This window comes from Rhynchophorus ferrugineus, unplaced genomic scaffold (assembly GCF_030347505.1).
Source record: "Rhynchophorus ferrugineus isolate W39M unplaced genomic scaffold, kcgeb_rfMv2 rfM9, whole genome shotgun sequence".
Classification (NCBI taxonomy): domain Eukaryota; kingdom Metazoa; phylum Arthropoda; class Insecta; order Coleoptera; family Curculionidae; genus Rhynchophorus; species Rhynchophorus ferrugineus.
Window position 1 is genome coordinate 3884909 of NW_027472588.1, and position 72089 is coordinate 3956997.

The 72089-nt window shown below is 35.2% G+C and overlaps 1 protein-coding gene and 2 non-coding genes across 3 annotated transcripts; 1 reads left to right on the top strand and 2 right to left on the bottom strand.

Annotated features, from left to right (window-relative positions):
• Nucleotides 1–10369: 10369 nt before the first annotated feature.
• Nucleotides 10370–10442, bottom strand: TRNAR-UCG (transfer RNA arginine (anticodon UCG)). The gene has a single exon. It is a non-coding gene; the product is annotated as a tRNA-Arg (tRNA).
• Nucleotides 10443–23495: 13053 nt separating this feature from the next.
• Nucleotides 23496–28724, bottom strand: LOC143202554 (transcription factor Sox-14). The gene is made up of 5 exons (XM_076414157.1): nucleotides 28596–28724; nucleotides 28380–28537; nucleotides 25766–25966; nucleotides 25582–25703; nucleotides 23496–23767 (listed from the first exon to the last, which is right to left on the bottom strand). The coding sequence occupies exons 1-5, from the start codon at nucleotides 28643–28645 to the stop codon at nucleotides 23552–23554; spliced, it is 747 nt and encodes a 248-aa protein (XP_076270272.1). The 5' UTR covers nucleotides 28646–28724; the 3' UTR covers nucleotides 23496–23551.
• A 30608-nt stretch (nucleotides 28725–59332) lies between these two features.
• Nucleotides 59333–59405, top strand: TRNAR-UCG (transfer RNA arginine (anticodon UCG)). Its single transcript has one exon. It is a non-coding gene; the product is annotated as a tRNA-Arg (tRNA).
• Nucleotides 59406–72089: the final 12684 nt, after the last annotated feature.

Sequence of the window (72089 nt, forward strand, 5' to 3'; positions counted from 1 at the left end):
ACTTAGTTACGTCAGTTCGTGAACGAATGAAATATGGGGCATTATATTTAGAATCATTCGCCTACAAGTATACCAGCACCGCTCATTGTCGTCGACTGGGTTCCCGTCAAATACCATCCATATTCCAGCGTCAACAGTGAAATAGGCATCCAGAGATGGGGAGGGGGGAACGACGACGACGAGTAAGTATGATGGATCGCGGACTCCCGATGGCTGACCGGGACAGAACAACTGCCGTCAAAGTCCTTTGTGTGGCGGGCGGTGCATTATTTACTGTTGGACATGCGACATGTTTATGTAGTCGATAATGGCGGACATAAATAATAAATCGGTCAGCCGGAGAACAAATGGACGGGTCGAGCCAACGTAGAGGCGCAGAAGCGTTGGATGCTCGTCGTACGAGCTGTTTGCTTTGACGGATAATGGACCAGACGAAAAGCGGGGAAGGAAAAAAGGGCGCTCGAAACCAGGGAGGTTGTTGGTTTGTTTATGAATAATTTCGAGTTTCTAGATACATATTTCCTTTTCATATGGTGTCACAACTTAATTTTCAGTGTCTTGTTGTTTATTCTATGTTTTCAATATAAAAATTACAAGACTTTTAAAAGTAATTATTGTGAATTAAGTCTTATTATGAATAATCCGGACAATGTATTTTTTTCGAAGTATTTTCCATCGATGGCCACTAATTTTTTGCATCTTTCAACCAGTCATTTCCTGGTAAATAGCAAACATCTATTGATGAAAACGTCAAGCATATCGAGGATTTGGTGGCATAAGATACCCATGTGGGCCAATTCAATCTACATAGATCGAAGAATATAATGTCAAAATTTGCGAATCCTTAATTTCTTACTATTGAAGCGCCGTCAAGCACGTGATTACGGAAGAGACGTAAGAAAAGAAGATGAAAGAAGAAAAGAAAAAAGAAAAAAATAAGAAAAGAAGATAAAAAAAGAAAAGAAAAAAGAAAAAAAAAGAAAAGAAGATAAAAGAAAAACCCACAATAGTATAGACCTTTGTACTGGGAAAAAAATCGAAACAAAAAGAATGCTCCATCGTCTTCAGTGCTCATTTCACCACGTCTAAACTTAGCATACCAATCCTTGATGGTTGATTTCCTTGGGCAGTGTTCAGAAACTCGGAATCAAGCTAAGTTTTTGCTTCAACTGTATTTTTCTCCCTTCAAAAAGCAATATTTTATCAACACGCCAAAATCCGACAGCTTTCAAATTTATACACGCATCTTTTGAGGGTTAGTACTAACTAAAAACATATGGATTTAATTCTAGTAGCGCCATCTATGTGTCAGGCCGGGGAGTTTTCAACTGACCTGTCATTTAATCAACAAGTTTACTATAAGTTCTAATTTTTTATTTTCCCTGTAGTAAATAAACCGGCTTTGTGGGCCCTCTTGTGGTTTACACCAACAAAAATAACTTTATACATAACAAATCGCATTCTAAATCGATCTATTTTGCGATAAAACTAGTGACGTAAAATTATCACACGATTTTACAACATTGCCGAAATGAACAACCCTGAATGCGACTTTATAGGAGTCGGTCAACTGTTTGCCGTAGCCCCCAAGTCCCCCGACCGGTCAGAAAGTCGACCTGGACGTTATCTGGACCGGGGGTCAACTTATATTTTCGCCGTCCAAAGCCAATTTCCTGCGGATTCGGTTCTAAGGCCGTAGAAAGGCCCCGACGTAAAAAGGACGGAACGATCAAGATAGCGACCTCTAGCGGGTGCAATTAACACATTCGCTCCGAGAAAAATGTCTCCGACTTATCCGATTTATTTCGCTTATCTGGTCTCGGTCTGTCCAAAAAGAAAATTGTCCCAATTAAATGTGTTCTGGGAGGATGTCGGACATCGCTGGTGGAAACTCCTGATATCAGATGTAAAAAAGAGGCAGGGTCATCATGTATGTTCGAAAATATCGACTGCGCAATAAAAGAGCTTTTTTTCAATGTTACTTGTAGTGTAAATGATTTTTTCAATGACTGATAACAACACTTAATTACCATGACGAAAAAATAGTGCCTAACAATACATAATATTTTACTAATACATAATAGACAAACTTTATTTCTTATTTTCGAAGTATTTAACACCAACACTTTCATTTTTAGTCACTATAGGTTATAAAGTGATTTCTTTTTAACTAGAATCAAATGAGAAGGAAAATATTGTCTGATTCTAAAACGTATTTTAATATTGCAGCAGGCAAAACATCTTGATGACGTATGTACAAAAAACTTTAAATAGACTATACATGTTAAAAGAACTACCCGATATGTAGGTGACATGAAATTCTCCACAGTGGTATTTTGGGTTATCTGCTATTATTTTATATTAAACGTCAAAAAGTTTTCTGGCACTCAATTTTGTACGTACAATGTAACAGAGTATCTCCTAGAACGTCAACAATTTGCCGGTGAACAATAAGTATTATTATATGAATTCAGTTATATAATATAACTATCCTGACATGTAGTAGATTATTAGGCTACTTCGCACTAATACTTCGAATCACACTCGTTATGGGTTCTATTGGGATATCGAGCTGGATATCGATATGGGTCTAAATATTGACTTATACAGCAAAACATTGTTATCTAATGATAATTTAGATTTACGCCCTATCAGCCAATACATTTGGTTTAGTTTATGCCCATGCTGTTTGCGTTTTGTCACTATCTGTTTTTCCATGTCAAACATCAATCGAAATGCATTCCCAGATATTTAACGTTGTCTGCTTCCGTAAGTTCATGATTATTCAATTTTACTGAGGGACATGTTTTTCTTTCTTTGACACGCCACGTTTTCAACCACAATTCGACTTTGTTAAGATAAAGTGGAGGTTTCTTGTGGCTGATATTGGACCCACGTGTGATGATAAAACCGCTGTACCGCAGCATATGTTGCAACAGTAGTGTTTCTTGAGATCGGTAGGTCAGCTATATATAATATATATATAACCATGAGCCATGAACATGCCCTGAGGAACACCCGAATATATTGGACGTAGGTCAGTGTATTGGTCACCCTGTTTGACAATAAAATGTCGGTCTGTGAGGTACGATTTCAGCAATTAAAAGTGCGTATGGGACAAGAGAATTCGTATACAAAGATATTCTTAAAAAATGCGCAAGTCTAGGATTATGCCAGCAAAAGTAATAAGTAAATAATTGAGCGTGTTCAGAACATCTACATTCTTTAGTAGTTTAGAAACAGTGACCTTCAACAAGATCTTAATATGGACACTGTAAAAGAAGCTATAACCAAACTAGCAAAGTCTGATCAACAACGAGTATTTAAATGGATTAAAATTGATACCATTCAGATTTTTGATAACATTGATCGGACAATAAGATTTAAGGAAGTGTGAAGCCTTTGGAGACGGTTGATATAATAGTTATTCTCCGTACGAAACAGTGTTAAATCTGACCCGCACCAGTAACAGAAATAAGAACATGAAGAGGATCAAAAATACCGATACCTTTTCAAAATATCATATTAAAACCTAGAACTTCCTGTTTAAGTCTTCTTTAACTCATGTTAAATCTGTTTGTAAGTTCCGAGACAAACGCAGAAGAATCTTTGACGAATATGAACGAAACAGACGAAGAAAAACCGAGAATCCACTGGATAAATTTTACTGTTTAATAGGGAGAACTTTCGGCGCCCACTTGATCGTACGTGATAATGTTTTCTAACCGGGTTTTTTTTTCATCGTCGAGTTCGGTCCGACTCTCACCCCGCCTGCTCCCCCGGCCGGCGTTCCCGTTCGCTGTTGTTTATATATTTATTCGCTCCACGTAGCGGAGACTTATTCACACCGAAATCTGAATTATTTCCTTGGAGGGTGAAAAGGGTAAGGGCCGGTAACATATACGGAATATTAACGGAATTCCTCGGTATTTGCGATTGGGCTCGGCGACGATAAATATCACGGTTTTGTTTCGACGAGAGACGGAGATATACGCGGAGTCATGTATGAGAATGTTCCGAATGATAAAAACGAACGACGCTCTTCAGTTTTTACTGCCGTAAAATATACAACGATTATTCGATAAAACGTTTTGACAATATGTGTCAGATATGTGAGAATCTCATGTAATTTTAAATAGGTTGGAGAGTTTTTTGTCCGGGAGTCTCTATATTAAAACGAATTAACATTATTAAAATATATACAAACTATCTCAAGAATTAACACTCACCAACATTTTTGAAATTACATTAATGAAATTTAATTTCCATCAGGTTTCGAACATCAACAAAATATTGATAAACTTAAAATACTACACCACTGAACTTTACAACAAAAGTAGCATAAGTATAATTGATTTGCAAAACTCTAACAACTTCAGAGCATCGAATATCAGTATATATGATTATTCTTCACTTTTATATTACGAACATAATTATAGAATATTAAATTAAGTACTACATATATATCTGTTAAAACAAGGAATATATAAATAAAACAATTTTGAAATTATTCGTTGACTTTAGAATGTATACTAGAATAACAAACATCTTATTTTTTACAATCTAGAAATGTGTCATAAAAATGTATTTACAATCCTTAAATGAACTATTTATTTTTCAAATCTTAGGTCTGTAAAGTAAACAATTAAAATAATCGATAAAAGGTTCAAAGAATAAAATGTCATAGAGTTACTTATTTTGTTGTATTAATCGTTACACACCTTAAAATATGCACCAAATTATTGTAAATAAGTCATAATTCATTATATTTATCCTTTACATTCCATCCACAGAATAATTTTTCTACCTAAATTTAAGAAAACATTGTTCTTTGTTTCACTCTTCGAACTTTAAAACAGTAGCTGTCGTATTTTATTTTTACATACCTTTAGTGTCAGTAAATGTATTTATTTCAAACTATTATTTTATATAATATTCTGTAATCTCACCCTGCCACATTGTCTTGCATTCCACATAACTAACAACCCACTAACAAATGAGGAATTAAACTACTACGAAGCTATTTGATAATTGTTAATACATCATTCATTTTAACTCTCGATGTACAAATTAATGTAATACCTGCAAAATTACTAAATAGTGATTTATTAGGAAATGTATTTAGCAATGAAACCTGAAACAAATTGTAAATTAATACCAATAAAATGTATAGAAAAAACGTAGTAACTTTTACAATTACCTCTAGTACAATTATGTATTATGTCTCTAGAACCACATCAGTTCTTAAGCAAGGACATTTTTTTCTCAGCTATTCTGTATTCACCAGACGTCGAATTAATTGAAATTCTTAACATTGAAATTTAATTTATTAATGTTATATTATGTATCTGAAAAAGCTGCTTGCCAAAATGTCAATACCTTGTAGATAAAGAGAACTGAGGATTCGCATATGTCGTGTTTTTCTTTCACAGATGAATATACCCATAGAAAAAATAGAAATTTCACGGTATAGGCGACCTTGGGGAAATGTTTTGTTTAGTTCAATCAACTGTAGCGCTGCGATCGCAAATTGTGATTGGCAGTTTAAATTCCAGGTGCCGCCACTAACATCGCGCCATTTTTATGTTTGTTGTTTGTATGTTATGGTTTTTGTTTAGATTACGAAATTTTCGTTTTACGTTGTGCATATTTTCTGTTTTACATTAATTATTATGGGGTAATAACATAAACATTGATAACAATACGTCAGTGTAGTAAAAGATGTAGTGTACCGGGGTAAAATTCTACTACGGAAATTAGACATCGTTTCCCAAAGAATGATCTCGCTCCTTTCCAAAAATGGGTGAATCAAGTAAATAGTAGTAAGTTACCTGGATAAACCACAATGCAAATATATCAACGTCATGGTGTTTGTTATGGACATATTAGTGAAAAGTTTAGAATTATCCTTCCTTCACGAACAGGTATTTGGGTAAATGCATATCCATCATTGGTTTTATCAGGTACATATAAAATTATCTATCTACTACATGTCTGTTTATATATTGTTTGTTTACAGAAATTCAAAAACTTATGAAGATGTTAGTAGTAATAAAATTCAATTAATCTACCAAGTTGTGCGTATGTTTTCAGTGTGATGTCTCTACATAAAGAAGTCTTACAAGAAGGTAATAATTAATATAACTGGATAATTAGTAGTAATAAATACTACTTTTAATTGTTATGTACCCCTAAAATATTTGCAATACTTTAACTTTTTAGAACAATCAGTGTTCAATCATTTTATAGTAGAGGAATTATATATTTAAATTTGATTGCCTTGTTAAGAAAATATTTGTTATGGTGCCATCAATTAAAAATTTAATTGCTACTTTTAGGGGATTTATTAACTTAAAGAAATCTATTTTGTCTAAATTTACAAATAACTACATTTGTTTTACAAATCTTAACCAAAATTGCTTAAAGATTTTTGTTGGATCTATTAGAGGTCATAGAGGTAGAAACAGCATCCTTCTCCTAGTATGTTCGAGAAATTTTTAAAATGGCTCATCATTTCAATTTTTTCACATCATTCTCCCGGAGAAAATTGTGAAGAAGATGAACATGTTAGAATAATAGGTTGTTAAATCACCAGTTGAGTCTATATTTTCAGTTCCAGAGAATTTTGCTCTGAGGAAAACAAAAGTCTAATATTGTATTTTAGTCTTATTTCAGGCTATTTAACAAAACCTCTGAAAAAGAGACAACATGCAATATTTGTCTATATTCTATATTAAGTAGTTCCACAGATTAAATACTCTAAAATCTAAATATTTTTAAAAAACACATACATTTTTAGTGTTTCGACTGTCCAATCCATAATGATTTTCAAGACAAAATTTTAAGTTATTCTGAGGTTTGATTGTATTTTTGGTTTAATGAAGTTAATGTAATATCAACAGGACAGGATTTAAAGTTTACCTTCAATATATCAAGATAAGTTAGAACTCTAATAGATCCCATAAAATTGATGGCACTAAACATATATGGGAAGGCCTTATAGAAGAATTATAGATATTTTAATATTGCCTAGAATAGAGTTCATAATTGTTTTTTTTTGCTTTTTGTTTATATTATTTCCACTTATGTATATTTGTATAGGATTTTATTTTAATAAATTAATTTTAAAATTTAAATTTGATTTTTATTTAAATACTATTGGCCAATAAATGTGACGTCACAAAATAATCAGGGGAAATGGCAGACCAATCATAGCAAAGTATTTTCCTTACAGGTTTCTACATAACTATTTTAAACTAACCAATCAAATTCGCGTTGTCAGCGCCGCCAATGATTGGACTAAGCGAAACTTTGCCCCACTACTTACCATTGTAGTTGCACACCCCTGAATATACCTTTCCATAAAGCGAACACATTAATTTGTTGTCTACAATAAATATAAAGTTTGAGTTTATTTTATCATACTATTCGTATAACAGTTTTTATCCAAACTTACCATAACTATTTAATAATGCTAACAACTAGGGAACAACCAAAATTAAAACATGTTAAACAACACTGCTTAAAATTAAATAATAAAACCCTTTAATAATGCTTTAACTCATCCTGATTTAAAATTGCTCTGTTGACGTCTTGTGTTGCGGCGTTGCCAAATTTACGTCACAAAGTAAAATTACAAGTCCTTGGTCGATTTACGTACAAGAAAAACGGCGAATAATCTACCGTATAAGTGTTGGAGCTGGCTGTGCGTCAGCCAGACTAAATGAAAATAGAGCCTAAAATATTTGTTTATTTACTTTTCTGACAGATCTGAGGGCTATTACTGGTTGCTTAATTTAGGCGCAATTCGTTTTATTGGACATTAGTTATTTACGAGACATATTACGATTTGACTTTTGTTGCCATTTGCTTTCTATATATACGTATTTGTTAAGTATTCTATTGTTTAAGGTACATCTATTGATATCTGTGACTTTGCTGTGAACTAGTTGATAAAACCTGTCGCTAATTATATCAATTTCAATAATTTTGGTGGTGGAAAATGTATGTTTGAAGTTTCAATTAAAAAAATAGATGCAAAATATTACAGCAATATTTTAAAGTACAGTAAATTCGTTCACAAATTAAAACTAAATCTGGAAGCTTGTATTAATTGATCCAATATTTTAGTTGCCCTGCAAATAGATTTATAGACAGTGTATTAGTTCGCGTTACGCTTTTCATAAGCGATTTATGGTCCTTTGCATCGCTTTATATCTGAATTTAATCTCCTATATTTATCCAAAATAGCAGTGAACCTGCGTCATCTCAATTAATGACGTAAAAAGGTTGCAATATTGCCGGAATGTAACTTCGACTTTAAAGCGATAAACGACATTTACAGGCGTGTTCGAAAGATCAGGCAGAATTATATCTTTTTTTAACTAGAGTAAAATGATTAGGAAAATATTGTCTGGTATTAAAACGAATTTAAAAAATGCATTAATTTATGCATATTGATGACGTGGGTTCACTGCTATTTTGATTAGATTATGTGTTATAGTTTATTAGTGTATAACGTGTCACATCGTAGCTAGGACAATTAAATATTCATGTTTTTGTGTTATTGATTATTTTCGTATATCTAGTATATTTAATATTACTATTACAGCGATGAAATTAAGCCCTTTAAAATTAACATAAATAAAATGCAAAACATTCAGAACAATGTAACAATAGCAATAGTTATTAGTTTTATTTTACCAAATAATGTATTAATATCACCATAAATATGAGTATGAAGACGTTGTAAATTTGCCAATAAAATTTTACTAAATGAATACAAACAATTGTTAACGTCAGTATGGTTTGTCAACAAATTATATAACCCCACCAAAATATCCCAATAATACCCAAAGAACGAAAAAAAAATTAATCAGTTATGCAACACGTCAAACAAAAGAGTTGTGTTCCTATAGACGGACGGGAACGCGACCCAGCCCAATAACAATTACCTTCGCATTTAGATTTAATACCTTCGTTAATATTTACAAGGGGACTCACCCTTGGCTCGCAATCAGGGGAAACCGTTTGAATTCCGCCCTTCTATTAATTCCTGATGCGTTATTATCCACTGACGCGTCAAAAGCCCGTCTCCAATTATCGGAGGTGCGCCTCGAACAATGCTAATTCGCCCGCTCATTGCCGCAACGCCAACCGTACGAATCCACGCATATTATCATTACGATTTAATAACGTCCAGTTTTCATTTGATTCTAATTAAACTTGTAACGAATCATTCAATAAATACTCTATCAATTTAATTATTGTTAATTTTAATTTTCAAACTCGCACGGACTTGTGGGGCCATCCATTGACAATGCACTGAAACATTGACTTTTTTAAGGCATTATAAATTTTATAGTAAACTGTAGTCTTGCGATTCTGCAATAAGCAAAGAGATGGCAACGTTAGTGGTGTTCCGAATTTATGCGTCATCTGTTGCTGTCTATCCGAACAGGGCAGGTCATAATTAATAGAGGAATCTGTAGTGCAATAAAATCTTTCTAATAACATAAGTCTTCGATAGATGGCAGACGCAAAAATATTGTAACAACCTATATGAGAAACAATCAACGTTTTGCAATTCCTTACAAGATGTCGCCACAAATAAACATAATTTAAACAAAAAATATAATTAAAGATTAAAATTAATTATAATATATTTTATCATTTGTACTCGAAAAATAAAACAGAAATAGACCTTAATAACTATCTTTCACTATTATACACGTATAGAATATTATTTTATTGGCGCAACGCCAACCCTACGAATCCACGCATATTATCATTCCGATTTAATAACGTCCAGTTTTCGTTTGATTCTAATTAAACTTGTAACGAATCATTCGATAAATACTCTATCAATTTCATTATTGTTAATTTTAATTTTCTAACTCCCACGAACTTGTGGCGCCATCCATTGAGAATGCACTGAAACATTGACTTTTTTAAGGCATTATAAATTTTATAGTAAACTGTAGCCTGGCGATTCTGCAATAAGCCAAGAGATGGCTACGTTAGTGTTGTTCCGAATTCATCTGTTGCTGTTTATCTGAGCAGGGCAGGTCATAAATAATAGAGGAATCTGTAGTGTAATAGAATCTTTCTAATAACATAAGTCTTCGATAGATGGCAGACGTAAAAATACTGTAACAACCTATACGAGAAACAATCGACGTTTTTCAATTCTCTACTAGATGTCGCAACAAATAAACAACAATTTAAACAAAAAATATAATTAAAGAATAAAACTAATTTTAAAATATTTTATCATTTATACTCGAAAAATATAGCAGAAATACAACTTAATAACTATCTTTCACTATTATACACGTATAGAATATTATTTTAATAAAAAAAAGTGAAGCGACCGTGACAGGACTCGAACCTGCAATCTTCGGATCCGAAGTCCGACGCCTTATCCATTAGGCCACACGGTCTGTGGGAGAATTTTATAGCCACAGCCTTTTAATGCACGTACTTTCATAAGTATCGATTTTTTAAAAATTATTTAATTATTTTTTTGTATATATAAACAAAAATTTAAAAAAAACTATCTACTTGTATGTAAATTAAACCCGACGAAATTCAATTAAAGGAAAGCCTATCGAGGGTTTTAAGCAATTAAGAAATAAAGGGAAACCCTTGTGCTTGTCATGTCTTTAATCTAACATGTTTGATCTGGCAATACTTCTACCAATTCGCCCTAACATCTGATCTGATGTAGGCCGCCCCTAAAACCCTTGCTTTTGCAATTTGTCCCACGGTTGAAATTGAATTGATATTGATTTTGAGAAGTGAAACAAAAAATAATGAAACGAATAAATCTTTGGAAAAAGAGGGGTTTAAAATATTGTATAGTAACTGATATTTTTAAACTATTAATAAAAGTAACCGCTATAAGAGAAATTAAATTTAACAAATGCCTTGATAAGCTGGTATATTTATTTTGTTATAGGCTATTGTGTTGTATCCTTGTTCTTTCAAATAATTTTGTGGTCATTTAGTTAGATTATAACTACTATATAAAATCATTTTTAATATTTGAAAAACTATGGTATACTTTTATTTCTTCCATAAATTTGATAGATATTTTATATATAAGAGACAGATAAACTTTAAAATACAGTCTTTATCGATTTATTATAGGCAATATTACTATAATAGATGTAGTAACGTCTGATAACAGAGATAAACTATTAATTAGAAAATGAGTTGGTTTTACAGGGATCATATTGTATCGAAATTTATCTGATATACGCATAATACATAACGTTCTAAAGAAAGGTAACTCTATTGTTAATTTGGCAGTTTTTTTCTTCAAAAAATCTCTTTTATTCTCTTGCTGGTGGGTAAGTTACTTGGAAACTATAACTGAATTAATTCCGGCCTTACCCAGCTTGGTTACTGGCATGAATAGTTCATTATCGAATTTGAGTTATACGGATGGAATAATACTGATATAGAGTTATATGCCATCATGAGAAAGTTTTAACAAATATAGTTAATGATAAAATTAGTCAGCCAGTCAATAATGTCATTCTAAACTACATAGAAAAGTTATTCACTATTAACATGATAAAATTATAAGTATAGGCAATCGGTTACCCTGTATATTTTTATTCGTATGAAACGTATCAATATATCCAAGGGTGTGGTAAGGGTTGTGAAAAATTAGTTTGGTTTATTCCTAATAGGTAACTTTGTAGTCGTTTATATCTTGTGATATTTATTCAAATCATTCGTAATTGTTTCTGTACGTCATGTAGTAGATATTTTTGTTTCTGTATACCATCAAGGTTTCGTATAACTTCTGCTACAACGATTGTAACCTTTGATTGAAAAACATGACTTATGTAAATTGTTTTTCGATCTTCATCAATTATCTCACACTCCTTAATATTATAAACTAGTATTTGCGTGTCATATTAATTAATAACTATTAATGGATGCTCATGAGTCATCAAAACGTTATCAATCATATATAGCATATATGACGCCAAAAAAATACTAATTAAAACTTAACATTCTGTAGTTGGAAATCGAAACAATTTTATCAAATTCGACTGTGGAATAGGATCGACGTTTTACGGATTTTTATTGTCCTTTTGAAGCGCGCTGAATGGGGCCAATATCGACTTTATCGCGCTGAATGCAGTTTAATATGCATTTTAGTTATAGAGGTAGACAGTTTCGAGTCGAGTTGCAGGAGTTGCGATAGAAAAATGTACATAACTCGTACAATTCCTGCGACGAAATGGTGGATTATAATGGAGAACTTTTTGCCGCTCTTAATATTACTATTATTATGTCATAGAAGAATATGTGATAGACGGGGTCCTTTTCACACGTTTTAAATCCTACAATATCATTTTTCCTTAAATAGATTGTAATTGTTATGGCTGTTTTGGTGAAATATATGTAAAAAACCATTAAAATACCTGATGTTATCACACATGCAGTTATCACAAATTAATATGTCAATTGTGTGATCATATGTGTATACTATAACATTTAAAGTGTTAAAATTTTAGTTATGTTAGTTAAAATTAGAGCCAGAAAATGCGGAAACAAGTGTACAAAGTATGAATGATTAGTAAAATGAAATAATTTTGTAGCTAGATATGGAACACGATGATATTTATGTGAAACAATTTTTTTTGCAATAACTCGAATAAAACAAAAATAATCTATGTAAGATACAGGCACAAACAATATAAATAAAATATTTATTTTGATATAGTATACTTTAAAACATTTTTACCAAAATTCGTCTGAATGCTGTAAAACTGTATGGATTATTTTTTTTGTGACTTTTCTTATGGCCTCTGATAAGTACTCTATTTTGATAATTTTGATAGCATTTGAATAATATAGTTTGAATAATGAATCTAATAGTTTCCAACTGTTACCCTAGCATTCTTTTTAAGGTGTTGTTCAAGGACTCTATTGCCCATGAATTAATTAGTTTATTCCTCACAGTAGTTTTTTAAACTAGTTTTTCTTGTGAAATATGAGGTCGTTACTGCTGATGATGATAATGATAACGGGAGTCACGTTTTTATTTATGTTACATTAATTTAATTTATATTAAAATAAGATTGTGCCAACAGTATTCTATCTACAGTTGTTTCAACAAATTTTCCCTTCTTTTCGCGAAAAATTACTTTCAATAAATTTTAAGTAAAAAAGTCACATAAAGCCAAAGTCGTATAACAGGCCAATTGAAAAATCCCCAGCCTACCTTAGTAGAACAACATTTTTTTGACAAAATTAGTCTTTTTTATTCAACATAATTCCCTTCAAGGATGTAGTACGATTTGTTATAGAGCATTTTTTTGAGATTTGAGAACAGGAAATAGTCACTGGGGGGCAGATCTGGAGAATACGGTGGATGAGGAAGCAATTCGAAGCACAATTCATGGATTTTTGCCATCCACTCGGATGACTGTCGATTGGAGTCCGGAGTGAAATGGTGGAGCCATCCATTGTCACATATGGATACAAAAATTCGAGTTTATTACACTTGATTTATTATACTTGGACAAAAGTGAGCTCGCGCGGCACCCACTTTGCAGAGAGCTTTCTCATATCCAAATATTCGTGAATGATATGATGTACACGTCCAGTTGATATCTTTAGAGGGTCTGCTATTTCATTTAATTTCAATTTACGGTCATTTAAAATCATTTTGTGGATTTTTAAATGTTTTAATCGGTAACAACCTCTTTTGGGCGTCCACTGCGTTAACCGTCTTCGATGCTCATTTCGCCACTTCTAAACTTAGCATACCAATCCTTGATGGTTGATTTTCCTGGGTCAGTGTCCGGAAACTCGTCATCAAGCCAAGTTTTTTCTTCAACTGTATTTTTTCCCTTCAAAAAGCAATATTCTATCAACACGCGAAATTTATTTATAACCATATTTTTCACAATAACAAAAGTTGCTTCACTCAAAATGCTATAATACACAAACTAATGATCCGACAGCTGTCAAATTTATACACGCAACTTTTGAGGGTTAGGGCTAACTAAAAAACGTATGGATTGAATTCTAGTAGCGCCATCATGTGTCAGACCCTGGATTTTACAATTGACCTGTTATGTAATTGTTTCGAATTTGCTGAAATATCATAGTTACTGAAACTCTAGGGTAGGTCTTCAAATCACATTAAGTTTTATAATTTTAAATGAGTACTTGTAAGTTTTGATGATATTAAACGTATATATACTTATAGATTCAATTTGTTATCCTTTATTATGGATATATAAATATATTAAACTGTATAGTACATTCATGTCATGTACCTTCAACATTCACATACATTAATTTAAATTAAAACATATCTCATAAAAAATAGAAGAACAATAATGAATGGGGAATAACCAGACTAAGACATTAAATTTCATACTACCTTCAATTAAGAATGAAATGTGAACAATTAACGTCCCAAAGAAGACAAAAGGCCAATAAATATTAGGCGCAGACAACCATCCCTATAAAAGATACCTAGCCAACGATAGGCGCTCGGATGAACATGGGTGGTAGCTTCGGAGATGAGCTCGATCCCCATTGTTCGAGGGATAAAACAATCGCTCAGCCGGAAAAGATTCCCTTCTTGCCATTGGCCTGATACAACAGCAGCAAATTTAGGCTCTAATACATTTTATATATTAATTTGTATATATTTAATACATTAAAATATGATAATGATATATATGCTGTATATTACATATATATATATATATATATATATATATATATATATATATATATATATTTATTCGGTACACGTCTTGCTTGTTAATTTGTAAATTAAGATCGCTCTAAGCAAAAAATGATTTGCCCTGTAGGTTCTGTGAGTTGTTTGAAATGTATAATAAGTAAAATTACTAATTTTCATAATATATTTCCTAAGGAATATATATAAATATATATATATATTTATATATATATATATATATATATATATATATATATATATATATATATATATATATATATATATATATATATATATATATATATATATATATTGTTTGGACGTTTACTATATATATTAAAACAAAAAAAGTCTGAATTCTCATTCACAACTAATCGTTATCGCTCATATGTAATCCAAGATATCAACGGCTTCAACTGGCGAAAACAAAACCACGGTCTCTCCAAATACCACACTTCATTCCGACCTCTTTCCTCCTAAATACCTAATAATTATTCCTGATTTCGCACACCTTCGTCAACACTACCACCACCCACCTTTTCAATCATTGTTTTCTCACTTATTCTCGCGCATATTCTCCGTCCAATTTGAGAAGCCCAACTCATAGAATGTGCCGCGTCGATGGGCTTTCCTTTTGATTAGCGTATAAAATCGTTTGGTTCGGAAAATTAGCAAAACAATGAGTCCCGGCACGATTCGTACCCCCTTCACCCCGGCCGCTGCCACCACCCCTCACGACATCATTCTCGGCATCGATGCGGAACAATGGGCGTCGATTGAAATTAATTAAGAAAAGACGACTAATTAAAGAGTCAGATGCAGACCTGCTAATCCTGCCTCAATGCAGGAACGCTCCGAAAGAATACGAGAGGTTTTTTTTTGTTCTGCGCGGCGTGACTGAATGGCATCGGCGTTGATGGGATTACATACAAGATACAAGAGATAGCCTGATTAATATTATTCGTTGTTTCTTTGATATTGTTAGTTCTAAGGTGTATTTAGCCGGTTTAAACTTACTGGAGGATGAGAATGAACTGCAATCTCGTCATTACATTGTTCGAGTTTACGTTGTGACTTCAATTTGGCAACGGCATTTGCCTGATTGATATAAATAAATTTACGGACAGTGAAAAATATGACTACTGTTTGAGTGATTAGATATTGAAGTAAATAAGTAAATTTTATTTTAAAATGCAGGTAAAGAAATTATTCTTTTATCAAATAAGTCTGGTTTGGTATTTCACTTTTGTATAATCAATTTTAATGTATACTAAATGTCTTAAAAAATCATTCAATGGCAATGTTGTCTTTCATATTTATTTGTCAAATCTTATCGACTTGGAAGAATAGTGGTTAATATACAAGCCGAAGATTCCTACATAAAGGTAGTTTGTATAACGTAGTTTAAGTAAAAGCTTTAATATGTTAGGTTATATTATTTCTAACCTGCATTTCATCAATAAAAATTTATTTAAATATAGCACTAAAGAGGTGGAAAGTAACATTCATTTATCACTATGTTGTCGCCAATCGGACTCTGATTTTAGACTTTGATACCACTTTTTGTGTTTTAAAGTCTCCTTTTTTATCAGCGAGGGTTTATCTGGACTAGATCTATAGTTTAAAGTAGGCTCCGAACCACGGTCCTCGGCATTAAACCTATCGACTAGCGAGTGACCTACTTAGAAATCAGCTCAGAAAACATCCAGTCTTACCCAGCCTGGTTACTGGCGTTACTGGGATTATTGTCCTTGTCCGATTTTGCAGTATTGCCTAAGGACAATCACAAATATTAAACAATCACAATCATAAATTTACGACCATGCCCCAGCAGGATTCGAACCCGCGACGATCGCAACAGTAAGTGGACCGTTCTGTCGCCTTTACCACTGCACCAACCAAGTCGCCTTCGATACCATTGTGGTAAAATTAGGAAGCTCTGAAGGTCCATGATGGCGTTTGATTTTGTCAAAAATAGTTTCCGTGAGCTATACCAGGTGACTTTCTGAAAAAAATATTTATGCATTTGGTACAAATATTTTGACAATTTTACAAGAATTGAAAATAGAATCTTCTTAGGAATATTGAGAGAGATTTAAATTTCTTAAACTTCTTTAAAGAAGTGAATTAAATGATCAAAGGTATGTATCTAGTCACTGTACCATTTGGACGGCTTACAGTTGTAGAAAAATTATTTGTGAACATTCATACATTATACCATCGCTCGACAGTTTTAGTTTGCCGATCTTCTGAATTATATTGTTTTTAGTCAACCTAGTATTCGTTTCCTCAAATTCTAATATTCTAGGAAACTAACTGGGAAACTGATCTACTACAATCCGCCTCTACTGTCCAAACTCCAATGGTCTAGGTTAGTCTGCAGCAACCCCAGGAATTTACGAACTTGAACAGTTTGTCATAGGATGGATATTTATAACTTTCAATGGTTAAAAATTAGAGGACCAAAATGTTTTTGCCTGAATTCTACTAAACTATTGGAAAGGAAGGCTTTGAGTAACTGCGAAACGACTACCTATCCAACATTAACTTATTTTCCTTTCTTGCCAAGCAAGTTATGATTCTGTTAATTTAATAAGTTCCATAGGAACGACCCTTACCATTTGCCACGAAGATCACTGACTGCGCCAGTTCTCAAAAGTCTAGGGTTTAAAGTTAATAATTTTAACTTATTTGAAAACTATTTTATTTTAACAGGAAAATGGTGAACTGTTGTTAAAGAAGTGTTTTTCGGATATCACTCGGATACAGATAAATAAAGAAAGCAATAAACTTGATATAAACTTGAAAAGTTATTTTCATAATGGAAATGTTGTTTTCGATTAACATGGCGGGGCTTGAAAGCAAGCAACGCGAATCATATATACTATACAATTAACAGAACATTATTTTCAATTTGTATAAGCTTGAAGAGCACAGAAAAAAGTTTTATATGTGCTATATGTCGAAAAACACAATGCCATATTTTATAATTCTAAAACGGATATAACACAATCGCACAATAATTTATTGTCTGCCCTGACATCATGTTTATATTTATTTGATTTAGTTTTTACACGTATTTTCCTGTGTCTGTCTATGAACGTGTGCGTATATAATAAGAGGTTTCCTTTTATACTTATTATATATATTATTTTTTGTATTTACCATAAAGGGAATGGATATAATTACCAAACTATTTATTCTGCGTTTAGCTAAATGAGGTGTTAAGTTCTGTTATAATGGCTAGTATGTATTTCCGTTCTGGTATAAGGACTGTAGTGTGAATTAATTTTTAAAGTTTTTTATATAGATATGGTGTAAGGGCTTATTATCGGATCAATTTATATTTCAATATTTTATATAGTTATTCATTTTTTTTCTCAGAATAATTTTTAGTTAAAATGTACTAGTCAAGAATACAAAACTAATATTGAGGGTGCAGGTTTCACCAGACTTTCACGTATTTTTGCTGAAAAATCGATCTCATAAACGGAAGACGCAGTGGGTAACTCTAAAAATTGAAAATAAGGGACTATTATTCTCTGAGATCCGGAAAGGGTGATATATTATTTGAAATTTAAAAAAATGCTTAAAAATTGGTTGTTGGTTTATTGGTTGTTTGGAGAGTTGGTTAAAAGCGTTTCAGCTTTGGAAGAAGATAATGATTAAGTATAATTGTGGTACATATTTGACTTTGACAGCATTTGCTTTAATAATTCATTCCCTTTTAAATAAACTTAGTTGACACAACATAAAAATAACTCTAGAATATTTTCTTTTGATAATCTTCTTCTTTGATATTCTTCTTTGCACCCGAGAGAAACCCACAAAGATTTGTCAAATAACCTAGTATACACTTTTTTTGTTATTAACAGATCAATTGAAAAGTTCCCGGCCTGACACATAGGTGGCGTTACTAGAATTAAATCCATATGATTTTTAGTTAGTCCTAGCGCTTAGAAGATGCGTGTATAAATTTGCTATCGGATCATTAGTTTGTGAATTATAGAGTTATGAGTTAAGCAACTTGCATTGCACAAAAAATTGATAAAAAGGAATTTCGCGTGTTGATAAAATATTGCGTTTTGAAGGGAAAAAATACAGTTAAACCAAAAACTTGGCTTGATGCCGAGTTTCCGGACACTGCCCCAGGAAAATCCACCAAGGATTGGTATGCTAAGTTTAGACGTGGTAAAATAAGCACCGAAGACGGTTAACGCAGTGGACGCTCAAAAGAGATTGTTACCGACTAAAACAATTAAAAAAATCCACAAAATGGTTTTGAATGACTGTAAACTGAAATTGAATGAAATAGCAGGCACTCTAAAGATATCAACTGAACGTGTACGTCATATTATTCACGAATATTAGGGTATGAGAAAGCTCTGTGCAAAGTGGGTGCCGTCCGAGCTCACTTTTGACCAAAACAACGACAAGTTGATGATTCGGAACAGTATTTGAAGATGATCAAATGAAATAAACCGAAGTTTTTTCGTCGATATATGACAATGAATGAAACATGGCTCCATCATTTCACTTCGAAGTCCAATCGACAGTCATCCGAGTGGATTGCACACGATGAACCCGCTCCAAAGCGTAGGAAATTGCAACAGTCGGCTGGCAAGATTATGACGTCTGCATTTTGAGATGCGCATGGAATAATTTTCATTGACTGCCTTGAAAAAGGAAGGACTATCAACAGCGCCTATTTTATAGCGTTATTGGACCGTTTGAAGGACGAAATCGCCAAAAACCCGTCGCATTTTAAGAAAAAGAACGTGTTGCTTCACCAAGACAGTGCACAGTGTCAAAAATCCATGGATTGAGCTTCGAATTGCTTCCTCATCCATAGTATTCTCCAAATCTGGCCCCCAGAGATTATTTCCTATTCTTATATCTCAAGAGTATGCTTGCTGGAAAGAAATTTTCGCCGAAGGAAGAGGTGATCACCCTTGAAGGAAATTATGTTGAATCAAAAAAAACTAATTTTGCCAAAAAAATGTGTTTTACTATGGTAGGCCGGGGACTTTTCATTTGACCTGTTACAATAATTATTATGAACATAATTTCTTATGTAACGTTTTTCTTTTGTGTTAAAAATCTAAGTTTTATTATTTTTTACTTTTTAGTGAGTTCCTTATTTATTTTTTGAAGTCCGTTCAATTTTTTTGTTAAAAATATTTTTTAAGTATTGAAATAATGAGGATACAATTACCTCATATTTTAACTGGAAATTGAATAGCTCTGTTTCATCGAATGCGTTAACGATAATATTCGCCACCAAAGTGGAAACTTATCCCCGCTGCTGACAACAATCGATGCGTCGTCGACTGTAAAGAAAACCCATTGACTACGGAATTATCCGAGCGACTGTAGCAATAAATTAGAATGGCCCGTGGAGAACAAGCGTCCAATTCCGGCATTCAATTAACGCTACGAAAACAGTCCTATAAACAGATAACATGCGTTATGGATACCAGCGACAATACCGCATTGTTGCCACGTAGACCGTCGGTAATACGTTGCTTGTCAGATTCGCGTGATGCCATGGTACCGTGTGCCGTACATTGGAGACAAAGGACCCATTTACCCTCCAACAATCGCCTGAAAAGCGAGCGGAGATTTCGATGTGCGAACATGTCGGACAAATTAGCTGATTATTAGTTTCGTGACAAGGAAAATTGGACGGTAGCAGGAACTATCGGTTTTGTAACCCGCTGCATGAGATGAAACTCGTCCGTTGTCAGGTTCTACGGTGAAACCATCAAACAATCTCAAAAATAACACGAACAGTTTACATACAGTTGGTCCAAAATAGCTGTGGACGATACCGAATTTATTTCCGTTTGCAGTCTGTAAATTCCTAAGACCGTATCATTCCTTCCCATTTTGTTCTAGGAGAGGAAGAACTACGAAAACTCCGAAATAAAAGTGGTCACAAGGCTGAACCAAAAAAATACATCATGGAGAGAGACACACCGAGTGTAACACATGGGCTGAAAAGTACCGTGCGTACCAGTAAATATGGCGAAAGAGTGTTCAGAATCATCAACACGTTCTTATTTTTGGTCAACAGTGAGCAAAAGCGGCACCCACTTTGAACAGAGCTTTCTCATAGACAAATACTCATGCAATATAAAACCAACACGTTCTTTTGATATCTTTACGATGTTAGTTAACTTGCGCAGCTTCACTTTTCGTTCACTTAATTCACCACGTTTGATGGAGCGGAGTTCAGTTGAAAGATATTTCTGCCCATCAAGAAGCAGTGTAAAATTAAAACATGAACTTGTTTTTGATTCAGTGTTTTAAAAATAACAAAAGTAGTGTCACTCTTAGAACTATTATATACTCACAAACTAATGAGTAGAATATCATCATACATTTTAACAGCTTTCTTTTGAAGGTTAATACTAACTGGAAGAGCGGTGAATGCAATAAAAGTAGCGCCATCCTTGGCCAGGCCAGGGACTTTCACTCAAAGCAAAAGAAAACCAAAGTATGCCTTTTGTTATAACTGCGATGAGGACAAATAGTCACGACGAAGGCAACGATAGTAAAACCCTACAACTTATGCTAAACAAAATTATCCAAATGGAGTATTATTTATTGAATATGGACCAAAAAATAAAAAAACTTGAAGGTGGCTCCTCGAAGAGCAAAAACTTTGAATGAATGCCACCCTCAAAATCATGACCTGGAATATAAATGGTTTGTTCATCCATCAGCAAAAGCTTCGAGCAATCCTTGATATAAATAAGATAGATATATTCTATTATAACAAAGAAATTTTACCAAATAATCCTCTATTAAATTCAGAGGTATAAAACTTACTGCATAAGTCATCCAGAAAATGGAGTAAAGGTGAGAATGTTTTGAGGAAATTAAATTGTAATTAGATAATATCCAGGTGACAGCAGTGAATATTCCAGTATAACCATTTTATATAGCCCTCCAAAGCACAGTGTCATATTAGAAAGATATAAACAGTTTCTTAAATTCTGAGAAATTGATGTACTATAGGCAATGTTAAACATACATATTGAAGTATATATTGATTTTATCAAAAAAAGGATAAACCACAAGTCAGCAGAGTCAATTAGCCAGCAGTCCAAATGGAAATACAACCAAATATCTTGATATGACCTTTGTTGTAAAGCTCAGGTGGAAGCCACAAGAAAAATTGCAAGACTCAAGCTGAAGTACAAGAAAATTACTGGTTATTGGGTTGCTATTCAGCCTTGTTAATATATAATAAGCTTTAGCTATACCATTATGTCTTGAATCCACTGTGAATTTATGACGTTCAACTTTGGGTCATACCAGCCAAAGCAATAGAAATATCATAGAAAAAATCGAAAATTACATTCGTACATTCGTAACGATAATCTGCAGAAGGACCTGTAGATAGAAATGTTATCAAGTACCTCAACAGCCTTTATTAACTCAACAGCCTCCAACTCCTAGATAATGATGACTTAGCAAGATTAATACAGAGGAGTAAAACTATTTGATTTTTATTTTCTTTTGTTCTGGCCTAAAACCAGGCGGTGTAATGCATGAAGCATACCTGGTCTCGGAAACTTGCCCTGGAGTGATAAGTTGGACTAAGCTATGTCGGACTGTCTCGGGCTTACCAATATAATAAACCGAAACCACCTCACAGTTGACTCCTGTGGATCGCTACTGCTACTGCATTAAATTTGGGGATATGGCATCCGCTGTTCGGACAGCCGTTATTGGGCACGAGGACTCGGCGATTCTATTGAATTGGGAACTTGAGTTAATACACCACTGGATACTGTCGTATGGGGGCGAAAGTTATGACTGCAGCGATGGATGAGGTCGTTTCAGCTTAGAAAAGGGTGGTTTGTTAGCGGTGACGCGGTGCTAGGCTCACAGCATGTCGATCAGCTCGCGAACAAGCGCGTTTTCAGAAGAACTTGAGCTGAGTTGTTGTTTGTGTAATGATTGGGATATGAAGTGCTTGATTTCTGGAGTGTCAGTTTTCCTATGAATTTGATTATTTCTGACAAACCATGGAGCGTCTAATATTCCACTGAGGAGCTTATTTTGGAAAACTTGAGGCCGTTTCACCTGGTTGGGTGTAACAAACTTGAATTAGATATTAAATACGTAGAGGAGTACGGACCAAATTAACATCTTGTAAAATAAGCATTTGATGGAGATGAGAAGTTTGCTAAAAGGGCAGATCAGAAAAGATAGCAAGTTTGCTTTCTGATTGATTGTCGAAGTGTAGACATAGATACGTGACGTTATCCAGCCATCGAATTTTTGCGGTATCGATCTTAAGTTGCGAAACGCGCAGTGCGTAAGGCTTCTTATGATGGCGTGGGTTTTCAGTGGGTTGATTTGTAACCTCCAGAATTTGAACAACTTGACCGCATGATCGAGCTGCTTCTGTAAACTTTCATGAATTTTAGCTTCGAACCCGGCAGCTGTGAAGAAAGCATTGTCGTCAGCGTAAAACGCGACGCCAAAAAAATCAATTCCAATCTAATTCTAATTAAAATCTAATTCAGTGAAACTACGAGTAATAATAAGTGCACATTAGAAACAGTGACATAGGTGTTAAACAGAAAGTGTCTATTGTAGAATAAGTACTTTATAATTTTAAAACTGTAGCAAATCTAGATAAAAACAAATAGCTTATTACACTTAATTTATTAGATTTCTACAATAATTAATAAAAAAACTATGTTGTCCTATAAATACAAAAAAAACAAAATTTTAATATTTTATTTCCTTTATTGAAAAACTTATTAAAATCATTCTCTCACATACGCTGCTGTACAGAATCCGAGATCAGATCTGTGGAAAATACAACGGCAAATTATTATTCGAAGCCAGGTCGTGGTAGGCGTAGAAAGAGGCAGCTTTGAAGAAGGCGCTGTGATGAATACTGCCAGGCAACGAGTGACAGGGCGGCAAAGGGGAGCTCATTGGGGTATAATCGCCGAGATTATTATTATCCGCTTCCTTGTAGTGCAGCGGCGCGAAAGCCTTGTCGTAATCCTGTCCCTAAATAATTAGTTATTAGAATAAAGTACGAGAATCGTAATAAAACGGCGAAATATCAATTGTTCCATTGGAAACAGAAGCGACACGACTCACTAAGACTTTTAGCTCACTTTTAAGTTTATTAAAATTATTCGAAAAAACGTTTTTTATGACAAATAATTCGTAATTCAATGATTTCCTCTTTGTTTTTATAACAGGTTAATTTAAAAGTCCCCGGCCTACCAGAGTAAAACATTCTTTTGCTAAAGTTAGTTTTTTTATTCAACACGATTCCCTTCAAGGGTAATATAATAATTATAGCGACCCTTCAACTTTTCTATACCATTTTTGTAGTACGATTTGTGCTTTGCGTCAAAATGGACCTCAATTTCGGCAACCACCTCTTTATTCGACGAAAATTTCTTCCCAGCGAGCTTTCAACCTTCATCCTTTAAACGGTCCAATAACGCTATGTTGACTTTGAATGACTGCCGATTGGGCTTCGGAGTGAAAAGATGGAGCCATGTTTTGTGTTATTATGCTTGATCATCTTTAAATACTGCTCCCAATCATCAACTCGTCGTTGTTTTTGGTCGAAAGTGAGTTCGCGCGGCACCCACTTTGCACAGAGATTTCTAATACACATATTTTCGTGAATGATATGATGTACACGTTCAGTTGATATCCTTAGAGTGTCTGCTATTTCATTCAGTTTTAATTTACGGCCATTCAAAATAACTTTGTGGATTTTTTTTTTGTGTTGTTTTCGTCGGTAACAACCTTTTTTGGGCGTTCACTGAGTTTACCGTCTTCGGTGCTCATTTCATCACATATAAACTTAGCATACCTATGCTTGGTGGTTGATTTTCCTGGGCAGTGTCCGGAAAGTCGGCATCAAGCCAAGTTTTTGCTTCAACTGTACTTTTTTCCTTGAAAAAGCAATATTTTATCAACACGCGAAATTCCTCTTTATCTATTTTTTTTCACAGTAACAAAAGTTGCTTCATTCAAAATACTATAATTCACAAACTAATGATCCGACAGCTATCAAATTTATACAGACATCGTTTGATTAACCCTCAAACTAAAATACGTATGGATTTAATTGTAGTAGCGCCATCTATGTGTCAGGCCGGGAAAATTTTAATTGACCTGTTAATTTTAGATATTTCTTAAATGATAATTTTTATTTTAATATAACATTATAGAGTAAATAAAGACTTAACTTTATTGATGACATTGGAGATTGTCACGTAGCCAGCGTTCACTAACCAGATGGCGCTATGAGCGCATTTTCGAGATCTTTTATTTAAACTGTCATAACGAAGAGCCGCGAAAGCATTTGATTAGTACTTTTAAATTGCTGTTACCTAGTTACACTCCTATTAATATCGCATATTTCCTCTTTAGGACGTCAATTTCTATATTCATAATTTATAGAAAAGTATGTTTTATGTTTAGCATCGAAAGAAACAAAATCAGGTGTACTGCAATACAGTACGTTGGTTCTTGTTAATTAATGTCACTATGGCTTTGTTTACTAATGATACAATATTTGCTATTGGAGACCATCGCATAGAAGAAATGTTCGACACGCACGTAATAATATAAATAAGTCGAATCAGATATGGAGAATAAGACTTGACGAGTGGAAATAATTGCATTTTGAACTCAACTTCATCTAAACTGTTCATATTTTGCCACTTGTAACAATGTTAAATATCTTTGACTCTCGACAAAAAACTTGGAAGAAGCATATCAAAAAGACTCGAAGCGAACTCGTACAAAATTGAGAGGTTTTTTGGTATCCAATAATTAAGTTATATTTTGCTTACCATTTTCTGTGTCTGTACATTCACGTTTTCGTTGTGATTATAGGCTAAAGGTACCGAATAATGTGAAGCCAAATCTGCAGCGTATTTTTTATGATCTGTCAAGTTAAATAAAGGAATTTTATCTGGAAATATTGAAGAAAATCATACCGTGGATTATTTAAAAAAAACCAAAGCTACTCATTACCACATGGTCCATAAAAAGTTCGGTTTATAGCCAGTTGTAGTGGGTCATATATACCATCCATGACAGTTTTGTTTTTTTTAACAACACTATCGTTCAGTTCTCGGTTTTTCCTTCTCGGTTTGTACTTGTAATTGGGATAATCGATCATGTGTTGACTTCGTAAGCGTTTGGCTTCATCGATGAAAGGCATCTTCTCCATTTCTGCAAATGTTCTTATACAGATAAAAAATAATGCATTACCACTAACTACGTAATTTGGCGTAACTTCCCAAAATTTACATATTAAAGCATATAGCATACCTTCAAATATAATGGTGCAGGTAGACCTAAGAATAGAACATATTTACAGAGCCTAACAATTCAATTGAAAAGTCTCCGGCCTGACACAGAGATGGCGTGGTTTTTTTAGTTAGCCCCAACCCAATCAAAAAATGCGTGTATAAATTTGACAGCTGTCGGATTATTACTTTGCGAAGTATAGCATTTTGAGTGAAACAATTTTTGTTATTGTGAAAAAAAAATGAATAAAAATGAAAAATTATTGCTCTTTGAAGGGAAAAAATACAGTTAAAACAAAGACTTCACTTGGTGGCCAGTTTCCGGACGCTGCTGCTGGAAAATCAACCATCAAGGATTGGTATGATTTGAAGTCGGTGAACGCAGTGAACGCCAAAAAGAGGTTGTTACCGACGAAAGCATTTAAAAAATCCACAAAATGATTTTGAATGACCGTAAATTAAAGTTGAATGAAATAGCAGACACTCTAAAGATATCAACTGAACGTGTACATCATATCATTCACGAATATTTATTTTTGCGTCGGTATGTGACAATGGAACAAACATGGCTCCATCACTTCACTCTGAAGTCCAATCGATAGTCATGCGAGTGGACTGCACGCGATGAACCCGCTCCAAAGCGTGGGAATACGCAACAGTCGCTTGGCAAGTTTATGACGTCTGTATTTTGGGATGCACATGGAATAATTTTCATTGACTACCTTGAAAAAAGAAGGACTATCATCAATGACTATTACATAGCGTTATTGGACCGTTTGAAGGACGAAAGAGCCGAAAAACGGCCGCAATTGAAGAAAAAGTGCCTTTTCACCAAAACAATGCACCGTGTCACAAGCTAGTGAAAACGATGGCAAACATCCATGAATTGGGCTTCAAATTGCTTCCTCATCCAACGCTTTCTCCAAATCTGGTCCTCAGAGACTATTTCCTGTTCTCGGAAATCAAAAGAATCCTCGCTAAGAAAGAATTTTCGTCGAATAAAGAGAACTATTTTGAAGCAAAGGACAAATCGTACTACAAAAATGGTGTCGAAAAGTTGGAGGGTCGTTATAATCAGTGTATCACCCTTGAAAGGAATTATGTTGAATAAAAAAAAATAATTTCGCCAAAAAATGTGTTTTACTAGGGTAGGCCGGGGACTTTTCAATTGACCTGTTATGTAATGGTCTTTCATGGAAAATATGACGAGAAAACAACATATGTTGCATCATTTGCAAGGACAGAAAGTCGGAAAAATAATGAATGGCTCTTTTAGCTTGTAGTAATGCAAATGGTTAATACAAATTAATAATAAGGGCCATTTTAAATACATGACAGAAAGGAACACGACATGTACTAGTACTTTCAATATATATTTTAAGTGCAAAATTGTATAAAAAATAAAAATGATATTAATACATAAATGGGGTAATGAAAATATGTAGATAAAGTGAAACTAATTAAATAATTTCCTTAAATGATGCATATGGGACTACATGACAATTTATTCTTTAAACCTATTTTCTATTATATTAGTTATTTACTTTACAGGTTTAATTTTGGGAAGTCAATAGTCCATTTAATGATTATAATTACATTACCTTAATATAATCTCTATATTGTAAAAAACAAAGGGCCTACTTGGATTCGTTATTGTTTTAATTAATAAACAAATATGTATCACCTCATTTGATATCCTATATTTATGGCTATAAATTATATATATCCATATATATATATATATATATATATATATATATATATATATATATATATATATATATATATATATATATATATATATATAATAGTAAAGTAAATAAATAAAATGTAAATATTATTAGTATTAATAATATAATATGTAGGTAAGTAAGTAAAGTCAGTTCTGAAAATAATCACACTGATGATAATATTGTTATAATGTTCAGTGATGTAGTAATTGAAACTTATTAAGACTTTGTTGATTATTAAAATTTAACGCAAATTAGATTTAATTAAACGCCACTTAAAAAATGTTAGTGAATGTTATTTCTTAATATAGTTTGCATATATTTTAATTAATCAATTATACTTTTAATCTTTGAATAATCTTGTAAAAATTGAAAATATTGTCAAAATAAGTTTTAGTAATATTTACGTATCATTTTTGAGTTATTTCATTTAGTCTATTATGAGATAAATAAGGATAATATTAAAAGCTGATGTCGAATTTCGACTACAGGGCAAGTACAAGTTTGAGTGAAACGTCAATCACTTTACAGTTGTTTTGACATTAGTAGAATAATATTAGGGCTTGCATTTGACATAATTATGGAAGAAAATAAACTAAAATCTACCTGATAATAATTTCCATTCGGCCCCGAGCAGTTTCGATATCTCCGAGTTATGAAGTCTGGGATAGTCGCTAGAAATGTGCTTCCTTCTTATCCTCGACCAGACCATGAAGGCGTTCATGGGCCTCTTTATGTGGTCGTTCCGACTGTATGGCTCCTCACTGAAAAAACTCGATATACAGAAACGTCATAAATCAAATCGTGTCGTTCGTAACGTACAGGGCTGATGGACAAGTTACAGGTGCAGCGATACCATCCGGCGCAGACATTGTGAGGGCGATGGGCTGTTGATAAAGACTGGTCCGGAATAATATGGAACCGATAATGGGTAACGCTCCACAAACATTGTATTGTGATCGATGTACAATGGTCTATTGTCGCGGATTAAAAGGGAAAAATCTATTTATCCGCAATTAAAATAATTACCTATATACAGTTTGCTTTTATTCAGCGACGTAAATGGTTTTGCGCCCATTTATTGTACGAATCATGGGATGGGTAACACTGCAGGTCAGTTCATTTATGAAACTCCGGAATCAATAAGAGTTTTTTTAAAAGAATATAACAGGTCAATTGAGAAGTCCCCGGCTTACCATAGTAAAACACATTTATTGACAATTTTTTTTATTCAACATAATTCCCTTCAAGTGATACACTGATTATAGCGACCCTCCAACTTTTCGATACTATTTTGTAGTACTATTTGTCCATTGCTTCAAAATAGGCCTCAGTTTCGGCGATCACCTCTTCAGTCGACGAAAATTTCCTCCCAGCGAGCATTCTTTTGAGATCTGAGAACAGGAAATGGTCACTGGGGGCCAGATCTGGAGAATGCGGTGGATGAGGAAGCAATACGAAGACCAATTCATGGATTTTTGCCATCGTTTTCACTGACTTGTGACACGGTGCATTGTCTTGGTGAAGCAACACTTTCTTCTTTTTCAAATGCAACCCTTTTTCGGCGATTTCGTCCTTCAAACGGTCCAATAACGCTATATAATAGTCGCCGTTGATGGTCCTTCAAGGTAGTTAATGAAAATTATTCCATGCGCTTCCCAAAATACAGACACCATAACCTTGCCAGCCGACTGTTGTGTTTTGCCCCGCTTTGGAGCGGGTTCATCTTGTGCAGTCCACTCGGATGACTGTCGATTCAACTTCGGAGTGAAATGATGATGTTTGTGAAATGATGATCCATTGTCACATATCGACTAAAAACCTCGGGTTTATTACGTTTAATCATCTTCAAACACTGCTACGAATCATCAACTCGTCGTTGTTTTTGGTTAAAAGTGTGCTCACGCGGAACCCACTTTGCACAGGGCTTTCTCAGACATTCATTCAAAATCATTTTGTGGATTTTTTAAATGTTTAATGTCATGCTTGTTTTGTTTTTAAATGTTAATTACTAAACAGTTCATAGTTAATTTCAGTCGAAAGTTCCCAACGCTAAATATATATATATATATATATATATATATATATATATATATATATATATATATATATATATATATATATATATATATATAATACTAATCTTTTTCACTTCCTTATTTGCCCTTAGCACAGTGTTGTAATGTCCCAATTTTGTATATTCAAATATGCATTTTTTGTTGTAGATGTCTGTTGTAAGTCTAAAAGCTGTCTCCATTTCTTTGACAACGAATCATATTAGCGATCCTTTTCAGAGTTTGTGAGTTTCTTGAATAATTTAGCTGAAATATTTGAAATGAGAAACACTTTCAATTTTTTGCGTATTTAAGTGTCTGTTATCTGAGAATTATTCTAAAATTAATACTTGTTCTGGACAAGAGCTGCCTGGTCTGAAACCGGCTTGATATTCACCAATTTTGTATTCAAGTTGTTGTATGTCGGCCCAGGAGACATGGTGGGATAATTTTGTAGGTAACTGGCAAAGGGAGATTCCTCTCTGATTATTTATACCAGTTCAGTTTTCTTTTTTATGTTGTTGATGGATTAAGGCAGTTTTCCAGTCATCAGGAACCTTTTCAGTTTGCCAAATGTTTTACTTGATCAATTTGATTTCCCTAACAATTCCTGGACCGGCTAACTTCAGGCGTTCTGCAAGAATTATATCTTCACCAGCCAATATTTCCTTCATTCTCGTAGAAATCTTTCTGTATGCTTTGAACTATTATGAAGTTTCTTGAAATACGAGGGTGGTTCAAATATGATGGAAATAAACGCTGTAGATGGCGCGCACGTATGTTTTGAAGGTCGTAGCTTGAGTATGTGATATCTGGGTCCCTTACGAACCGTGTGTCATAGTCTTCGTCGGGAGCGCATGTTTCACGCGTGTGCTACTACCAAGAATGAACGTCAAGTGGCGACCGCCGTAGCGCAACGTATTGTCATTCGTTTTTTAGTGTGGGAAGTTAAAAAACGGAAATTTATGTGGGTTTGCGAAAAGAGTTCAGTAGTGGAGGGGGCGGTTCTTTAACGCGAATCTTAATTACAGATGAGACATGGGTACACTATTACACTGAGTGGAGAAAGAAGGAGGAAGGAGCGCCAGTCAAAGCAAAGACAACCAGGTCCGCGAGTAAGGTTCTGCGTACGGTATTCTGGGACCGGCGTGACGTGATGTACGTAGATTTCCTGTGCACCCAACATACCATTAATGCTGCATACTACTCTAACCTTCTGAAAACACACGTGAAACCTGCTTATCGCTCGAAACGAAGGAGCATTCCAGAACGAAGTGCGATTCTTCTCCAAGATAACGTGCAACCTAATATGGCGCGTCTCACGTTCGATACAATATTGGAATTAGGGTGAGAGGTACTGGTATACCTCCCCTACAGAACGGATTTATTACCCTGCGACTAACACATATTTGGACCACTGAAAGAAGTCCTCGGAGGTCAAAGATTCAGCACCGACGACGAGGTAGAGGAGTTCGCGCGGACATGGCTCTCCGAGTTGCCCAAGGAATTCTTCGATATCGACATCAAAAAACATCCGAAAATATGGACAAAATGCGTAACTAGTGAGGGGAAATACCTATAAGAACTGTAAATTTTTGTAAATTTTTTCAGTAGTAAATAAACTTGTCAGAGTATTTGTCTCCATCCTATTTAAACCACCCTCGAATGTAAAAAATATATAAAACTATTTACAAAACATTGAATTCCCTTCTATTTTTCATTCCCATTATCCGAACATTTTCCGTTTTTCAATCAACAAAAATTCTCTCGTCACCCTATCCGCGAGACCTGCCGCCCCCCCGTCGCCCTAACCTATTTCCATTTGCGTTCGTAGTTTTTACTGCGCGTCCGCAGACGGCACTGCCTCCATTAGACCGACTACAATGGGGCTCTCATCGGGATTAGCGGCAGGTTAGTCTCCGGAGACGGCATCCCTTCGTCTCTTATTAACGGAATGCAATCGGGATTGCAGGTTTTTGTCCGCCGAGCGGGGGTTTCCGCGCCTCCCCCCCGGCCGCCCCCGTGCCGCCCGACGCCGTCGTCGTGCGTCTGCACGTCTATAGTGTCATTGGGTTTTTATTACTCGATATACTGGCCGATTTTAATCAAGTCCGATGCTAACCGAATTTTCGCTACGTCTGAAATGAGGGTCCTGTTAAATTTGAAGCTTTGCTCTAGGAAAGTAGTCGCTCCAACTATATCTACTCATAACTGTACAATTCAACATTCACTTTTATTCTGTGTTTATTTTCTGCTACTTTATTTGGTAGTAGTATAATTATTAATATCAACTATAATTCTTTTCCAATTTTGTTATTTATTCACACTGTATATTATTACTGGTGTTATTGGGACTTTGTGTACTCTTATTTTGTGCTTCGTACTTCTCTTTTGTTCAATCAAGTTTCTATCATTATTTTTATTTTTTACTCTCATTTATCCGCAGATAACAAGTTGCTGGTATATAAGCAAATTCTAAAACCAATACGGCGAAAAATAATATAAATAAAATGCACATTTTCAGAATATCGTTGGAGAACCTAGATACTATAGAATGAATACTTATACCGATACCTTTGTATACTACTTGTAACTGGGGATATCAAATTCTTTTCTCAAGTTAATTGTAATAATCTCTGGATCTGGATAATGCGGTGGATCAGGAAGCAATACGAAGCCCAATTCATGGATTTTTGCCATCGTTTTCACTGACCTGTGACACGGTGCATTGTCTTGGTGAAACAGCACTTTCTTTTTCTTTAAATGCCGTCGTTTTTCGGCGATTTCGAAATTTTCGCGATTTTCGATTAGGTAGCTAATGAAAATTATTTCCCGCGCATTAGATGCGCCTCCCAAAATAAAGAAGCCATAACTTTGTCAGCCGAGTGTTGTGTTTTGCCACGCTTTGGAGCGGCTTCATCGTGTTCAGTCCACTCGGATGACTGTTGATTGGACTTTGGAGTGAAATGATGGAGCCATGTTTCATCCATTGTCACATATCGACACAAAAACTCGGGTTTGTTACGCTTGTTCATCTTCAAACACTGCTCGGAATCATCAACTCGTTATTGTTTTTGGTTAAAAATGAGCTCGCGTGGCATTCACTTTGCACGGAGCTTTCTTATACCCAAATATTCGTGAATTATATAATGTACACGTTCAGTTGATATCTTTAGACAGTCTGCAATTTCATTCAATTTTAATTTACGGTCATTTTACCACGTTTAAACTTGGAATACCGACTCTTGATGGATCATTTTCCTGGGGCAGTGTCCGGAAACTCGGCACCAAGCCAAGTTTTTGCTTAAACTGTATTTTTTACCTTCAAAAAACAACATTTCAACAACACGCGAAATTCCTTTGTATCCATTTTTTTACAATAATAAAAATTGCTTTACTCAAAATGTTATAATTCACAAACTAATGATCCGACAGCTGTCAAATTTATACACGCATCTTTTGAGGGTTAGGGCTAACTAAAGAACATATAGGATTTAATTCTAGTAGCGCCATCTATGTCTCAGGCCGGGGACTTTTCAATTGACCTGTTATATTATTAAAATAAACCATTCTTACTAAGCGATGTCCCACCTTTTTAAATCAAGTAGAGGATTTGGTTTCCCATAATAATGCAGTGTCTCTATATTTCAAGGTTTTCAATATTTCGGTTGCAACTTGAAGATACTTTATATTATTTTCAAGAAGACACCAAATCTAATACATCAATTGAAAAATAAGTGACTGGACGATAAAACAACTCCAAAATTCAATCATCGGCCGTATTAGTTAAGATATTAGCGTTTGATGGAAGAGGTCGTTAAAATCCACAATCTGCAACAGCAAACAAACCGTTAAACTTTTATGTTGTCTGCTTGGATTAATGGTCAAACACAAAATTTACGAGTTTGTTTTTGGGGGATAAAAATATTGGAGAAATTAACTGAAGTTGTCCTAATAAGTCTGGTCAAAGCGAATCAATCGAATTTACTGTAATAGTTGGATGTTAATAAACGTATATTGTGTACATGAATATAGTTTTATTCTTTTGAAATATGTACGTAATATTTCGGATGAAAATTCTCCGGTTCAATTGACAACATTCCAATTTTTTAAATTAATTTGAACTTGAACTTGATGAACATGTATACTTTTCATTTTTTGCGCCAACGTTATGAAGAGATCAGAAACACCATGAAGATGTTTGCTATATTTGTTAAAAAAACAGAGTAATATAAATATTCTGGCGTGGTTTCGAAGATTTCCATGTGCAAGACAACTGACAACATAATATAAATCAACGACATAGAATATCAATAGAATATCACCATATGTCAAAATTTAAAAATAACAAGAACAGAGAAGATATTGATTCTTGTTATGTTGGACGTAGTCAAGTCATTAATGAGGTTTGTCCATCAAGAATAGTAGCAAAAACATAATATATTTTAGTAATGATTTAAATTTTATTTTATAGGTGAGGTGTAGCTAGAATTCATTGAGAGTGAAAATCGAAGAATGTGAAATTCGGAGAATCAGAGAAGAAGAAATTAAACAGCATTTTGCTAATATGTAAGAACAGTGTATATTGATGTTATGAAAGAATTAAATTTGCCAACGAGAGTAGACCTGGATCAAATAAACAATATATAAAACTATCAACGACAGCCTAATGATCTAATGACAAACAAGGAAAAGAGAAGGCATTTTTATATAAGAGTATAGGTAAATAAATTATTGTATTTTTACAAAAAAAAATAATGATGACCATCATCGATTCGTCTTAGGCTTGTAAATATACAATATATTAATCGAAAGCACGAGGTAGTCAATTCAATAATGGGGTTTGTAGATCAAGTATAATAGCAAACATTGCAGTAGCCATCATAGTACACTGCTTTCATATATAGTGGTGGCTTTTTCATTTGGTTTTAACTATATTGGCTGAGCTTGATCTAAATGAATTTGCTCTTTTTTATGGTTATGTTTATTTATATGGTTCTTGAAATTTCTTGTTAATTGTTCACATTTGTAAATTAATTTAAATATGGTGTAAATTATTTAAATAGGAAGGCATATAGAAACTATTTTTATTTTTTTATGTCATTCAATATCTTTTAAATAAAATGTGTTATAAAAATATTTCAATGTTTATTTCCCTTCTTGTATACAGTTTCAACATTAAAGTAATTATTTATCAAATTTGTGCATGTTTATTTATAAAAAATAATTTATATATAAAAGAGGAGTAACTAAATGAAGCTGTATATATAAATTGAGCCCAGTAAGCGCATGCGCCAAATCCGGATATATTTGTTGATTAATGTATCCTGAGTTATTGAAAACCCAGTCCGAACTCAAAAATAATTGGTAGAAGCCTTAAATGTGGCCCAACTAATTGTGTGAAGAGGAAATGTCCTATTAGAGCAGCACTTCGCCAATATCAAAGAAGTTAGAAAATGTCTCGATGAATGGTTTTGCCCAAAGGACAAACAGTTCTCTTGGGATGGCATCCATAAATAAATTGCCTGAAGGATGGGCAAGATGTACAGAATCAAATGGTCAATACTTTGAATGAATACATTTTTCCATTTTTTTCGGAAATCATGTTTATTTTTCGAAACACCTGGCAGAGAAAATAATGGTAGAGAAGGACTATACCAAAGATTTTGAGACGAAGACAAGAACAGAGTCAGATCAACCTTCAACCTTATTTATTCCTAATTTATACCGTTTAATTCAATGGATTTATTGAATATTTCGAAAACTAGAATCGATATAAACCGGCTTGCCGATTTAGATTCAGATTTAGTTTCCGAAATTAACTATATTTATTATAAAAGAGACACCCATCACATCAGTACACCCTAGAGAAACAAATGAAGCCGTTTTGGTTCTTCGAACTAATAAAATTGGGCTCGAAAGCGCCGCGGAGATATCGTAGCGGTGGAACGCGAGCAACGACGAGGTTGACGGCAGTTCACTTGATTTACGAATTTACAAATTTATTCGCGGGCTCCACGCAGAGCCAATTAATTAGAACAAGGAGTCCGTCGGGATCACGCGACTTTATTTATGGCGAGTGCGGGTACCTAATGGACGAAACGGGATGTCCCCGATGACTGAAGAATGATAATGACTAATTGTTCTTGGTTAGCGATTGTTCTTAACTGTCCTAGACTGTTTTAAGAATTTTTCGAAATTAAAAAGCGTCGCCTTCACCATATATACAACGAATTCTTCTAGGGTATTTGTTCTGAGATATATTGTAGAGCCATCCAGATACCATAGAAATAATTATCGGGTCTTTAAGCTAATTTTAAAGGATTTGAAGCAGATGGGGTTACTCTATATTAACTCGCATTGGGTATATTTGTAACCAATTTCATGTTGAAGCATCGTTGGAGCATGAACAAAACCATTTTTTAATTTTGTTTTGTTCAAAAATAATCAATGGGGATCGCTATCAACTACGGTTGATGCCTTTGAGTCGAACATTGCGCGAAAAACATCTGGAATACGAGCAAAGACAAAATAATGGTGTAGCACCTCAATTCTTAAAAAGATATAAAAAATAGATCGATTCGTGGGTAGTATCAAAAGATACATCGTTTATTAGGGGTCTAATCCATAAATTGCTTGAACGGTGGGAACAAGTAGCGGCCATCGATCAACAATACTTTGTACAATATATTGTACCAAATTTTTGCAACTAAGCTTCAAAAATCTATTAAAACTAATTTATAGGGTTGATACATCGAGACCCTCGGACTCCAACTAGCAGAGATTACATAAATCGCAACAAGAAACGAAGCAAGAAGACAGTAAATTAAATAGGACGCAGACTCGAGAGAACCATAGCAAAATTTGTATTACTTCTCAAATAAATAGGAATTATATTAAAAGGAAATTCTAATTGAAAAAAAAACTAATTAATTTAATCACCGTGCAAGTATAAACACCATTCACATCGGAAGTTCATTTAATGTGAGCCCATTCTTTTGAGATCTGAGGACAGGAAATAGTCGTTGGGGGCTAGATCTGGAGAATACCGTGGATGAGGAAACAACTCGAAGCACAATTAATGGATTTGTAATCACTGACTTATAATACAATACTTTCTTTTTCTTCAAATGCGGCCGTTTTTAGGCGATTTCGCCCTTCAAACGGTCTAGTAACGCTTTGTAATAGTCTCTGTTGATGGTCCTTCCTTTTTCAAGGTAGTCAATGAAAATTATTACATGCGCATCCTAAAATACAGACGCCATAACCTTGCCAGCCGATGTTGTGTTTTCCCATGCTTTGGAGCGGGTTCATCGTGTGCAGTCCAGTCGAATGACTATCCATTGGACTTCGGAGTGAAATGATAGAGCCATGTTTCATCCATTGTCACATATCGACGAAACACTCGGGTTTATTACGCTTGATCATCTTCAAACACTGCTCCGAATCATCAACTCGTCGTTGTTTTTGGTCAAAACTGAGGACGCGCAGCACCCACTTTGCACAGAACTTTCTCGTACCAAAATATTCGTGAATTATATGATGTACACGTTCAGTTGATATCTTTAGAGTATCCGCTATTTCATTCAATTTCAATTTACAGTCATTCATAATCATTTTGTGGATTTTTTTAAGGATTTCGTCGGTAGCAACCTCTTTTGGGCGTCCACTGCGTTCACCGTCTTCGGTGCTCATTTCGCCACTTCTAAACTTAGCATACCAATTATTGATGGTTGATTTTCCTGGGACAGTGTCCGGAAACTCGACACCAAGTTTTTGCTTCAACTTTTCGCTTCAAAAAGCAATATTTTATCAACATGATTAGAAACTAATGATCCTACAGCTGCCAAATTTATACACGCATCTTTTGAGGGTTAAGGCTAACTTAAAAATACATGGGTTAAATTCTAGTAGCGCCATCTATGTGTCAGGCCGGGGACTTTTCAATTGACCTGTTATTACATAACGTGTGCATGATACTACAGGTAGCTGTAGTAATTCTAAGTTATTCGGCAGCGACTACTAATAATACTAATTGATAAATAAAAAACTTTCCAGATTAGACATTTTTTTGTAGTTTTCCGAAATTAAAAATTATAAAAGCGCCTTCGCCATATCTTCATCGAACACCCCTCCGATTGCGCCGATTCACCTCCGCGAATTCGTTCGATTTAAGGGTTAAGTCTTCGATTAAACTGGGCGTGCGAGGCGAGCGGTGGCGGAGGGAGAGCGGGGAACGGAGGCGTCAAATATCGAATGAAACGGGGGCTTCGAGAGCTGACACCCCTACGTTTCCCGATCGGGTTCCTATTCAAATGTTATTTTGCATGTGTTTGTTTCCTTCAGATCGTTTTGCCGCACTTTGCTGTACAGATGGTTTTAATTAACGGGCCCGAGATAGGGAAAACGACTGAATAAGGGCCGCGGTGCGGAGGGGGAGGGGTGGTTCGAGACCGGTAGGCGGGGGCGTTTGTTGACGGAGTCATGAAACACTGAGTGTTAGAATAAAAAAATAATTAATTGGTTTCGGCATCTCATTCTGCTATATACGCATACAAGTTATAAAATGTGAAGGTTTAGATAACAAAATCTATTAATTTTCTTTAAAAAAATTATATTATTCGACAAAAAAACACAGGCGACTGGTAGAACGGCTTTACGAAAGAAACACTGAGGGTAAAAAACAGGTAAAAATCATCCAGACGTCTATTTTAAGATATCTCACTCGTAACACCAATCAAAACAGACGGAACCCTTCAGATCACAGTGCAACCCGTAGTCAGTGCAATACTAGCCATATACTATAACATCTACCACCTAAAGAAAAGGCCACAGAGATGGAGGTGGTCGTTGGCCCGTCTGGAAACCTTATAGTTCTAATAAAATTATGTTTGTTTATAGCCTGTATCTTCTCCCGTCAGTTTGCCTTCGAAGATCTTCGAAATGGGACTGTTTCTCGCACTAAGGGTGTTTTTCAAAGATTGAATGTTTCTTACTTCGAATAGTTATAGGGATATTTAAACACCTTCAACCCACTTTTTGGGACGTTACAGCTTCAGCTACGATAATTTCGAATGCTTCGAGTAACTGCGGAATGATTGCCTGTCCAATGTCAACCTGACTTCTTTTCCTGATAATTAATTTAGTTCCGGTTGATAGACTAATTTTTAGACAGAAGAACAGCTTTTTGATCTCTCTGAAATCCTAGCGACTGCGCCAGTTATAGTATGGTTATAAATAAAATTAAAAACAAAAAAAAAACATTTATTTTAAAATCTGAGGGTGTTCATCTATTAGAAACAGACGCTCTGGTCCCACTCGTTCACCATTTAGGTAGTTCTCAAACAGATAGCTCTATACATGTAGATACTTATAATATTTTAAATCTGCAGACCACAAAACTAGGAAGAGACCCCGAAAACAAGATTGGTGAAAGATCGCTTGATATTTGTGTTGCATATCATACCATTAGAATCACAAATATATTCCTTGATCATAAGAAATTCCATCACTGTGAAGGGAAAGTAAAATATAGAAATGAACACTCAATCATCGACTATATATTGGTAGAAAAAATAATCACGGGAGACACTGTGGTCACAACAACGTCTGAGTGTGACGTGCAAATAGGAAATGATCACCATTATTAGTTATGTAGCTGTAGGTAGTTAAGGCTAGACATAGATGGATACACAGTTTAAAACCTAGAAATTTGACAGAGCTATGAAATAATACCGACGAAAAATAACTCAACAACGTTTTTTACAAGTTTTTAAAAACTTACAGAAGAAGGAAATCGTGTGATTTAGGACAAATAAAATATAAGAAAGTAGACACAGATAACTGAAGATGAAAAAATAATAGAGAGATGGAAGGAATATTTTCAGGAATTGCTTCGTCAGCAGGCATCAATTTACAACAAAATATACCGACCAACCACAAAGGAAAGTGAGAGCAAGACAGGGCTATATATATAGGGTATAAAACTATGGAAAAATAGAAATGATAACTGATAGGTCAGAATATCTACAGAAAAGCAGATGGAATACGACACTACGAGAATATAGAATGATAACGAATAAAAGCAAAACGAAAGTCATGTTAGAGAGAGAGACAATCAGAAGTAATAAAAATCCAAATTAAGGACATAAAAAAGAACAAGTAAACTCATTTAAATATAAGATGGATTTGGGAAAACAACATGAATTTGTACTTCGTTTAACATATGAAAAATAGAATCAAAAACACTTTCGTGTTTTAATTTTAACTTCTGCTTCTTGATGGGAAAAATACCGTTCAAGTGAAGCAACGGCTTGAAAACTGTTGTAAGGACTCCACCCCATCAGAAACAACAATCATTTGCTGACTTTAAACGGGGTCGTAGAGAAACCAATGGCGCAGAATGCAGTGGTAACACCAGAAAACATCAAAAAATCCACAAAATCGTTTTGAATTATCGAAAGTGAAGTTGCGTGAGTTAACTAACATCGTAAAGATATCAAAAGCACGTGTTGGTTTTATATTACATGACCATTTGACTATGATAAAGTTCTGTTCAAAGTGAGTTCCGCGTTTGCTGACTGCTGACCAAAAAAAAGAACCTGTTGATGATTCTGAGCAGTGTTTGGCCATGTTTAAACGTAACAAACCGAAAATTTTGCTTCTACATGTGGCAATGGATGAAACATGGATCTATCATTTCACTCCAGAATCAAAACGATCGTCATCTGAGTGCAACTGATGATAGGCCTATTTTCAGACAAAGATAAATCCTTCTATAAAAGCGGTATAAAATCTTAGAGCAACGCTGGAATGATTGTGTTCGCATTTTCATCAATAGATATCGTTGACCAAAACACATGCAAGCCTCTAATATGATATAGAAAGGTGACACGTTATATTTTAGCACTGATTTTTAAACAAATTCTCTATATTAAAATGACATTAGCATCCGTACTTTAGTAAAATAAATACGGTTTTATAAAAACATTCAACAAATGCCGGACTATCACCGGGACATATTTACCGAAACAGTCATAATAAAACGGCCATGCGACTATATATTTCAATTTTACACCTACCAAAGCAATTGTTTACCGCGTCCTATTCCTGTTCATTGTGGCAGATAGATGGCGCAGTCGGACAAGTATATCGACAGTATCTATGATATGTTCGACTATTGTCTACGTTTGGTGGTGTCTGGACCAGAACAATGGATAGAGGGAAATAGTTTTCAGATTAACCGTTTATATGCAGTTGTGTGCGCGATATATACTAATGGTAATAAACATTAATTCTTTATTTAATAATATATATATATATATATATATATATATATATATATATATATATATATATATATATATATATATTATATTTATATATTTGACACTCTTGCCTAGAACATTCACAAATTTTAAACAATCACAAACATCAATTTACGACCATGCCCCAGCAGGATTCGAACCCGCGGCTATCGCAACAGTAGGAGGACCGTCCCATCGCCTTTACCACTGCGCTACTAATAATGTTTAGAACATAATATTTAGGCTTGAATATAAACTGACGTCTTGCTTGAAAGGAGCACATTCTTGCTAAATGTAACTTAAACGACATAAACTAAACCAAATTTAATGATTTATCAGGCACAGTGAAGTTCTACTTAGATAACAAAATATTAATTGTTGAATGTGTCTGATTGACTTCACTCAATCCGAAGGTGTTATATATACAATTTATATATTTACAATGAATTATTACTAAATGTTATGTCTAACAAAACCTAATAAATTGTTATTTCAACGATTAGTCAAATCCTTAACACCATTTTTTTTATCATTTTGCCATCAGAGACCCAATATCCCATTCTGAAATATCCTTGTCTCATATAAATACAAAAACCGGAATAATAGGCCATCCTTGAATTTGTTAAATGCTTTTAAAAACTGTATTCCTTTCAAAGTGATGTCTGGAAGTTCCATTAGACCTCTTCGTAGGTTATACTTACAACATCTAATTTTATATTACCCAACGGTGTATGGAGGGATATCCTACATCCCTAAAAGAGCTATATATTTTTAAGTTTTCTGTGGATGCTTTCCAGATTAATAGTTTTCTCTGAAATAATTTTATTAAATTATGTTTGTGGTGAAAAAAAGACTCACTGCTTTTATACGTTTCATATATTTGAGTTATGGTAGAGCTAATATCAAGCTGACCTTGATTCGTCAGCAGTTTCATATGAGATAGGTTTCCTTTTAATTTTCTGAGATATTTTAGTGACCGTACCCATACTAACATTCAGTGCAGCTGCAACACGCTAAAAATATTTTAAGTAAAAACTGCACCAGCTTGCTATCAAGAGGTCACTGATTAGGGACGTGATCTGTTATGCCTGACTTCGACATTTTCAATCGGACTAATAACAAGCACCCATTTGAAATTTACGAAAACAAGCGTTAAAACAACGTTTACTGGTTTATAACCTATAGATATTACAACTAAAATTTTGGAGAATCTTGCAGACGTTTGGCAAACGGAAGACTTTCGTAGGCTGAATCGGTTAATTGTTTGAACCTATTAGAGAGAATTTAAAAAAATGAGAAGGAAAATATTGGCCGATTCTAAGACCAATTTTCAAATTACAATTCAACAGACAATACATTAAAGACCTAGGTGATGTGAGTCCGCTCTTATTTTGAATAGACGATAGTGGTAGTGTGAAAATATAGATGTAAAAAAACTGACAAAAGGTTATCAAAAGGTAAAACACACCTAAAATAATGGATAAAACATTAACAACCCTTCAACAACTTTTCTAAAGGCGAATATCTATATATCACGTGATGTTGGGTTACAAGTTAATAAGTTATAAGTTACATACACATTAATGACTTTATTCTGATTATTTCTCAAGCCGCATACGAACGTAAAAAAGTATGTTCAGCCATACTCTTAGATGTAACACAAGCCTTCGAAAAGGTTTGGCATGAAGGTTTTGTTCATAAACTACAGAAAATATTACCAAAACCACATACTGAATTACTAAAACCGTACATTACAGCCAGAATGTTGAGAGTTAAACAAGAAGGGGCTTACTCTACAATAAAAGAAGCTAAAGCAGGTGTACCACAAGGAAGTGTACTGGGGCAAATGCTTTATCTGCAACACTTGTGATATGCCACAAATGGAGAATATTACGATAGCTACATGCGCTGATGATACTGAGATTATAGCCATCGGAGACAATAATGAAGAAGCCACACGAAAATTCCAATAGGCAAGTGACAATATAAATAATTGGACACAAGCTTGGAAAATACAAATTAACGAAAGTAAATCTGTGCATATGCAGGTCACCTACAATCAGCAAGCACCAATAACATTAAATAATACTATAATTCCATATAGCAACAGCGCTAAATATCTGAGAATCAATCTTGATGCAAAACTTCGCTGGAAGGAACATATATAGAAGAAAAGAAAGGAACTGGAATTGAAACTACAGGAAAATGTATTGGCTAATTGGAAGAAAATCACAATTACCAGTACATAATTAATTGCTATTATATAAGCAAATACTGAAACCTATATGGACATACGGAGCTAAATAATGGGAATGTTCTACAAAGAGTGACATAAACAAAATACAAATTTCTCAGAACAAAATCCTGAGAGGTATTGTGGCCGTACCCAATTACTGCAGAACTGACTATCTACATCGAGGCCTTCAAATATGCACAGTCAGCTAAGAGATCAAGAGAATTGCAAGGGGGTATGAGGAAGGACTCCAGTCTCATGAGAATATTGAAGTATTGCCACTTTTGGATACCACCAGAGCAGGACACAGACTCAAAAAAATCAAGCCATCTGATCTTGTGTAGTGTTGTGTAGTGAGTCCTTCTAGTTATATATCTAGATTTATGCTATCATAAAGACAAACTGTAGGTAGTAACAATGTAATAATTAAATAGTAATAATATAAAATGTCTCAAGCCAAATCTGTTCAAGATAAATTACGCTATTTTATTCCTTTTTCAACGTCGTAACGCATGACGTACGAGGAGCTGTCCCGTTCTGACGCAGCACATTGAATATCCTCGCCGCGTAACACCAAATTATCCCGAACCACAAATCGCAATGGCGTCCCTTTCCATTTTTTCCGCCGCGGCAATGGCGTCACCACAACGGGATCCCATTTTCCGTTGACGTTTCAATATCCATTTCGCCCGATTCGGTTTTGGCGTGGCCACAAAGGCCTCGAACCTAAGAAAATTCATTACCCGCCGCCGTCGCCATTATTTATTATACGCCGCGAGATCCGAGAGGTCCGACTCGCTCGCGCGAACTCGCTCCACCATCCATAATTTCTCCGTCGGGCCGGGGGTATGATGAATTTCGCCGACGGATAATGCGATCCTATCCGCTCTGAAAGGTGGAAATAAATTGATTTCAGCCGCCGTTGTGACATATTAATGCACATATTAAGATCCTCCGACGAATGCCGGATCGAGATTGAAATACGGAAACTCATTACTTATAGTGCGAGACGTGGATGATCCACGGGACGCGGTAACGGAAGGGAGGTAATAATGACGTCGTGATGAATTGGTCCCGGTTCGTGTGCGGTAGCATCAACAACGATCTCCGTTTTATCGGTTTAAACAAGTTCAAAGCAGACAAGTTTGATGCTTAATATGGTAATGGTGTAAAACTTAGGAGTTCTGGTTTTACTCTGATTTTCTTTAACGGAAAAAAAATAGAAAATCCGTGAGAGTAAATAGAGGGAGTTTTTTTCAATTATATTAGATGCTTGCATGTATTCTGATCAGCAATAACAGGTCAATTGAAAAGTGTCTAGCCTGACACATAGATAGCACTACTAGAATTAAATCCATATGATTTTCAGTTAGCCCTAACCCTCTAAACATGCGTGTATAATTTTGACACCTATCGGATCACTAGTTTGTGAATTATAGCATTTTGAGTGAAACAACATTTGTTATTGTGAAAAAAATTGATAAAAAGGAATTTCGTGTGTTGATAAAATATTGCTTTTTGAAGGGAAAAATACAGTAGAATCAAAAACTTGGCTTGCCGCCGAGTTTCTGAACACAACCCCAGGAAAATCAATCATCAAGGATTGCTATTCTTGAAAATATAAGTTAAGACGTAGTTAAATGAGCACTGAAGACGGTGAACACAGTAGACGCCCAAAAGAGGTTGTTACCGATGAAAAAATGTCAAAAATCCACAAAATGCATGATGCAGTACATCATATGACGCAGTACAACATATCATTCACGAATATTTGAGTATGAGAAAGCTCGGTGAACAGTGGGTGCCGCGCGAGCTCACTTTTCGACAGACGAGTTGATGATTCGAAGCAGTGTTTGAAGATGATCAAGCGTAACAAACCCGAGTTTTTGCATCGATATATAACTATGGATGAAACATCTCTCAGATCTCAAAAGAATGCTCGCTGGGAAGAAATTTTCGTTGAATGAATACGTGATCGCCAAAACTGGGACCTATTTTGAAGCAAAGGACAAATCGTACTACACAAATGGTATCGAAATGTTGGAGGCTCGCTATAATCAGTGTATCACCCTTGAACGGAATTATGTTGAATAAAAAAAACTAATTTTGCCAAAAAAATGTGTTTTACTATTGTAGGTCAGGGACTTTTCAATTGACCTATTAATATGGGGCATCGATGATGGCTCGCAATGCTTTATTCCGGAATCTGTGAAGGATAGCTATGTTTTATTTGCTAGTGGTACCCTACAGTTCCATACCATAGGTCCAAGTGGGTCCATAGGTCCAATCTGCTTCTATAGAACACCGAACAATTCTAGAACTATTGTTTTATTAATCCTTTAAAAGTTTAACAATCTGCCCGTGGGCAATAAGTATTTTTTATGATTTCCATTAATATAATTAACAATATAATATAACTATACTGACCTGTAGACGATCGCTTCAGTAAATGATTTGTTGTACAAAATTATAATCTAAATCTTATTCTAGAGATTATTATAACTTATTCTAAAAGTTATATCACACTCTACGTGTTTATTAATCAGTTCATATGGTAGTATGCGTTTGAGCCTACACACTTCACTGTCATCGCGCACATTTAACAGTTTGGCGAGTGCATTGGGATGTACCAACAGTCAGAGTACTTTGCACTAACATTTTCAATCACACTCGTTATGGGTTTTAGGTAGATACCGCACTGAATTAGTTTGTTGGAGACGTAATATGGGACATCGACAATAGCTCGCAACGCTTTATTCTGAAACCTCTGAAGGATAGCTATATTTGATTTGTTAGTGGTACTCCACAGTTCAATACCATAGATCTAAATAGGCCTAATAATTGATTTATACAGCAAAATCTTGATATCTAAGGGTAATTTTGATTTACGCCCTGTCGGCTAACACATTCGGTTTAGTTTAAGCTCAAGCTGTTACGTTTTGTCACTATATATTTTTTACATGTTAAGCGTCGATCAAATTGCATTCCCATATATTTAAAAATGTCTGCTTTCGGGAATTGTTGAAGTTTTCTTGCAGAATTGACACATCTTTGAAAGCAATTGTTATGGCTTTTATTATTTAAAATATGCTCTCTGAAAATATGCTGAACGCACAGGGTCTACAGTTACGAATACTAGCTAAATTGTGTGTATATAGTAGAATATAAAATACGTGTAGTAGATAGGTTAAATTAAATAAGGTTTTTGATTATTTTTATTTAGATATTAGAACGATTATTTTGTACATACTTTATAAATGTTTTTTTTTGTGTTAAAAATCTAAGTTTGATCGTTTTTTAATTTTCAGTGAGTTCCTTATTTATTTTTTGAAGTCAAAGAAGTTCAATTCTTTTGTTAAAAATATTTTATCCAGTCTCCAGTCCATTTGTGGATCTTATTGACCACTACTTGTACTTTTTATATAGCCTTAGACAGAGATACATCTTTTTCCATGACAAATGTGTCGCCGGCGAATGTTCCAAGTGCTGTTTCTTTTGTTGTTGGGATATCAGCAGTATAGAACAGATATAGGAGTGATCCTAAGACACTACCCTGTGAAACTCCAGCCGCAATAAGTTTAAGTGTTGAGAATTCATGCTAGACTGTAATGTTTTTTTGAAAAGATATGATTCCTGCAGTCGACAGTAATTCTACGGTAGATATTTGCTTGTTTTGTAGATTAATCCCAATGCCATAACCAGTCAAGAGCTTATGAGAGGGCCAGGAATATTGCGAGGCAGTATTTCTTTTCTTCGGGTGCCTTTTCATCAACCGCTGTTACTCTGTGCACTTGGTCGATTGTCGAGTGTTGATTACGAAATCCAAACTGGAAATCTGGGTTTTGCTAAATTATTTGCTAAGCACCTCTTCCCACAAAAAACACCAATACTAAAACCGCGTCCTCCCACATTCTACCACTACACGAACGAAGAGTTTAGTTTTACTGGCATCAACGTCAACCGTCCATATCTCGGCATCAGACGAGGACACGTCCCCACGACAAAACGAGCTCGCACAAAAAGTAAACTCGATTTTCGATTCAATCAGTTGCAAAATATACAAAAGCTCCCGGCCCGGTCTTGATTAGACGGACATACTTACAGAGGGAGGGGGCGGGCGCGGCGGCGGCGGCGAGGGAGGTCGGGGGGAGGCGGCGGCAACCGAACGTAGACCCATTGTCATCGAACAGATTCGAAATTTTAATCAAGAGGGCACCTCTTCGGCCTGATGCGCGGAATTAAACGTCACCGACATAGGACGTCGGTTTGCAGAGACGCGGGGGGCGGGGAGGGGTCCGTTCGACGCGACGCTATGCGTCCCGTCGTCGAGGGCGTCGTAGTTTTTTTCCTTTATTTCGGGTCCGAACCCGTCCGACAGGTTGACAGGTAAAATTCGGCCGCATTGTCCCGCGGGGAATTGCAATTGGCGTGTTTTTTCGGTTCTTTTAAGTCCGACGTTGTGGATGCAACCTATGTGGATATCCGCCGGATACTTTGTCAGCGGTCTGGATTGAGAGTTCAATTAAAATACGCGATTTTCGACAAGGCAATAGTCTTTTTCTATTGGAGGGCGCCCGATGGAATTTTGTTGGAAATAGAACTGTAATTATATTTTCCCCTCTTTCGGTTTCATATACTGACGGCCACAAAATAGAGTACATATATCTCTTTGCCTACCATATGGGAAACTCAGATTGTCAGTAACATGCTGCCCATATTAATATAATAAAAATAAAATCCAAATGGCATTTCAGGTTATATACTATAGCCCATAAAGTGTAATAGTATTGTCACATCTTATGAAAAGTCTACATCAATGCTGGAAAAACTAGATAAGCTAGATTATTTTATCTGAAAGTTGCTTTAAATTTACTCCTGTAATAAAGCGAAATCCAGGATATTTCATAGAGTTCAAATTTTCATTTATTTCTATTGCATTTTCTTTTGAAGAGGTAAGTTTCAATCATCCTTCATGGTAAGATGCTGAATAAGCAAATTAAAACCACTAACAGAACATTGGAAAATTCATCAAAAATAAAGGACAGGACGACCCAGCCTCTTGACAATGCAGATATGAATAAAAGACTCAAAAGAGACAAACTTTTGTAAGATAGTATTTTAAAAACTTGAAATTTATTTTGGATGAATTGAATATTAGAAAACACAAACCAAGTCCAAAAGTACAAAATTCATCCAGAGATTAAATTCTGAATACGTTTTTAATAAAAAGATCTACTCTACTAAATACCAACGAGTTGTATCAGTGACTATAGTGCTCAAAGCTTGAAATTAATATTCAAACTGAACAAAACTTTCATGAACATTCATGTTGCCAATTATAACAGAACCTGCAGAACAAGTCGAATCTTACAGTCCTATTTCGCTACTACCTGCAATATCAAAGCTATTTGAGAAACTAATATTTAAAGGTATCAAAAATTTTGTAATAATACCAGATTTCCAGTTTGGTTTTCGTAATCACCATTCAACAATCGATCGAGTGCACAGAGTAACTGCGGCTATTAAAAGAGCGTTTGAGGAACATAAATACCGCCCTGCAATATTTCTGAATATCTCACAAGCTTTTGATCGGGTTTGGCATTTGGGATTAATCTATAAGATGAACAAATTGTTACCGCGTAACTATTGTCACTCAATTGCTGGAGTCATATCTTCTCCGAAGAAAATTTAGAGTATCGCACGAAATGTCGTTCTCGATATTTAAAACTATTTCGGCTAGAGTTCCACAAGGTAGTGTATTAGGACCTCTCCTGTATCTGCTCCACACTGCTGACATTCCAACAACAAAAGAAACTATGGCAAAAGTTATATTTCTGCCTAGGGCAGTAGAAAAAATGCAAATGGCAGTAAACAAAACCTACAAATGGACGAAAGATTGGAAAATCCAATTTAATAGCTCAAATTCTGGCCACGTTAATTTTGCATTGCGGCGAAATAACAAAAACTTAATTATATCACATCATGTCCGATTCTTCAAGCAGAATCGGCTAAATACCTTGGAATCCATCTTGACGGTAGATTAAATTGGAAACATCACGTTAGACAAAAAGCAAAACACATTAGAACCAAAATAAAACAACTATACTGGTTAGTCGGAAGATACTCTCAACTTGATCTAAAATCAAAGAGGTTGGTCTATAATACAATTATAAAGCCAATTTGGACTTATGGACTTAACACTGTCAAAACAAGGTTCTTCGATTGATTACCAATGCCTATCGCTACGTAACCAACGAATAACTGCACGATGATCTGGAAATCAAATGGAATTGCGAAGTTATCCAAGATTTCGCCTTGAAACACGAAAGAAGATTACTAAATCATAGCAACGTGGAAGTAATACAACTACTGGACAGCGCGCAGGATGTTAAGAGATTGAAACGAATAAAACCATATAAACTTATATAAAGTATATACCTTTAGTGTAAACTGTAGCTATAAGTTATTATAATTTAATAATTGAGGAATACTTATTGATGTATTTTCTCGCACTCGTCTAGCTTGTGAATTAATCCAAGTACATAGGAAAAGTAGTAATAAATTAATTGTAAATTAAGATTGTACCAAGCGTATGTAATAAAGATGTTATATAAAAAATATATAAAAGCTACATTTGAACGGAGAATTGGAAGGGAAACAATCCCTATAGAAGTTCTACACTCAAACATGTTTTACCCTACCAATTAATTTTTAATAATACTAGTTACAATGTAAACACAAATTCATAATTACTAAATAAGGATACAATAAAGAGACATTTTAATTTTTAAGCGCTATTACTTTCTTTAACTAACGTTGAAAATCGAACATAAGAAAGAATATCCAATATTTAATTGGTATCAGAAAATAATATAACATAAAAACGACTTTTAAGTAATAATTTCTTATGTAAACAAACACCAATCTTCGCAGCTGATATATCTATGCGCAATATACCATATTTTAGCACTCCGAATTATTTTTTTGATTTCTTATCATCCGGAATTTGGTAACATTCACTACACTGAACCACAACAGCATCCCCATCATTAGTTAGTCTTAAACCACATTTCCTGCACACTGTCTTTGGTGTCGGTTCATTTCTAGTGCTGTAAATTACTTCATTATCCGGTGGAGTAGTCGGGTCTTCAGGAAATGGTATACAGTTTTTCTGTTTTTCTTCCGCTTGATCTTTGCGTGGACAAAACTCTTTGCCCGATGGCTGCTGCGAACTGCATACCGTTGACTCAGATTCAGTTTTATTTTCTGGAGGTTCCGGTATGGTGCTATTCTCCAAGCAGGTGCAGTTTGTTGCGGATGATTCTCGTAAAAACATAGACATTGCGAGTAGATAAAGAACAAACATAAGTTTGGACATTTTCACTAAAATTTTAAGTAATATTTATTTGGTGGCAAGAGAAAAATAGTTTTGACGTTTTCGGTTTTTATGCTTCGTGTCATATTGCTGAAAATGTCAATGATTTGTCGAAAAAGGTTTGGAATTGAAAAGTAACAAATATTTCTTTATATATTTTATTAGGGCGATTAAAATATAAATTGAAATGTTATTCATGTGTTTAAATTGTAATTTGTAGTGTTTGTGATGATACAATTGAGAAATTGTATTTAAGTACACAGTAAAGATACTCCAATAACAATTCGCTTAACTTACTCTAAGTAAAGCTGACCCAATGGATAATACTAGTACTTCGTTTTCAGTACCAGGGAGGTACCTGAAAATTACCAAACAAAGAATGTTTACAGATTATGTATGTCCCAAAAAGGGATTTAACGTTTTTACTAAAAATATAAAGTCGTTTTACAATAATTACCTATTAATTAATCGGAAAAATAATTACCGCCATAGAGCATTAGATTAAATATAATTCAGTTACTCACGTATGCTCTTCTTATGGATAAGAAAATAAAAATAAATATGATATGCCACAAATAATCAACTATTTAACTTTTTAACTTTTTCTTCTGATCTAATGGTTACTAATGATCTAACGTAAGATTAAAATGATAAAATGACTAATAAAATTCAATAATCAATTACTATTTGAACTTTTACCACGAACTTTTGTTGTCTTAACACTATTTCTGTTATCATGTGGCCATGGGTGATCATTGGGTATATTGGTCTAATTCTCAAATATCCATCTAAATATACAAATGGAAATAATAAGTATTCCTTGAATTTAGTGTATTCTTTTGAACATTTAAATTCTTTTACAAGAAATGTCTAGACATTCCATTGGGCTTCTTCCTTAACCCAGGATACCATTTAAAGCCTATATTACAATAACAGTGTATAACTCCTAAGGAATATATATATATATATACTTTTCAGACTAACATTTTCCTCTAAAATAATTGTATTAAATTATGTTTATGTGGAGAAACCTACTCACTGTTTTTATGCATTTCATATATTTTATCTCTGATAGAGCTAACATGAAGCTGATCTTGTTTCGCATCCGTATCTGGTGCAGTCGTCAGTGGCAGATTTCGTCCTTCAAATGGTCCAATAACGCTATGTAATAGTCACTGTTGATAGTCCTTCCTTTTTCAAGATAGTCAATGAAAATTATTCCATATGCATTCCCAAAATACAGACACCATAACCTTGCCAGCCGACTGTTGCGTTTTCCCACGCTTTGGAGCGAGTTCATCGTGTGCAGTCCACTCGGATGACTCTCGATTGCACTTTGAAGTGAAATGATGGAACCGTGTTTTATCCATTGTCACATATCGATGCAAAAATTTGAGTTTATTACGCTTGATTATCTTCAAACATTGCTCCGAATCATCAACTCGTGTAAATTGACCTGTTATTAATAGCGTGATGTCACTGTTATTTTGAATAGATTACAGGTCTATATTTAATTTATTATGGCCTGATATTTTTATTATGTTTTTGGCGATTAACTAACCAGTAAATGTACTCTCCCGTAAAACTTACAGTTGTAGTTTTTGAGATATTTTTTGTCAACTATAATCAGAACAATTTTCAATCGACAAATCAAAACAATGACCGCCCCCGCACCCCTTGCCGCCCCTGTTTCTCGTAAAATACCGGCCGAATCCCATTTCGGCATCAAATTTTCCCATCTCGTTCCCGATCGTTCCTGCCGCCCGCGCCTCCTCCCTCCTTGCCCCGCCTCAACGGGTCCCTTTCTATCGAGAGAAAAGCAGCCCGTTGTCTGACTTTTTTCGTTTTCTTTCCATCGTCTGTGGAGAACAAAGCACATTCTGGAAGCTTTTGCGCCATTCAGTTTCAATATGACGTCGACAATGGCGAGGCATTCTATACGACAGTGAACCGAGGCAATGGCGGAATACGGACTGTTGCGTTTAGAATGGGCCGTTTCTTTTCGCGAACGAGAAAAGATGCAGAATACACACAAATACGACCGTTTATCTATTTTCAATTAAGGCGGTGGATAATGGTCGGTTCTTCTTTCTTTCTTTCTTCCTTCTTTTCTTGTTCCGTTCCCCGTGGTCCTTCTCGTTCGCGTTTCACTTTTGTAGTGTAGGAGTTGTGCGACGATTGAAGACCAGTACATGGTTTATTGTCGTTTGATGTCCATTGACTAATTACTCCATAAATATATCTCGAATTCAAAGATTTTTGCCACCGTTTTCACTGACTTGTGCACGGAGCATAGTCTTGGTTAAGCAACGCTTTCTTTTTCTTCAAATGCGGCCGTTTTTTTCGGCGATTTCGTCCTTCAAACGATCTAATAATACTACGTAACAGTTGCTGTTGATGTTCCTTCCTTTTTCAAGGTAGACAATGAAAATTATTCCATGTGCATCCCAAAATACAGACGCCATAACCTTGCCAGCCGAGTGTTGCTTTTTTCACCGCTTTGCAGCGGCTTCATCGTGTGCTGTCCACTCGGATGACTGTCGCTTGGACTTCGGAGTGAAATAATGGAGTCATGTTTCATCCATTGTCACATATCCATGGAAAAACCAGGGTTTGTTAGGCTTAATCATCTTTAAACACTGCTCCGAATCATCAACTCGTCGTTGTTTTTGGTCAAAAGTGAGCTCAAGCGGTACCCACTTTGCACAGAGCTTTCTCATACCCAAATATTCGTGAATGATATGAAGTACACGTTCAGTTGATATCTTTAGAGTGTTTGCTATTTCATTCAATTTCAATTTACGGTCGTTCAGAATTATTTTGTCGATTTTTTTAATGTTTTCGTCGGTAACAACCTCTTTTGAACGTCCACTACGTTCACCGTCTTCGGTGCCCATTTCACCACGTTTAAATTTAGCATACCGATCTTTTATGGTTGAGTTTTTGCTTCAATTGTATTTTTTCCCTTCAAAAAGCAATATTTTTTCAACATGCGAAATTCCTCTTTATCCATTTTTTTTCACAATAACAAAAGTTGTTTCACTCAAAATGTTATAATTCACAAAGTACTGATCCGACAGCTGTCAAATTTAGACACGCCTCTTTTGAGGATTAGGGCTAACTAAAAAATATGGATTTAACTCTAGTAGCGCCATCTATGTGTCAGGTTGAGGACATTTCATTTGACCTGTTACAAATTATTCAAACAAGCTATCATCAATGTTACCAACCTGACCTTACCAAGGTAATCTGTTAGTGTTTATCATAACGGAATGGTCCAGAACTAACTAAAAAAACATATGGATTTAATTCTAGTAGCGTCATCTATGTATACAAACTATTATGATGATATGATAGTCCGAATTAAGCCAATCGATGACGTCGCGAAATTCACATCGACGACCCCACGAGTTCCGGCGTTAACTTTTAGACGTCCTCTCCACGGGACGAGCTTTTTCAATTTCACCAATCGAGTCGTTGTCACCCGGCTGAAAAGCGATTGCATTTAAAATTGCGAGAGCATAATAGAACGACCGCCGACGTGTCCCGCCGCCGCCGTCCCCGTCACCGCCACCGCCCCCCTCGCCCGAAAATCCATTTCCGATATCTGCATTATTTCTGAAGCTCCTTCAACGCCAACTTACATAATGAAAACGCGTACCGCGCCCACAATGGGAGACCGGCTAGACGTCTCCACAATGGACCAGCTTGTGTTTGACAGTTTCGTGAAAGGAGCGCGGCTACCGATAGCGATTCGCCAGTTTTTATGCTCGTCTCTCCTTTTCTCCCGGCGGATTTTTCGTATTTTTCGGCGAGGGGGTCAGAGGGAGCGACGGACGAGGAGGGGGGGGGTTAGTCGATGGCGTTTGGCGGGATCCTCTCGTCGATATCTTCTCGATGAAGTGTACTAAAACGATGTTTTTATCCCCTTCAGTATGGAGAGAGTATGGGACTTATTATTTAGCGGAATCATAAAAATATGTTATAGTCTCACTTCGTCGATAAATCCTTGAAGAATAACACTATCAGAAACATATTGTAATCAATTTAACAACCTTATACTGCGCTGGTCAACAATAGCTTTCTTGCCCTGGGTACAAGGTCCACAAGAGTTTAGTTCCGGAGAATCCCGTGTGCATAAGGGTTTGCGTTTGAAATTTTGCCATTTCCCCAAAATCATACGTGAACTTGAAGAGTATAAAACAAACAAAACAAAGTTTCTTGAATTCTCAAAGTTAACCTAATAACACAGAACCTAATATATCTGTTGAGAGCCAAGTTAAAATGTTTTTATATAATTTTCGTCCCTTATTAGATAAAAACTGTCCGATTTTTTAGATAACTTCTTTATTAGATATGCTTTGTAAAATCTTGGTTATAAATTAATTTATTACTACATTTTATGTGTATTTGGATTAATTTACAAGCAAGACGAGTGCGAGATAAATACAATCCTCAATTATAAAATTATAATAACTTATAGCTATAGTTTACACAAAAGGTATACACTTTATATAAGTTCGTATGGTTAGGTTAGCTTCAATCTTCTGATTTCTTGCGCGATGTCCAGTAGTTGTTTTGCTTCCATGTTAGTATGATTTAATAACCTTCTTTTGTGTTTTAAGGCGAAATCTTGGCAAATTTCGCAAATCCATTTGATTTCCAGGTCATCGTGCAATTCCTCGTTGGTTACGTAACGATAGGCACTGGTAATTAATCGAAGAATTTTGTTTTGACAGCGTCGGATGACCAGTTGATTTGAATTTTTAGTGCAACCCCATATTTGTATCATATGGCTCCAAATTGGCTGTATGTTTGATTGATAAATAAATCTCTTTGATTTTAGATCAAGTTGAGAGTATATTCCGACTAACCAGTATAGTTATTTTATTTTGGTTCTAATGTGTTTTGCTTTGCATCTAACATGATGTCAAAATTGTCATGGGAAGAACATTTTATAAACATGTTTAAAAACAATTTTAAAATAATTGTGATGACTTGGTTAGCGCAGTGGTAAAGGCGGCAGGACGGCATGGTAGTAAATGTATATTTGTGATTGTCCTAGACAAGAGTGTAAAATCCGACAAGGAAAAGCATCCCCGTCACGCCAGTAACCAGGCTGAGTGGGACCGGATATGTTCTGAGATGGTTTTCAAATTTGGTCACTCGCCAGTCGGTAGGCTTAATGCTGAGGACCGTGGTTCGAAGCCCGCGTAAAAATTAGGTCCAGTCGAAATAAACCCTCGTTGGTATACAGAAGACTTTAAAATATATTAAAAAAATAGTTCTGAAAAGAATAAAAAGAAAATAAAACAACATATCATTTTTTATCAGTAGATAAATACTACAATAGGAAACCAAACTTATAGTTCTTATAAATTAGTCGTATTCGCACAAACTAATCTAAAATCTCACTTAAAACTCAAGTTAAAATTCAACTAAGTATACTGTCTATTATTTTAAGCTTATATATTATATCTAAGTTATTTAACTTCTTATAAACCGATTTAATTTTAAAATGAATAAGAGAAAATAAAAGAACAAGTAAGGTAACAAACATAATTTATTTATCAACATATAATAAGGCTTGCTTGCTAAAAATCTCATAGTAGATTATCAATATATAGCAATTTAGCGTGGCAGTGATGGCTTTTAAAGTTACTGTACCGGAAATTTAAAAGAATCACTCGAAAAGGCTGAGTCCATACATTAAAGAAGTAATATTTATTTTTTCCTTAATATCACATCATTAAAATTCCCATATAGAACAAATTTCTATCCATAGACGTTTCCCCAACGCAATCCACGCCACTGCCTTTGCCAATCTGTAAGACAAGCGATGAAACGGATCGTTACTTCACATTCTCGGTTATCATTGTGGCCCGCACGAATCATTAGAGGCCATTGTCGTCGGGGCCGGGACAAAAATCTTCCCGAAACCTTTTTTGTTAAGAGCCGATGATTAATTATTATTTTTTTAAGTTCGTAATCCTTTTTTAATCAATTTGAATTTTTCCCGGACAGTTTTGTTTGCCGTGGGGTGTTGTCGAACCCAGACGTTGTCAATGATGAATTACGCCGTCCTCGTCGTATTGCCCTTTTCAATTTGTTACATATTGTTCCTGTGGAAAACAACGTAAAATACTATGGTCTCTATTATTGGGGAGGCAGCAATAGGTAAATGTTACATTACAATGGTCTAGTTTATGAAGCAGATCTAGACACTTTAAATTAGTGATAAAAAACAGATGCTATCAAATCTAAATTGAATATCTTGCATATAATGTAATCCACATAATTTAAAACATTTTCTTGACGCAAATTTGTGGCATGAATTTTTAGTTCTTTCATACTTTGCTCTGATGACTAAATAAGACTTCATACTCTCGATAATCCTCATTTAATCCTTCTAAAGACTGAACTTGTAAACCGTGATGCACTCACCATCATAAAATGTTTAAGTGCCATAGATTTTGATATCACACTTGTCTGTACGTTATGTATGTTGTAATTTTATGTTTGTGATTGTTTAATATTCGTGATTATCCAAGGCAAGAGTGCAAAAGCCGACAAGGAAAATGATCCCAGCCACGCCAGTAACCAGGTTTTGTAAGATCGGATGTTTTCTGGGATGTTTTTCTAATTTGGTCACTCGCCAGTCGCTAGAGTTCATGGTTGGTAAGAAGAAGAGATTTTAAAATATAAAAAAATAATACTGAACAAGAAAAAGAGAAATTAACACAACATGTAATTATTTATCAATACATATATACTACAATAAGAAACCAAACTCATAGTTCTTGTAAATTATTCGTATACTTGAAGATTATAATACTCATTCTAGAATTCACAAACTAATCTAAAATCTCAATTGAAACTCAAGTTCAAATTCGACTATGTTTACTGTCTATTATTTTAAGTTATTTAACCTTTTATAAACACATTTAGAATTAAAAGGAAAAAAAGAAAATAAAACAACATATAAGGTAATAAAAATAATTTATTTATCAACATATAAAAACTCAAACATTCATTTTATTTTATGTTATTCAGATCTAACAAATACCTTCGTTGCTTCCTCATTGCCTCTTCAGTATGCAAAAATAGCCTGGAAACAGCTCCTCTTTCAATTTATTCAACAAAATCAAGCATCACTCAAGCATTTTCTTGATGCAAATTAATGGCATGAATTATTAGATGTTTCATACTTTGCTCTGATGACTAAATAATACTTCATACTCTCGATAATCCTCATAGAATCCTTCTAAAGACTGAACTTGTTGTAAACCGTGACTCATTAACTATTATAAAATGTTAAAATGCCATATATTTTGATATCACAACTGTCTGTAACTTAATTACTAGATTTATTCACTGATCACCAAATTGATCACCAGTTGATTCATCAAACCTATAACATTCTTCTATTAACATTCTAAACTAAACTAAACTAAACTAAAACCTGTGCTATTAGTAAGAAAAAAAATGGTCCTAAAGTATTTATCTTAGTTTGAGTAGCTAGTTAAAAACCTGCTTCTTGTGATTTCTATCGTTATTTGCTCAGAAATTGAGATTAAACATTGAATAAATTAATTCCGTTTTATATCAAATGTCATTAATTTTTTTTTTTCAGCACAGCCGTTTCTAAAAGATTTATTGATGATACTATTGATACTATTAATATATTATTTACTACAACTACATTGATGTATAGCGATATTATAATTAATATTTTATTTTCTATATAACTTACTTTCATTATTCTTCTGTATGTATATATATATATATATATATATATATATATATATATATATATTCAATTCAATAATATTCGAATAAATTAACAAAATTCAAAGTAGTGGGGCATTGTATTTACTATTATTATTATATTTTAAAAATATTTTAATGTCTCCTTTTACCATCTAGGAGTTTATATAGATTGGACCTACAGTTTAACGTGGGCTCCGAACCACGGTCCTCGGCATTAAGCCTACCGCCTGGCGAGTGACCAACGTAAAAATCATCCCAGAAGACATCCGGTCTTACACAGCCTGGTTACTGGCGTGACTGGGACCTTTTATTTTCCTTGTCGGATTTTACACTCTTGCATAGGACAATCATAAATATTAAACAGTCACAAACATACATTCACGACCATGCCCCAGCAGGATTCGAACCCACGGCTATCGCAACAGTAGAAGGACCGTCCTGTTACCTTTACCACTGCGCCAACCAAGCCAGCTATTTATTAATTTGTATTTTCTAAAAGCAAGAAGTTTATCTGGGAATTTTTATAGTTTCTTATTAAACTTCTATATTTTAAGGAATGTTGCTAATCATTAAGTGTATTTTTACTACTAATTAAATAAACCGAACCTCATCTCTAAATAATAGTAAATTAAGATTAGTATAAATATATTGCTTTTCAATAATTACTCACAAAATAACGCCTTCAAACTTATAAAGCATTTAATCTTGAAAAGATTTTGATATATTTTTATTATTTAAATGATTTTTTTACAACATAAGATATGAAAGTAAAGACTAACAATTTTTAACTATACCCACAACTTAGAAAGTTCAAAGGTCAAGACCGTGTGGCCTAATGGATAAGGCGTCGGACTTCGGATCCGAAGATTGCAGGTTCGAGTCCTGTCACGGTCGGGCAAACTTTTTTTTTTTTTTTCCTCGCGGCCTGCCTAGAACCTGTCTCGTCGACTGTAAAACAACGAACTAGTCGAAGACTCCACCCAGACCTCGCCATCTTGGACGGGTTCCGCCGGCCGAGACATTAATCTAATTGATAAGAATCATCAGTCATTCGCGGGATCTGTTCGGCCGGAGATTTCTTTCAATAGTCAATCAAATCGTCGGGAATCATGGCCGCCCGTGTTTTTTTCTCACACGCAGCTCTTTCGGTACCATTTATTAAAGTGAATTACGAGGCCTTTTTTCTCTTTGTCGAGGTTCTGTGTTTGTTTAGCTGTTTATTTATTTTGGTCTCGGTATCAATAGAACATCTGATTGTGGTCAAATAAAGGCCATTCTCTTTGATTGTAATTTATGATGAATTGATTGAGAGTGGGGAACGGTTACCAGGTGCAAATGTGTTAATTGTGGGATAGAGTAGAGTGTCTATATGCATAGTGATGTTCTATATCCTGTTGTTTCATTTTTATTAATATTCTTAAAGAATGTTTGTATTTTTAAACAGCATCAAAAACCCATCTACCTACCAAGTGGTTGACAAATTTTGACCATTTTGATATTGGCTCTATTCGAGATCAAATATACGAAATATATAAGAACAGTGACTACACAAACTATTTTATCCATATATACGTAATTTAATAAAACTATTTCAGAGAAAATTGTTAGTCAGGAAAGAATACATAAAAGAGTTAGGGATATGCAGCATTTTGAAGGATGGTAGACATCCTTTCATACACTCTTACGGGGCATAGGGTTTAAATGGTGTAAGGATAAACCTCGAAGAGGTCTAATGAAACTTCCAGATATTGCCTTCTTCTTAAGGCACACAATAAAATCAAGGAAGATAAATTATTTGAATTTGTATGTTTCCATGAAACTTGGATATTTCAAAATGGTTCATTCGGGCACTATTGACAATACAGTACCAGAAAAAATGTAAATACTATATTGTTATTCATGCTGGGAATCATTCCTGGTGCAGAATTAGTGTTTCCCTCCATATTCAAGGCCGATTATCATGTAGAAATGAACCATAACATGTTTTTGTTTTGGTTTGAAAATCAATTGTTAAATAACCTGGAGGAGGTCAATGCACCGTATTATAGCACACTGGTGGAAAAAATCCCAATAATACCATCAACAAAGGCTGTAATGAAGAAATGACCTTCAAAAATGGATTGAATTTTGAAGATATTATGCTAAAAACTGGATTATTTCAAATTGTTACTAGGGCGTTTTTTGCCATTTACTTTTATTTATTATAAATAAGACATAAAAAAGATGTATAGTAGATGAGATGGCTAAACAATATGGTCCATAGTATTACGACTTCCTTCCTATCATTGTATGTTCAATCCAATCAGAACTGTTTGGATATGTGGAAGTAAACATTGTCGACCATAACACCTTAGGTTTGGATGAACTCGATAAGACATACAGAGGAAGTAATTGATAGATGGTGGAATCGTGAACATGTTTTAGACAGATTAGAAATTAATAGTTTAGTGTTTGACTTGGGGAGTGACTCGGAAAATGAAAGTGACTTAAGGAAACTTTCAGGATATGTGATAATGTGGTGCAATGCTGGAAAGGCCTGAGACAGAATGATGGGAGTGGAAACAACTACTATTTACATAACGAATAGAATATACCTGTAGAAAATGGTATTGGAGGGCGTGAAAGATTTGGATGCACAAATATCACTGTAATTGTTGAGAATTACATATGAGCATTAGGTTAGAATGTATGAGAATAGAATGAATATTAACTGTTTTATAGATGTGGTAAGTGTATTAGTCAGAATTCAGTGATTAATATTTTCAAGAATGATGTACACAGGTAATAGCAGAAAAAAAAATAGAGTGATATTGAGATGACTTGGCAAGTAAACACACCAACGAAGGAAATGTGGCGACCGCCACGACCCTTTATTCCACCACGAATTCATCAACCAGTACAAAGGTTGGCAACGCTGGTGGATTGGTACCATGCAGTTCCAAGCTATCAAAGACCATCACGACGTCGTCTCGTTTCCTTTTATTTTCTCCATCCCCTCGTAATTGTACCACTTCCACAGCGCTATCGTACTTCCTCTACCCAACCTAATATCCTTTCAATTTTCCCGTCGACCACATGTATAATTTAATATTAAAAATAAACAGTATTTCTTCAACCAGTGTTTTCAGTTCTCGTGCAAATTCCTTCCGAAAATAGTAGTGAGTGTTCTGACAAATAATCGCAGCGGCAGCCACACATTTCGACCGACTGACCGACCCGACGAACATTCCTACAATTGGTGACCCCGACGTGATCAAAGTGCCTTAGGGGTAAATCAACTCAACATAAGCTACTTGACAGGTGCTTGACACGTGCATAGAAGGATAGCACGAGGAACGGAACCAATCAACATCACATGGTCGACGACATCCCACGAAACTAGCCTGTTGGACGAAAACCACAGAAGCCTATCATGTATACCAGCAACACATGAACACCCTCGCATCACGAAACGGGACACGTAACACACTTATAGGTACCCTCAAACAAAGCTAAACGCCCCAAGACGAACGACGTCCTGCTACAACTCCGATGGCAGCTGATCCCGTAAAACTCCTCGCTCAGGTTGGGATCCCCATCTCATCAGCAGTCCCCGGGCGTTTGTTGCGTGATTGCGGGTGCACTCCGGAACTTGCACCACATAGAGGTACGTTCCACGGCAGTTCCACTAGGAGGGGAGTTATGTGGTGACCGCCACGACCCTTTAGGCCACCACGAATTCATCAACAAGTACAAAGGTTGGCAACGCCGGTGGATTGGTACCATGCAGTTCCAGGCTATAAAAGACCATCACGACGACGTCTCGTTCTTTCTATTTTCTCCATCCCCTCGTAATAATACCACTTCCACAGAGCTACCGTACTTCCTCTACCTAACCTAATATCCTTTCAATTCTCCCGTCGATCACATGTATAATTTAATATTAAAAATAAACAGTATTTCTTCAACTAGCGTTTTCAGTTCTCGTGCAAATTCCTTCCAAAAATAGTAGTGAGTGTTCTGACAAAAAATCGCAGCGGCAGCCACACATTTCGGCCCACTGACCGACCGGACGAACATTCCTATAGCAACTACTGTTGCGTCAACATTGCGACTATTTGTCGTCACAAATGTAGATGACGTGTAAACAAAATTATTTTGAATAGACTATACATGTAATACTTATACTTAAATACGTAAATACTTATTGTACATTGGACACATTGAGGGATGCTAAGGGAATAATAATAAAAAATATGCTTCGAAAACCAATAGTGTATTATAATCTGCATATATGATTTTCTTAGAAGCTGTAAAAGTTAAGAAAGTCCAATATCATTGTTAATACCTGAAGGATTTATTAATGGAAGACATAATCAGAAAAACAGAAAAAGACAAATATAAAAACGCATAACTTATCAGTACATGCAGGACAAAAGAAAGAAAAAGGACGCCCCCGATACAAAGGGACAACCGAAAAGAAACGGGGACAAACCGCGAAAAGGTACCCGAACAAAATATGATTAATGGCGAGATATAACCTCAAACGACGAACGGCTAATGTTTCCGGCCGTTCCGGAAGTACGCTAAACAGACGGACGACGTGCAGCGCCCTCCCCGTTCCGGGGGAGCATTAGCGGCATTACGAAAGGGCGGAATCTCCAGCTATTTATCGTTGCCGGTCAGTTATTCTGTCCACCCTCGCCGAAAAAAAAGTTTTTATTGGCTTATCGGCGACGATGATGACAAATTGTTTCGGAGCGGTTCTTATTTATTGTGTTCCCGCTAGGGTAAACAAACGGAATCGGATGGGAAAGGGACAATGCCGGTTCTATTTCGGAATATATGAATATATTAAAGAGCTACCGATCTTGTCTTATATATGACTTGTATTTTTTAGTGATACGGCTTTCAATAAGTCTAACAGTCACTTGAAACTAGCCTAGCTGAATAATTCGATATATTGAGTAAGCAATGACAAATTATAATAAACTAGTAATCACCCTGTGGTCGAAATTCGACAATGATTTACTAACAGGTGAATTCAAAAGTCCCCGGCCTGACACATAGATGGCGCTACTAGATATAAATCCATATGTTTTTTAGTTAGCCCTAACCCTCAAAAGATGCGTGTATAAATTTGACAGCTGTCGGATGATTAGTTTGTGAATTATAGCATTTTGAGTAAAGCAACTTTTGTTATATAAAAATGGATAAAAAGGAATTTCGCGTGTTAATAAGATATTCCTTTTTTAAGGGAGAAAACACAGTTGAAGCAAAACCTTGACTTGATGCGAGTTTCCGGACACTGTCCCAGAAAAACCAACCATCAAGGATTGGTCTGCTAAGTTTAGACGTGGTGAAATGAGCACCGAATGCGGTGAACGCTGTGGACGCCCAAAAGAGATTGTTGAGAGAGACCGACGAAAACATTAAAAAATCTACAAAATGATTTTAAATGACCATAAATTGAAATTGGATGAAATAACAGACACTCTAAAGATATCAACTGAACGTATATATCATATCATTCACGAATAGTTGGGTATGAGAAAGCTCTGGGCAAAGTGGGTGCCGCGCGAGCTCACTTTTGACCAAGAACAACGACAAGTTGATGATTCGGAGCAGTGTTTGAAGATGATCAAGCGTAATAAATCCAAGTTTTTGCGTCGATATGTGACAATGGATGAAACATGGCTCAATAATTTCACTCCGAACTCCAATCGACAGTCGTCCGAGTGGACTGCACACGATGAACCCGCTCCAAAGCGTGGGAAAGCGCAACAGTCGGCTGGCAAGATTATGGCGTCGTTATTTTGAGATGCGCATGGAATAATGTTCATTGACTACCTTGAAAAAGGAAGGACCATCAATAGCGACTATTACATATCATTATTGGGCCGTTTGAAGGACGAAATCGCCGAAAACGGCCGCATTTGAAGAAAATAAAGTGCTGCTTCACCAAGACAATTCACCGTGCCACAAGTCAGTGAAAACGATGGCGAAAATCCATGAATTGAGCTCCAAATTGCTTCCTCATCCACTGTCCCCCTGCGACTATTTTCTGCTCTCAGATCTCAAGAGAATGCTCGATCTGAAGAAATGTTCGTCAAATGAAGAGGTGATCGCCGAAACTGAGGCTTATTTTGAAGCAAAGGACAAATCGTACTACAACAATGTATCGAAAAGTAGGAGGATCGCTATAATTAGTGAATCACCCTTGAAAGGAATTATGTTGAATAAGAAAAACTAATTTTGCCAAAAAAATGTGTTTCACTATGATAGGTCGGGGATTTTTCCATTGACCTGTTATGTGCATCTTTCTCTCATAATAGATTAAAGAAAACTGCTGAATTTTTCAACATAAGATCAGAAATATATTTCATATATAACATTAATTAAATAACAAATGTCAATATATTAAAATATATACCAAGTATATCAAAAACTACCACTTACAAAACTTTTTTAAATGGTATCTAATTAAATCTAATTTTCATTATTCCAGAATAAAGTGTTGCAAGTCATCGTCGATACCACATATTACGTATTCAATGAACTGATTCAGCGGGATATCCACATAGAACCCATAGCGAGTGTGATTCGGAGTATTAGTGTGGAGTACTCTGAGGGACTATTAGTGCATCCCAATGCACTCACCAAACAGTTAAATGTGTGCGATGACAGTGTAGTGCATAGGTTCAAACGCAAACGACCATACACATTAATTAATAGACACAGATTGAGATTTAATAATCTCTAGAATAAGCTAGAATAGTTTTTAGACTAAGTTAGGAAATACTTTAAAATAAGTTAGAATAGTATCTAGAATAAGATGTAGATTATAAGTTGTACAGCAAATCACTTACTGAAGTGATTTGATTTTTTATTATGTCATGTAATAATATGTTTTCTATGTTTAGGTAATTATTTAATTTTTGTTTAGTATTTATATGCTATTGTACATCTTTAGTTTTTAGCTTTTGTTTCTATTATATTGTCATCATATCATTTCTGCGTTACTATTCCACTCCATAGAAGAATTCCGTTCCTTCTAACAGATCCACAGAAAATTTAAATATAAATGTACATCTACTTTGTTTTAAATGATGTCATAAATTGTATGTTGAAAGTGTTGAGTAATTTTTGTTCCTTTTCTTTTTTAAATGTAATACGTGAAAGAATATGTACATCGCCGTCTCGCTTAATATAAGCATAAATATAAAATCAACTGCTCCAAGCAATTATCTCCATCCTTTTTCCTTTCACAATTTACAGGGGAAAGGGTTCGTACATCTTCGTCTAACATCACGAATTGAAAAAGACAGTCGAATGGTATATTTGCATACGCTAGTTTTTTGATTATCGACTGTTTCGACTATTTTCAGTCGATAGTTCCCAACGCCATAGTAAGGTATTGTATCGACAAACTATCGTGAGCTAGATATGGAATTATTAACACCAATTGTTTAAAAAATATGGGAATACTAGTGAGCAATGATGGTCATTGATAATAAATGAATGAAATGATCAACAAAACTTTTTTTCTTTCTTGATAAAGTACCTAGATGTTATATTAAAAAAATGTCGCTGTCTCTAAAACGCTACTGTTTTGGCAAGAAACAACACGGACGCCCTTTGTCATCCGGACGATTATTGATATTCCCGACGCTTTTCGGTATTTTATCCCGACCCCACCCGCAATAATAAATGATATTTGCTGGCACGCCACGCGGGCACATGTTTCTTTCCGGGGTTTTGTCGGCATTCTTCGCAGTCTAAACTTTCGGCCGTAATGCGTCGCTTTGTCGTCTCTCGTATTGCGTTATTTATGGAATTGTTTGGCCAAGTCGTCGGCTTTTCTACTTGGAACGCGCATTACCAGAAACGCATGGCTCGCATAATGGACGCCGCGGGGGCGACCGACGGGTTTTGTGTTCGCAAAAGGGGGGAGAGACGGTGGGGTGGGCGGACAGGTTACTGGTGAGCAATCCGGCTTTTCACGAATAAAATGAACGAAATAGTAGCAATTTATTTTCTTTCTATTGTTACATACATATATATATGTAAAAGGTCAACTTTTCGATACCATTTTTGTAGAACGATTTGTCCTTTGCGTCAAAATAGGCCTCAGTTTCGGCGATCACCTCTTCATTCGACGAAAATTTCTGCCCAGCCAGCATTCTTTTGAAATCTGAGAACAGGAAATAATCTGCGGAGGCTAGATGTGGAGAATAAGGTGGATGAGGAAGCAATTCGAAGCCCAATTCGTTGATTTTCGCCATCGTTTTCACTGACTTGTGGCACGGTCCAGAGACTTGGTTAAGCAGCACTTTCTTTTTCTTCAAAAACAGCCGTTTTTCGACGATTTAGTCCTTCAAACGGTTCAATAATGCTGTGTAATAGTCGCTGTTGATGGTCCTTCCTTTTTTAATGTAGTCAATGAAAATCACCATCATCGCATCCCAAAATACAGACGCCATAACCTTGCCAGCCGACTGTTGCGTTTTCCCATTCTTTTCAGCTGGTTCATGGTGTGCAATCCACTCGGATTGCACACGAGGGAGTGTCTATTGTTTCATTCAATTTCAATTTACGGTCATTCAAAATCATTTTGTGGATTTTCTTAATGTTTTCATCGGTAACAACCTCTTTTGGGCGTCTACTGCGTTCGCCGTCTTTGGTGCTCATTTCACCAAGTTTTTATTGTAAATCAAGGCGATGAACATACCGAATTAAATCCCATATATTCAGGAGTTCCGCAAGGTAGTGTACTGGGTCCAGTACTGTATCTTCTGTATACGGCTGATCTGCCCACCACAAAAATAACTACTGTGGCAACATATGCAGACGATACAGCAATCTTAGCATCCCATGAAGATCCAGTCACAGCATCAATAAACCTACAAACCCACCTGGAGCAAATACAATTATGGTTGAAGACATGGCGCATTAAAGCCAATGAATCAAAATCCACGCATATAACGTTTACCCTGCGTAGAAGAACATGTCCACCAGTAAATATCAATCATCGCCAACTCCCCCAAGCAGACCATGTTAAATATCTTGGTATGCATTTAGATCGACGCCTAACCTGGAAGAAGCACATACTCTCTAAACGGAAACAACTAGGACTAAAATTATATCAAATGTATTGGCTCATTGGGCGCAAATCCAAGTTATCATTAGATAACAAGGTATTGCTGTATGAGTCTATACTCAAGCCCATTTGGACATATGGAATTCAACTATGGGGTACCGCTAGCAAATCCAATATATCCATCATTCAACGGTTCCAAAATAAGGTGTTGCGTGCCATTGTTGATGCTCCGTACTATATTTCAAATAAAGTGATACAACGCGATATTCCTCTAGAACCTATAACGAGTGTAATCCAACGTGTTTGTGTGAAGTACTTCGAAAGAGTGTCAGTGCATCCCAATGTACTCGCTAATCAGCTAAATATGCGACGTGATAGTGAAGTGCGTAGACTAAAACGTTTAACACCATCTGATCTGATTACTGGACATATGTAGAGTTTAGAATAAGCATTAGAATAAGACAAATTAATTAAGATAATATTTTATACAGAAGATTGCTTAATGAAGTGATTTTCTACATGCCATGTATATATAATATAAACAGAAGAAATACTTATTGCCAATAGGGCAGATTGTGGACTCACGAAGAGTAATAATAAAAAAAAAATTTCACCAAGTCTAAACTTAACATACCGATCCTTGATTGTTGATTTTCTTGGGGCAGTATCCGAAAACTCGGCATCAAGACAAGTTTTTGCTTCCACTATATTTGTTTCCTAGCAATATTTTACCAACACGCGGAATTCCTTTTTATCCATTTTTTTTCACGATAACAAAAGTTGCTTCACTCAAAATGCTGTAATTCACAAACTATCTATATGATAGTTAGATATATGATCCGACAGCTGTCAAATTTATACACGCATCTTTTGAAGGTTAGGGCTAACTAAAAAACATATGGATTTAGTTTTAGTAGCGCCATCTATGTGTCAGGCCGGGGACCTTTCAATTGACCTGTTGTATACGTATATAGAAATTCAGAAATTGTAATATATTATTAATAAATTAAGACGTAGTGGTCGATCGTAAACCAACACAAGCCGTGAGCACAAAATATATGTTACAGGCTTAGAATGCGATCTCCACTGTATAAAATTGTGACCAAATCCTCTAAGCTTAGCTCACCGTAAATTTCTACCAGTAAACGATGACTTTCAGCGACTTTTGCCTTTTGATTATATAAGAAGAGTAATGTCTGCTACAAATGCATGTTTTGTGGACGAAACATAAACCTTTAAAATCAAATACCAAAAACTTAATTTTAAAGATTCATTAAAAACATCAATATTTTTAAAGTGTTTAAAAAATATTTTCATAGCCGGCTTGGTTGGTGGTGGTCAAGGCGACAGGACGGTCCTCCTACTGTTGCGACAGTCGCGGGTTCGAATTCTCCGGGGACATGGATGTACTTTATGTTTGTTATTGTAACTATACATATTTTAATAGACAACAGTGGAAAATCCGATGAGAAACAACCATCCCAGCTACGCCAGTAATCAGGCTGTAATAGTAGGTCCAATTCAGATAAACCCTCGTTGATAAAAAGGTTACTTCAAAATTTATTTTAGAAAAAAGCTTCATTTATAACTGTAGGCCATAGTAAACATATTTTTATTATACAGAGCGACATTTAAATTGTAACACTTCAACTTTGATTAATGTTGACCTTCCATCTTTCATCTCTCCTCTTTTCATATTAGATTGTGAAGATGTATCAAACCGGTCGTATTTTCAATGGTGTTTAAAAATAAATCCCTTCATGTTATTAATATGGTATTGAAGTGATCATCAAAAGCGGCGTCCTATTTATAATAAATCAATTACCGTGAAATTCGGAAACAATCGGGTTTTCTGGAGTGGAGGGTGACCTCGTCCTGACCGTCCGTCGAAAAAATAACCTCCCTTAAATGCGAGAACGGTGCTCTCCTTTGAAAAGCACATTACGAGCCAATCAGAAACACCTCACGGTGAGAGCCGTGGGGTTCCCACAACGCCACCATCGGCCACTCGACTCGAGTGGCTCCCTGGCGAGGCCCTGACCACTCGAGAGGGCAGTTTTCTTTGACGGTCCGCCACTCGTGCTCGGCCTAATGGGTCTCGGTAATCAACTTTATTAGAACACCTTTGCGTCCATTCTTCTCTTCGAATATGGTTGTGGATGTTATTATTCTCATTAGCCGGGCAATCTTTGGATCGGTTTCGGCGACCTCAAAAACGGCTTTGTTGGTTATTTTTCTGGTATAATGCGTTTGTTTTGATTCTCAGGCGTGTTTTCAGATAATTAAAGTCGGTTATTATGCCTTAGTGAACTCTAAGGAGGGCTGCTGTTTATATTTCTGTCCAAGAAAGAAAGATAATTTTTTCCTATTAATTACATCTTACATTAGATATGCTTAGTAGGATGTGGGGCAAAAGTTCCGCTACTATTTTGATTGCCTATAACTTTGCTCAAAGGAAATATATGTAAATTTTGTTTTCACAAAAAGTTTGTCTGGCCTTTAAATTTCTTTTTCGTTATGATTGAAACATTATATCGGCTAAATCGTAAGCGCGATTCAATATGCAACTTTTGGCTCTTATAAGGCGTTTTTCATGACATCCTGCAACACCTGATCGGAGTTCGGTTAAATGTTGTTAAATCCGGAGATCTGTCTTCGATCTCGTCACTTTGCGAAAACAGTCTTCGTTCGTCATTCAATAATTGAATTCTCTGGCCCCATATTGCTGAAACCACATGTCCTCTAGTCCTTGCTATTCCATTACAGGCACAAGAAAATTTCGAATCATGCCTTGGTACCGGTCAGCAGTAACAATAACGGCAACACTTTGGTTATTTTCAAAAAAAAAAGGGATCAATGATGTTTCCTAGATGAATACCACGCCATACAGTTGTTTTTAGTGGATGCAATGATTGTATTGTATTCCGCAAAAGAATTGGCCACATTTTCAGGGTTAAAGGACATCCGTTGTCTTCCAGAGCAAAGCTTATCTGCTGTCGTACCGTACTGTTGAAAATTCGCATGTAAATGATTATTTTTAATAAATATTGTCACTATTTCTGCTCGTTCTTGTGGCCTGTAGTTACCCATAATAAAATTTGGATGCCTACACAACACAATTATTTAAGCGAAACTTAGCTAAAAGTCGCACAACCAAGGTGGCGCACAACAAAAATGGTAGCGGGAGTTTTGCCCCACGTGTTACAATCTGAATTAACTTAATTAATTATGTGTTTTCCAGTAGCAATATTGCTTCCGCATTGCTGTGATTTATAAATCTTATTTCATGTTTAAGATCGAAATCTTGGTTCACTTATTGTATTGATTCCGAGGTCATCGTGGAGCTCTTCGTTGATTACGTAGCGATAAACATTGGTAATTAATCGTAGAAATTTCTTTTCACTGCGTTGAATTACTACTTGTTTTCATTGATCAGTGGAGTTAGGTGAAGTTGATAGTATCTTCCGACTAACTAGTACAGTTGCTTGACTTTGAATCTACTCTGTTTTTTGTTTAACATGGTGTTTCTAATGGACCTACCATCGAGATGGATGAAGAAGTATTTAACTGATTCTGCTTGAGGAATCGGGCATCCGTCAAGTGATATAATTAAGTTTATGTTATTTCGTCGCAACGCAAAATTGATATAGACAAATTTGGAGCTCTTAAGCTGCATTTTCCAGTCCATAGTCCGTTGGCATATCTGGTTGACTACTATATGTACTTTTTCTAGAGACTTAAGCAGATATATACGTTTTGAAGTGATAACTGTGTCGTCGGCAAATGTTCCTAGTACTGTTTCTTTTATTGTTGGGATATCAGCAGTGTAGAATAGATACAGGAGTGTTTCCAAGACACTACCCTAGGGAGCTCCACTCGAAATAGTTTTTAGTGTTGAGAATTGAGATTGTACTTTAGCCATAGTAATTTCTGAAATAACTTTGATATCGCAAGTAGCAGCGAAACAGGCTTATGATATCGATAATGTAATTATTCGATCGACCTTAAAACATTCCGGGCAAGCTTAAGTCAAACAGGCATTGTACATGTATGTCCACATGATAATATTCAATTATTTGTGGCTAATTCCATTGTATGTGTGTGTAATGTGGATTGTGCCGTAATTATGTACGAATAATTAAAAAGTAATTCAACAAATTATAGGTTTATAACTAGTGCTGGGTACTATCGACTGAAATCGACTATTGACTGTTTAGTAATTGACTGCTTTTTACTATCGACTGTTTCAGTCGCTATTTTTGGTTCGACTGATTTTACTACATTTTGCCAGAGACTGTTTCAGTCGACTGTTTACAGTCACCATTTTCGGTCGACTGATATCGTCCTAGCCGCAACCTTGACAAAAATGTACCCAATTTATGCTTACACAGATATATATGTGATAAATATTTATATGTTTATAGTTTTATGATTTTCTTGTAGCATTTTGAAACGATATAATTCAAGATTTTTAATGTAATAGGATAAAAAGTTTAAAA

Bases quoted from the DNA above. Each gene is read 5' to 3' on its own strand.
- LOC143202554 (XM_076414157.1), bottom strand. From the start codon at position 28,645: ATGTCTGCGCCGGATGGTATCGCTGCACCTGTAACTTGTCCATCAGCC. The intron at 28,538-28,595 runs GTACGTTACGAA...GAGTTTTTTCAG, and splicing joins GTAACTTGTCCATCAGCCCT to TGAGGAGCCATACAGTCGGA. The intron at 25,967-28,379 runs GTAGATTTTAGT...GAACATTTGCAG, and splicing joins CGAATGGAAATTATTATCAG to AAATGGAGAAGATGCCTTTC.